The sequence below is a fragment of the Pseudorca crassidens genome, chromosome X, assembly GCF_039906515.1.
Source record: "Pseudorca crassidens isolate mPseCra1 chromosome X, mPseCra1.hap1, whole genome shotgun sequence".
NCBI classification, from domain to species: Eukaryota; Metazoa; Chordata; class Mammalia; order Artiodactyla; family Delphinidae; genus Pseudorca; species Pseudorca crassidens.
In genome coordinates, this window is record NC_090317.1 from 101,000,229 (window position 1) to 101,072,317 (window position 72,089).

Below are 72,089 nucleotides of genomic sequence, written 5' to 3' on the forward strand. Positions count from 1 at the left end.
TTATTCATATGCAAACAAAGGAATTGCCTCTCTATCTTGCTCAATATATAAACATAGATTCTATGTGGGTTAAAGACTGAATGTAAAAGGTAAAACTTTTAAACTTTTAGAAGAAAATATAGGAGGCTATCTTTATGAATGTGTAGTAGGAAAATAATTATGAAACGTGGTCCACAAAGCACATATCAAAGAAAAAAATTGATAAATTCAACTATATTAAAATTAATAATGGCTGTTTATCAAAAGATACCTCAAAGATAGTGAACAGATACGCTACAAATGAGAGAAGATATTTTCCACACATATCACCCAGAAAGGATTGTTTTACAGAATAAAGAATCTCAAAAAGCTGTATGATAAAAACATAAACAACCTGATAGAAAATGAGGCAGAAGAAAGGAACCGTAAGTATTTCTTAGGGAGATACTTTGAGACTTGAGTTCCTATAAGCTGGCTTCTCTGTCCTTTTGACATGGCTTTGAGTACTTATTAATGCTACAATTTGATGTTCCAAGCTCATTTGCACTTACCCTTTCTTAGCCCTAGAATCAGCCAAGGAACACTGATTCCTTTTAGGGGAGAATAGTATTTGGGAACCAAGATCTGCATTCTAGGTGTAATTATTACTATTGTGGTGTCATTGTTCCCATTCTCCCTCTGTGGACGGATGGGAATATTTGCACATACACATATGCACATGTACACATTTACATTTATGTTTATTTCCATGCATTTCTACAATACTGAAAACTGTTAAGTTCACACCAACATCTCCAATTATAATCCATCACCACGTAGTTCAATCTCATTTTCTCCTCTGATCTCATTATCCTTAAAACATTTACTTATTTGATCAAGTACCTTAGGTGCACCAATCTCCCTCTGCAGCCACCACCACCTCCCTTACAGCAGTGACTTCCTTACCCCACTTGGACCCCAGGGCTGCTGCAGGTGGACACCACCACTTGGACTCCCTCTTCATCCGACCCAGTCCCAACACCCTGAGCCAGGCCACCCGTCATGCCTGGGCTCCCTGTTTACCCTGCTCAGGCCCCAGCACCCACTCCAGGCCTTCCTCCTATGCAGATGCTCATGTTACCTCACTCTGGGCCACCGTGGCTTTCCCTATCCTGGTGCAAATGCCTGTCCTGCTTGTCTATACCTCACGGCTTTATGATTGAGTTATTCAGGAAAAGAAGGGAAGAGGAAGAGAAGAGCTACCTCTAGATCTTTATGGTTTCACTTTTTATAATTATCTCTTTAATTCATGGAAATATTTTATGATTTAAAGAGGGAAAAGAGGTTTGGGGGGCAGTGAAGGGGATTAGGAGGTACAAACCTCCAGCTATAAAATAAATAAGTCACAGGGATGTAATGTACACATAGGGAATATTATTGACACACAGTAACATTTCAGTAACTTCGTATGGTGAGTTATGGTAACTAGAATTACTGTGGTGATTATTTCATAATGTATAAAAATACCAAATTACTATGTTGTACACCTGAAACTTATATACTGTATGTCAAGAATAACTTAGTAAAAAAAGATAATTTTATTTATTTCAAACCATCATTTACTAAATAATTCTTTAAATTCTCATATAAATATCTTTTGATTAGTATAATATACAATGTTGAAATAAAGGACAACTTTTATTGTTGAAGAAAGTCATAGACAACCCTAGGAGCAAGAAAGCTAATTTGTTCACAATTTCACCTACAAGTGAAAGAAGAAAAATAAAGTTGAATTTTAACAAGGCTGAATTTCCCTTTTAGGAAGGCAGTATGTAAAGTCCAATTTGGAAAGTTTTTAAATTAAACAGAGAAAACTATTCACTAAAATGTGAAATTTCAGGATGAATAGATGTAATCATGTCTGGACTCTGTGACCGTAATACATTAGTTCCTCATGAGGGGTTGTTCTCTACTATATTTTGGGGTGGCAAAATTCTGTCCCCCTTCACCATTAAATAATCAGCCCTTTCCATGTAGTTGCATATTATTTTTGGGATATTTTTGTATTCAAGGTGTTAAAATCCATTATACTTTTTGATGCCTGAATTGCCCCAAGTTTGTCCACTTGGAGCCCCTTCAAGCTGGTTCTTGGGTTTTAAATTTTTTTATTAAATTTTGAAATAATTTCTAAATAAATTTTAGACTTGCAGAAAAGTTACAAAAGTTAGCAGAGTTTCTGTATATCCTTCACCAAACTTCTCCTAATGCTAACACCTTACATAACCATAATGCAAATTATCAAAACCAGAACATTAACAATGATACTATACATTTAACTAAACCACAGACCTTATTTGAATTTTGCTAATCTTCTCACTAATGTTATTTTTTTAGTCTACTAGCCAAAACAGGTTCCCACATTGCCTTCAGTTGTCATGTCTCCTTATTTTGTGACAGTTCCTCAGTCATTCCTTGTGCTTCATGACATAGACACTTTTAAAAATATATATTTATTTATTTGCCTGCGTTGGGTCCTATTTGCGGCATGCGGGATCTTCACTGCTGCACGCGGGATCTTCGTTGCCATCTGCGGGATCTTTAGTTGTGGCATGAGGGATTTTTCAGTTGCAGCATGTGAACTCTTAGTTGCGGCATGTGGGATCTAGTTCCCTAACCAGGGATCGAACCCAGGCTCCCTGCATTGGGAGCACAGAATCTTAGCCATTGGACCACCAGGGAAGTCCCTATAGACACTTTTAAAAAGTACTGGTCCGTTATCTTGTAGGATGTTCCTCAGTTTGAGTATGTCTGGTGTTTTCTTACAATTAGAGTGAGCTCATACATCTTTGGCAAGAATACCAAAGAAATAATTTGCCCTCAGTGCATCATATCACGGATTCATGCTGTTGAAGTGTCTTAGAGGTGTTGTTAAACTTGATCACTTGTTTAGGTGGTGAAAGGGTTCAGAACAGGCCTCCCTAAAATATGCCACTTTGGCATGTGAATTATTTTGAGCTGCAGGCAATCTAGACCCTGTGAGCTCAAGATAAACTTTTACCTTTCCCTTAAAAAATTTAAATTGAGGGTCTTGCCATAATAACAGTTATTACTGGAAATAACTTCTTATGACCTATTTGTATGGCAGGACAAACATCTAATTACTACAAATATACTCTTCTTATCGTCCTCTGACTTACTCTCCTCCCCTCTGAAACTCCATACCCTTAATCCCATTCCTTAACTCAGGATGGCACATATACCTCATTATACCTTTCTGCCTCTGAACCTCTCATGTATGTGGGGTATCTAGACGTACGAAATTAAATTAGGTTTTCTCCTGTTAATCTGTCTCATGTCAATTTAACTCTTAGACAAGCCAGAAGAATCTAGTGGGTAGGAGAAAGTTTTCTTCCTCCCTGACAGTGGTGTCTGCTTGGATTTCTCCACTATAAAGTTACTGGTTTTCCTTTTGTAATTAACAAATGTCTTGTGGGCACAGCTTTTGAGACTACACAAATATCTTGTTTCTTTCCATACTTTCATCCACTAGTTTTAGCATCAACCAACAGTTCTTGCACACACTAGTTTTTTCTGTGATGTCTGCCCAAAGGTGATTTTCCTATTTCCTTCATTCCTTCTTCACTTATTAACTGGAATTATTCTGTAAAGAACAGGTATACTTTCTCCCCAATTTATTTGTTAATTCAATTATTTAGTTAAATTATTTGACTACTATAATTATATTCATATGAACTCTTTTGATCTTGGAGCATCTTGTGAGTCTAGTTTTCTGGAACTCTCACTTTGTGAAGTAACAGTAAAAATATGTTGACATCCACCAGGAATGGGCTAGCAATGTAACTAGAGACTTAAATTCTAACTACTTTTAAGCCTTTACTAAACATCATTACTTTTTGACTCTCAATGTACATTGGCATAAATAAATAAATAATAGTCATTATTTTGCACCATCTGCATGGCATTGTAACATAAGTCACTAAAAATGCTGCTTAAAGGGAGTAATTAATTCCAGTTCTTCTGTTTGGTACCACATATGCTACAGACAACTACTTATAATTTTTTTAATAATTGGTATTTGATAGTATTCCTGATAAACAGAAAAATAGCATACTTTCTTAATATAATGCTTTTATGATGACAAAATGTTTTTTCCAGGTAACTTTTAGATGTTGATATTTATAAATTCACTTAAATTGGTGTTTGAAGTGAAGATTATGTAGTCCAACTCGCCATGCAGCCATTGTTTCAAGCCATCCCTACTGAATTCCGCTATTAGCAGTCAATAATGTCTTAAATGCAAAGGGTCTGGGACAATAAAATGGTTTGATCAACACATATCTCTATTTTTCTATCATCTATCTATCTTTGAGAGTTTCTCTAATAATTGTGATTTATAGGAAAGTTTAAGAATCTCTTTATTTAAGAAATACAATAATACGTGATTTTGTCTGATACTCCAGTACATGACTTTGCCTGCTTGTGTTCCAAATTTCTCATGTTCCCAAACTCTGTTACGTTTGCTTATTTATTGTATTTCTTCCATAAACCTAGGATGGTTTAAACTTTCCTTCTTTTCACGCTCCTTGGGTATAAGCCAGTGATGATGAAATTTAGACATATAGCTTAAGATTAGACACTATATAAATTAATTACAGCTTCTGACCTGAAAAAGCTTTAGGTATACCAGTTACCATTGTAATAGGGAGCCTGTGAAAAATATCATCAAAAGGGTACAGCTGAGGTATTATAGTTTAATGGAGAGAGAAGTGCTTTATGGAAACAGAGGCTTTGGACAGGATTAAAGAAGAGACAAGCTTTAGATACGTGGATATGGGGAGAAGCAGGGCATTCCAAGTAAGTGGATAATGTAAGCAATAGATTGGTGGGGTAGAAAGGAGGTAACAGACCAATGCTGAGGTGGAATCAAGATCATATTTATATAGACACTGAGTAACAGAGAGATCCACACTAATATCTGAAGCAAAGAGAAACTGGTGACTGGACAATCACTTTTGGGTAAGAGATAATGATAACTTGAACTAGAAGCAATGGAAACTGAAAGAAAAAATGACTGGGCCAGCCTTGGAACTCCTAGAAATCTCATATCCTAATCACTGCTTGCAGCTGAGGGATGAGGAAAAGGAAAAGGTACATGTAAAAGATGAATGATACTGGTGACCTGTGCAGCTGAGATAGGCATGGGAGACCACAGTATCATTCATAGGAAGAGGAAGTTAAGACAAAAAGCTCACAGAGGGGCACGTGCTGGTGTGAAATACACCCAATATTAGCTCCTGACAGAAGCCTAGGACTTCACAATGCAACAGACTACACCCAGATTTTAAGAAGATAAACTAAGTTGGAGGCTACAGAGAGGTTGAGAGCTGAGTAATGTGGGTAAACATTTAATTAATTTGATTATACATAAAAACATCACACTATTATCGCATTATTAATAAAGGAGATGTATCTTGTTGACTCATGCATAGAAATACATACATAAGTACATATTAGCTTTAACAATGCAAGTCTTTTAAATGTTCTTGTTTTATTTCTATTCACAGTCTTTATCATCTACAATCATGAAGAAAAAATGAAATAGAAACTGAATGTTTGTTAGAAAAATTTCCAGTGTAGGTCAAGAAACTGGTTAGCCCATGGATGGACCTAGAGAATATTATGTTCAGTGAAATAAATCAGAGAAAGACAAATACTGTATGATATCACTTATATGTGGAATCTAAAAAATAAAACAAATGAATGTATATAGCAAAACAGAAACAGACTCACTGATAGAGAAAACAAACTAGTGGTTACCAGTAGGGAGAGGGAAGGGGGAAGGGGCACGACCGGGGTAGGGGATTAAGAGAAACAAACTACTAAGTATAAAATAAATAACAAGGGTGTATTGTACAGCACAGGGAATTATGGCCATTATTTCATAATAAATTTTAATGTAGTATCAATATAATATACACAAATATTGAATCACTATGCTGTACATCTTAAACTAACACAATAAAAAAATAAACTGGCTATTCATGGAATAAATGTCTACTGAACATTAATTATATCTGACACCAAAACACTCATGGTGAAGACATAAGTAAATATAAGTTCATCTCTCTCTCTCTCTCTCTCTCTAGTGACTTATAATCTTGGTGAGCTCAAATAGTACTCTCATCTGAATCCTGATTAGAGTATTATATTTTCATTTGTTACATCACTATAGATTATGTCTCATACTGGACCATAGGCTCCGTGAACTAAAATGTCTTCTACTTCATTATAGCAGTAACAGACATTATTGACTATTTGTTCAAATTACTAATCACACACAGTGAGTCAACATATTCCCGTCCTGAAAATCACAGTCTTCAGATAGAATTTAAAAATAATAGGAGCTTGAAAGATATTATAGAGGCCCTTTATAAAAACAGGTAAAAATATTACCATGTAGGAACTAACATAAACAGTAAGTTAAACTTAGTTGTTAATAGTCTGTCTCTGCCCTTTTTGGAGGAACTTTGTCAGAAATGGATTGACTTTAGTTCAGTAGCTGATATCAACACAAATGGATTCTTTTGTTTCAGGACTTAACATATATTGACAGTTATTTTCTAGAATGAGGTAGAAAATAATACATAAACATCAGCCATTAATTATTAACTTCAGCACTTCAGCAATCCCATACAATGTGCTAAAATTCATTAATAGGGCTATGTTTAAGGAGGGGGAGGGATAGAGAAAACAACCCCAAAATCAAGTAGGCAGGTGGCATAGCTTTCTAACCAACCAAATTATCATGACTTTCTTGAGTGTCTACTATGTAAAATATACTATGTGACGTGCCAGATAACAAGAAACATAAGATGTAACGTACCCTGACCTCAAACAACTTCCAACCAAACTGGAAGTAAACCACTACCCCCTGCATATAAGAACACAACAAAACACACTCAGAGACTAAAAGAGAACCCTCTTGTAACAGTGTTTTAACAAGTTATATGAAGAGTAATGCAAAGTCCTTAAAGTGCAATTGCCTGAAATAAGAAATGAAAATAACTACAGTTTATGTCTATTAAAGGCTAACAACCTGAAAGGTAGGCAGATGAGAAAATTGAGGCACAGAAAGATGAAGTAACTCGCCCAAGGTCACACACCTGGAATCAATGGGACCCAAAACCAGGTCCAAGTCTTTCCATATGCCATGCTACTTTTCTTCTATGGACTGAATTGTGTCTGCACCAAATTTGTACGTTGAAGCATTAATCCCCAATATGACTATATTTGGAGATAGGGCTTTTAAGGAGATAAGTAAGGAAAAATAAGGTCACGAGGGTGGGGTCCTAATCCAATAGGACTGGATTACTTATGAGAAGAGGAAGAGACACCAGAGCTTGCTCTCTCTCTCTGCACACACACACAGGAAAAACCACGTGAAGACCCAGTGAGAAGGCAGATATCTATAAGCCAGGAAGAGAGGCCTCACCAGAAACAAACCCTGATGGCACCTTGATCTTGGACTTTCAGCCTCTAGAACTGTGAGAAAATAAATTTATGTCTAAGCCACGCAGTTTGTGGTATTTTACTACAGCAGTCCTAGCAGACTAACACACTCCCTGTAAAAGACAAGACATGAATCCTTCCTTGCATTAACAATGGGGAAACACTTAGTGTTTTTACATAGTTCAGAACTCTTTTCTCTACCTTATTTCCAAGTTCTCCACCTGCACGCATGTGCACACGCACACACACCTTTCAATCAGTAGTTGACATTTAGTTAACTATGCAAATGTATTCCAGTGGCTAATTGTGGATTATCTCACTAAACCCAGAGGAGCTTCATACTTACACAGTACAGGCTCATTTATTTTAGGAAGAAAAGAGAAGGACAAGAAGAGTCTGGGATGTACTGAAGATCTCCCATAAGCCATTTAAAAATACTTAACTAATGTTCATTTAGAAATCTCTTATTTTAAGTTTCACACACATCATCAGCTTTTCAGCTAACTGCCTATGGCAACATTAATGCTTTAATAAACTAGGAAATAACTGATTTAATGTGTAGGATCATGTAGGTTGGCAACATTAATGCTTTAATAAACTAGGTAATAACTGATTTAATGTATAGTATCATGTAGGTTATTGCCATTATAAACCATACTTAACAGTTTAGAAAATCAATAACATATTAAACTAAGGTTAGTGCTTCTGGGAGAGTTCCTTGGCAAACAGTTGTTTTCTGACAGATTGTGACTGAGTCTTCTGCTTCTTGGAAGGTAGCACATGTTCTGCTGCCTTAGTAACTGTTAAGGGTTGTGTCTATGGAAAAATCACATACACACACAAACCCAGACACCAGTGAACCATGGAAGCACATCTCAAGTTCCATCAGTGGAGCTGCTCTTTTCTAGATCTGAAGATGGGGGAGGAGACAGGGAAGGGGGGCAGCTAAAATCCAGACCTCATGCTTGTCTCCTTTGCTGTCTCCACACACAAACCCATTTACTGGTGTGGGGTAATTAAAGGGAAAGCAGGGAGTAGGGTGACACATTTGGCAGTGTTCTTTAAATGTGAGTTTGCTGTCCCCAGCTGTCAGGGGTCATGCTAATCTGGTGAAAGAACTCTCCATGCTGTGGCTATTTACTTAACGTCGCTGCTTCTAAACATTGTCTTGAAGCTGCCAGAGAGAGAGAGAAATGCAGATTCACGGGAGACTTAGTGGCAGTGGTTCCCAGGGCAAGATCGTCTGTGTTCTGTCAGAATATATTCCCCTACCTGAGTTTCTGGAGAGTCAACTTAGAGAATAACTGGGAAGTATCTGTGAGGACAATAAATAGATGGCATCATGCTGACTAATCGTTCTGGAAAGAATGAGTTCGTAGCCTATATATAAATGTGTGCTATTTTCATTGGAATCCCCATCGCCACACTCCAAGGCCCTTCATTAAGCATACCTCTATAGGTTTTATGCTTTATGCATAAAATCTCATTTTATGTTTACTTTTCCCTCTTCCCTACTACACGTTCTACAGCAAAAAGTTACTATTGGGTTGGCCAAAAAGTTCATTTGGGTTTTCCATAACCTCTTACAGAATACCCAGACGAACTTTGGCCAACCCAGTAACATGAATGCATATCTTATTGGTGCAGCACAGGGGCAAAGCTCCAGTACATTATTTGTAAAAGGGTAAAAGAGTTACAGTGTAACGTAGAATGAAAAGCATGCAACTGGGAGGCAGGAAACCTGTGTTCCTCTTCTGAGCTTGTGATTAAACTACTGGGTGACCACAAGGAAATGACAACATCCCAGGATGTCAGGTTTCTCATATACACCAGGGAACTGGCCGAGACCTCATCTAGGTCCCTTCTAGTGCAAGGTTATTCCAGTGATTACTGCACAGTTTCTATGTGCTAGTCACTACTCTGCACATTTTCCCATCCCTTTGATGTTCACAACACCCTTGCGACGTAGGTGTCATCATCCCATTTCATGACTGCAGATCCAGAGCCTGGAGAGAATAAGCAAAGTGCCAGAGACACAGCCTGCAAATGGCTTGGCCAGAACTCTGTGTTGTAATGACTACACTGCACTCTTCACATGGACCAAAATGCTATGGATGGACAAAGCTACTTTTTGTCATCAAAGCTCTTCCTCAAGGATCTTGGATTTAGGAGCTAATACCTGAGAGGTGGGCAAATTATATCAATATATTGAGGTGTTTGAGTACTAGCTGATTATCAGCCACTTCACTGAGCTCCCAGACGTCCTCTTTGTCATTGCCCTAGACATCCCCCCTCACTACCATATGATCCATTCAGCAACTAAGGTGGCACACCTGGAACTGCCTTCCAGGACCCTCTTCAGCATTAGGACCTGTCTCCATTCTGCTTGGACACTACACTGTAACACCGGTTGTGAAGAACTTTCAGAAGTATCCCTGAAATTACTATCATAGCCACCCTCCCTTCCTTTTACCTGCAGGCCGAGACAGAATGAAGTGACTTCTAGCCCAAGACATTTTTCAAATCTCCTAGTTGAGGGTGAACGTTGATTTAGAGTTAAGGTTAGCTTGGCTAAGTTGTTCCACATCTGCTTCTCAAGTTCTTTGGCTGAGTTCTGTCCCCTATTACTGAGATCCTGTTTGGGGATCTGGTTCCCGATTACCCCTACCTACCTCTGAGCTCCTATTAAGAGACTGTCTTCAGTTTGTCCTCTCTTATGTCTGGCCTTTTCTTCAGTACATGCCTGATATTTCCTCCTCTTCTGATTACCAGGTTTCTAGATCTATTTCTTGCTTTCATTTGCCTTATGACCTTACCTAACATATCCTCTGATCTTCAGTAGAATTCATTCCCTCTCTGGTGGATTTGGCTGGTTTGAGGTCCTCAACTTCTGTTCCACCTGTGGCTATAGGCTACTGGGGAGTCGTTACCTGTAGAAGAATTTGTCCATGTGAGAGATTTTCCTTCTGCATGCAGTGTTTTCCCAGTCTTACTAATGTTATATCTACCTCTCCACCTTAAAAGGAAAGAAAGTATTTCTTTCTTTGCTGCTCTTTAAAAAAAAAAAAAATCCAATCTCTATCACTCTCCAGCATACCCTATATTTTACTTATTTATCTTGTTTATTTTATTTACTTTATTTTATTTTTGGCCACAAGGCACGCAGGATCTCAGTTCCCCGACCAGGGATTGAATTCATGCCCCCTGCAGTGGAAGCACAGAGTCTTAACCACTGGACTGCCAGGAAGACCATATCTTGTTTATTTTCTACCTGCATAGAAGGTAAGCTCTATTATGGTAGGATTTTGTTTTTGGTTTTGTTCATTGATGTATCTCAAGCACTTGAAACAAGGTCTACCATAAGTAGGTCCTTGGAAAACATTTGTTAAATGAATGGGTGAATGAATGAATTCACCCTTGTCTTGCTGTCTTTAACAACTGAGTTACAAAAGTTATCTCCTCATAGTTTTAAAACGAACTAAGAAGAAATAAATCATTGTACCAAAGTAGACAATAATTTGGCAATAAAGTTATGCCCTAGAATAGACAGCACGGTGCTTGGTCAGAAGAGTGGAGAACTGGTCTGTTTGGGTAGATAAATTGTGTAAGCTGAGTCAGAGCAGGGGCTAAAGGCCAGAGTAGCAATTGTCCTAATTACTCAGCCAGCACAGCTCACAGAATTGGCCTGTAAATAACATACTCATCAGCTCCACAGACCTCTCTGCACAGATGGTTTCATTAGAGTTTGAGCTCTCATGCCCCTTTCTAGGAGGTTTATGTGGATGTTTTTTGGCATGCCTGCCTGCTACGTGAAGCCCCTTTACTTTCAGGAAGATGTTCACCACACAGGCAATGGCAGACACAGTTCACGTTAATTCTGCCCACTGCCATGTCAGACGCTGATTGCTATGAAGACAGTTTCATAGAAAAAATTTTACTTTGTATTTCTAGAATTGGCTTTGAATTATTATCATTGTATTGATGATCTTAAACTACAACAGAAATTCTCAAAGTAAATAGGCTTAAGTAAAACGCAGATGTATACTACCAGCCAAACTCATCAAAACCAATAACAAGCATTTACCATGATTCTTTTTTTTTTTTTTTTTTTTTTTTTTTTTGCGGTACGCGGGCCTCGCCTGTTGCGGAGCACAGGCTCCAGACATGCAGGCTCAGCAGACATGGCTCACGGGCCCAGCCGCTCCGCAGCACGTGGGATCCTCCCGGACCGGGGCACGAACCCGCATCCCCTGCGTCGGCAGGTAGACCCTCAACCACTGCGCCACCAGGGAAGCCCTACCATGATTATTTCTGATATAAAGAAACAATGGTACAATATTGTGAAAACCTGCATTTATAAATACTTTCTTTCCAGGATGCTGATCAATACCAATCAGCCCTGCCTCTCCTTCAGGAAACTGCTTCCCTCATAGCCTTTGCTTCTTTGATAGGCAGGTTTTATAACCTAAACTCATGTCCAGGCCATGGTGAGGCTGTCAGGAGAGGGCATCTGACTGGAGACTCATTAATCCATGGACAGCCCTGTAGCTGTGTGCTTTGATAGGACAGTTATGCCAACCTGATTTTCTTTCTCAAGAATTTGAACACAGAGAGTCAGAAAATAATTTATCAATCAGAACTGGAGGCAGAAACTGAAGGGATGAAGTGAGAATGTAAAAAGCTAACATATACCGAGTCCCTACTATGTGACTGAGACTATCTAGCACATTTCATGGGCTATCTTTTAAATCCCTGTAATAGCTCTATGACCCAGGCACTAGTCTTAATTTGCAGGCCCAGGGAAGGTAAATTACTTGATTGTGCAATAATTCGTGGGGTCATGACTGAAGCTGAGGTCCATGTGATTCCAGAGCCTCTTCCCTTTTTAATTTTTTTAAATTTATTTTATTTATTTATTTTTTGGCTGCATTGGGTCTTCGTTGCTGCGTGTGGGCTTTCTCTAGTTGCGGTGAGCGGGGGCTACTCTTTGTTGTGGTGCGCGGGCTTTTCATTGCTGTGGCTCTCTTGCTGTGGAGCACGGGCTCTAGGTGCGCAAGCTTCAGTAGTCATGGCTTGTGGGCTCTAGAGCACAGGCTCAGTAGTTGTGGCGCACGGGCTTAGTTGCTCTGTGGCATGTGGGATCTCCCCAGACCAGGGATCGAACCTGTGTCCCCTGCATTGGCAGGTGGATTCTTTTTTTTTTTTTTTTAACATCTTTATTGGAGTATAATTGCTTTACAATGGTGTGTTAGTTTCTGCTTTATAACAAAGTGAATCAGCTATACATACACATATATCCCCATATCTCTTCCCTCTTGCGTCTCCCTCCCACCCTCCCTATCCCACCCCTCTAGGTGGTCACAAAGCACCGAGCTGATCTCCCTGTGCTATGCGGCTGCTTCCCACTAGCTATCTATTCTACATTTGGTAGTATTTATAAGTCCATGCCACTCTCTCACTTCGTCCCAGCTTACCCTTCCCCCTCCCTGTGTCCTCAAGTCCATTCTCTACGTCTGGCAGGTGGATTCCTAACCACTGCACCACCAGGGAAGTCTCCCAGAGCCTCTTCTCTTAATCACTGCATGACACTGACCACAGAAGAGAGTGAATTTTGTAAAGGTCATGTTAAATTTAAGAGGGAAGAAAACCCATGAGCAAATAGAGAATACCAGTTGTTTCAGAAAAGAAAATAGAAATGGAATGGTCCGAAGAGAACCAAGAGTAGCTTGTGGAAAAACACATTTCCCAGGAGAAAAGAGAGAGAGAGGCTGGACTTAAAAATTACCTTGAGTTAGCACAGCATTCTGCTATATATTGCTTGAGAATTTCTCTGTCCTTTGCCAGAAAAAGAATGTCTTAAAAAGTTGTCTGTACTAATTAATACCATAAAAGTCTATTTTGGAGGGAGAACAAATATAATCATAACAAGTGTGCTGCAAGAGTCCAGTTCTTTCCTCCTGTGTCTATGCTCAGTTGCCAGCCTGTCTCTCTCAGGAAGACCGGCATGGAGGTGGACCCCAGGGAGCCAGGGCCAAGAGACCCGAAGCTCATTTCTTGTTGGGATGTCTCCTCGCTGGATGCGTTCTTGACAATGAGCAATACTGTAGCCCCAATAAAGCCAGTTTCTCTTTCCTTTTATGCCAGAGGACTTCCTTCAGTGCCTCATTCTGATGACCCAAGCACTTCCTAGAAAAACTAGTCTTTGAGATAATCCTGAGGCTACAGAAAAGCACAGGTCTGCACATAAGGAGGCCTGGACTCCCTGACCTAGCAAGGGAAGTGAACCACTTATGCACATATGCCGTGCACTCCCCAGTGCTCCTGGGGGTCACGGTACTGAGGATGTGTGCTTCCTCACAGTATAGTGCCCAGGCAGGTCTCCTTTGTAATGACCGCCGCTGGGCCCCAGGATCTGAGGAACCCAGGAACTTCTTAGCTGAACTCCTGGCACCCATGAACATGATGAGACCCTTCTGTACTCATGGAATAAGATTCTCATCTCCTACACTGGAGTTGGCCCTAGGAATTTGTTTTCTTCATCTTTGGATCCCTTCACTTTGTTCTTTGCCTTTACTTCGTTCTTTTGACAAGCCTTGGTGAAGTTTTAAACCAATCATCTGGAGCACCTTAGAATCCTGTTCCTTTGAAAATTGTAAATGAAGAAATGTTCTATAAAGGAAAGACCAGATTGACCTGGTCAGTCACTGAAAAGATCCTTTCCATTTTACAGGTCCCAGTGACCTCACATCAATTAAATGGCAATGCACTTAATTTTCAGGATGTGCTATGATAAATTAGGTATCTAAATGTCAGATGAAACCCGGGCTTTCTGGAATTTCCTAAGATGCAACCTGGGCGTGTGTGTATCTGGGGAAGATATGCATGTCGGCTTTTTATAGAAAAGGACAAAACTGCAAAGTTTTCCTCCATTATTTAGATTATAAATGGGTTGATCAACACAACTTCACTGTCCAATCCATCAGAAGGCATTATTTTTAAGGTAATGAATACTTATGAGACTACAGGACACAGTTCAATTTTAAAATGTATATTATGTAAGTAAAATTATGAAATGCAGAGTTATAGAATTCGTTGAGCTGGTATCGGTAATCTTTTTTTTTTTACGTCTTTATTGGAGTATAATTGCTTTACAATGGTGTGTTAGTTTCTGCTTTATAACAAAGTGAATCACTTTTACATATACATATGTTCCCATATCTCCTCCCTCCTGCATATCCCTCCTTCCCACCCTCCCTATCCCCACCCTCCAGGTGGTCACAAAGCACCAAGCTGATCTCCCGGTGCTATTTACAACTTTGATTTCTAAATGTTAACCTTCACCTGATTTTAAATGTAATTTCTTTTTCTGCTTATTTATATGTGTAATTCTTGAGGTAACTTACTGTAAATCAAAAGCTACAAATTTCTAATTTAGTGTCTGGATTTACAGATCCCTGACTCTTCATTAACTTCTTGATTTATAAACAACGGAAAGTCCCTGCAGTTAGATGCAAAAACTTGTGCAGGATTTATGCACTCTAAGAGCCCTGCTATAAATCAGTCACGTTTACAAATATTCCCATTAGTTAGTGCTTTGGCTGTCTGATTTGAAACACCTTCTCTTTTTACTATTTAATTCTGATTTATCTTTTTAATATACAGCTCATTCTGATAATTTGTTACTACCAAGTGCTGATTTATAAGGGCACTGTAATAAATTTTATAACATAAATTTTAAAGGCTTTGAATTAGATACACCAGACTTTTGAAAGCTTTATGGCTGAAAAACAATTCTCAGAAGCATAAAGTAAATTTTACGTCCTACAAAACAAAACACGGAGTACTGGCCATAGGAATGTTTGTCTTTTCTTTCCATACTGTCTCCCCACCCCCTGCATTAAGACCTTCCTTTTTAAACAAGTGCCTACAGTTGTTGGCTGGACCTTCTTCTTAGACTTCCAAGGGCAGGGAAGTATTAGTGTTTGACCTGAACAGATTGATGTGATTATCGTGTACTAAGCCTCTTGTTGAATTTGGGGGGCCCTTCATGGTTTTATCTTGGTTCTCTCTTTCATCTGTTCTTTTCATCTGCTGGGGACACACTGAAGCACAATGGGGCTTAAATCCCTGATTGGGGAGCTCAGGTTTCTTGCTGGGTTTCCCTGGCTAAGGGCCGAGAGACTCACGTTTATCAGTTTTATTCTCCTTGCCTACTGGTGACTGAACTACAGCCCACTGTCAAAGAGACTTGCTCCTATAGGGGATTAGGGCAAGACGTGAGGGCATTGCGTAAGAATGAGCATTTTATAATGATCATATTCTGGAAGGCGTTATTCACAGTAAAGGAAATGGGTAATTTTCCTCTTAATTCTCTCCAATCTATCAGATCTGTGTGGTTGACTTTGTTCATTAGGTTCATGTGCTTTTACCTTTGCACTTTTTTCCGTCAGGGTGGTATATTAAAGTCACATGGTGACTTTAACTACAAAGGTTTTATCTTACTGAACTGCCAAGAGCTGAAAGCTATTTAAAAGGACAATTAAAGGCACAGATGGGGCTTCCCTGGTGGCGCAGGGGTTAAGCGTCCGCCTGCCGATGCAGGGGACGTGGGTTTGTGCCCTGGTCCGGGAGGATCCCACATGCCTCGGAGCGGCTGGGCCCGTGAGCCATGGCCGCTGGGCCTGCGCGTCCGGAACCTGTGCTGTGCGACAGGAGAGGCCACAGCAGTGAGAGGCCCGCGTACCGGGGAAAAAAAAAAAAAAAAAAGGCACAGATGTTCTTTTGGATGAAGTGACAAATAGTAGACAGAAACTGTTACCCTGTACTCTCTACATAGCCCTGAGATTTGTAGGAACCTGAGAAATCATAGGTGACCAATTTGCTGTACAGCAGTTGGGACTGACCATAAAGCATTTTTTTCCCTGAAATACTTTTAACAACAAAATATTTAGAAAAAAAGTAGCCCATATACTTAAAGACCTCTTTTGGGAGTATTTTTGAGTACTGGGGTTGGAGTTGGGCACAGAAACTAACACAATATTCTGGCACTTCAATACATGGTCTGTGTCCTCAAGGGCAAGTCAAAGTAGCAAGGAAGGATTCAAATCCGAAGTAGTTAATAAACAACACGAGATTTTTATGGGAAACTCCGAGGTTTCAGCTAGGTTTCCCTGCTGAGTACTGTATGAGCCACTGTAAGTCAAATCAGTTTTTCAGGGTCTTCGTTCCTCTACCTTAAATATAAAAGACTTAATGAACAAGTATTCATTGAGCACTTATTATGTGGCAGCCATGTCAAAACTATTGGGGAACGGGTGATCATTGAAGCCACAGTACAATTTTACAGAATTAAAATACAGGAGAAGGCAACATCTTTATAACTAACAAGGGCAGATATAGGCTAGATAAGTTTGAACAAACACTGTATAAGAGGAAGAAAATTCCTCGTGGCCCCTTTCAGCTGTGCAGTACTCCTGAGGCAAGAGATAGATGGGCCCCACTGTTGAGCAGCTGGAATTTGTCCTCTGAGGACAGACACTTCAAGATAAAGATAATGGCAGAAGCAGAGAGGAGCTGAGCCCTGCCTGGGTAAAACGATAAGGAGTCTACATATTTCTCATTCTTGAGATCAAGGAGACCTCCCAAACTACAGGTATGGAAAGGTTCCTCAGGGGTCAGAAAAAGGAGAGGGTGCTAGTTCACAATATGTTCTGCCAATCTCCTAGAGACCCACACGCTGGAATCCATCTTGGCTAAAAGATGCTCATGCACATCCAGGAGGGCCCTGAGTCAGACCAAATATGGACACAGAGCCAGACAAAGCAAGATGATTGGCCAGAGGCAACCTGGAAGAACTACCCCCATATAAATGATTTAAACTACCCCAAAAGCGTGTGACTCCCTCTGAGCTCGCCCATGTATCTTTCCGCATGTACTTTGCTCCTAATAAACGTTCTCTCTTCTTTACAAATTTCCATCTCTTTGCTGAAATTCTTTCTCCAAAGAAGACAAGAGCCAGGGCCCTGCTTCTAGCCACTAGAACCTGGTGGTCTAGTGGTTAGGATTTGGCACTCTTACCACTACAGCCCGGGTTTGATTCCCAGTCAGGGAGTTGAGATCCCATTTCAAGCTGCCACAAACTGCAGCCACCCCAGATCACTAGTGGTTCTAGGTGTTGCTTGCAGATGCTGGAGGGGGCCACACAAACTTTATTCTCAAAGAATTCAAGTTTTGTCCTGAATGATGGCTCTCTGAAGGATCAGTTTAAGGGCTTGCTTTTGTTTTGCCCTCCATGGAATGTTCTCACAGCTAGACTGGCCTCCTAGTAGGCAATGATTAAAATCATTTAATATACAAATATACTAGCCCTGGCCACCTGAGGCAAGAGATATAACAGATTAGAAAATACTTTGATATTAAAAATGAAACCCACCATACCAAAACTTCGGGGCTACACTGAAAGTAAGGCTCAGAGTGAAATGTATAGCTATAGATGCCTACATTAAAAAAAGAATAAACATCTCAAAACAATAATGTAACTTGCCACCTTAAGAAACTAGAAAAAGAAGAAGGACCAAACTAAACCCAAAGGAAGCATAAGGAGGGGTGACAAAAATTATGGTGGAGATAAATGAAATAGGGAATAGAAAATAATAGAGAAAATCAACAAAGCCAAAAGTTTGTTCTTTTGAACATATCAAAAGAAAAAGGACAAACCTTAGGTAGACAAATTAAAAAAAGAGAGAAAACTTGTATTTCTAATATCAGGAATTAAAGCAGGATATTACTCCTGACCTTACAGGAATAAAAAGTATTATAAAAGAATATTATGAGCTATTATATGCCAACAAATTATATAACCTGAATGGAAAGGACAAATTCCTATAAATACAAACTACTAGCCTGACTTACGAAGAAATAGAAAATCTGAACAGACCCATAACAAGTGAAGAGATTTAACTTGAAGATTATAAGGTTTACAATGATAAGAAAAACCCAGTACCATACAGCTTTACTGGTGAATTCTACTAGATATTTAAGATTTAAAACCAACTGTTCTCAAACTCTTCCAAAAAACAGAAGAGAAGGGAACACTTCCTAACTTATTCTATAAGGCCAGTATTACTTGATACCAAACAGATAAAGATGTCACAAGAAAAGAAAACTACAGAAAAATATCGCTTATGTCCACAGATGTAAAAACACTCAACAAAATACTAGCAAACTGAATCCAGCAACATATTAAAAGAATTATACACCTTGTTCAAATGCGATTTATCCCAGAAGTGCAAGAGCAGTTCTATCTATGAAAATCAATCAATATTATACATTGTATTAATAGAAGGAAGGAAAAATCCCCACATGATTATCTCAATGAATGCAGAAAAGCATTTAAGAAAATCCACCACTGTTTAATGATAAAAACACTCCACAAACAAGGAATAGAAGGGAACTTCCTCAACCTGACAAACTGTATTTGAAAAATCCACAGCTCACATCACACTTATGAAAGTCCCCCTAAAATCAGGAACAAGAAAAAGATGTCTTCTGTTGCCACTTCAATTTAACACTGTACTAGAAGCTCTATTCAAGGTGATTAGGAAAGAATAAGAAATAAAATGCATCCAGATTTGAAAGGAAGAAGTAAAACTTTATGTATTCACAGATGACATAATCCACAAAAACTATTACAGCTAATAAATAAGTTCAGCATAGTTGTAGGATTCAAGATCAATATACAAATATCAGCTGTATTTCTATATACTTGCAATGAACAACCCAAAAATGAAATTAAGAATTCCATTTTTAAAGGAATCAAGTAAAATAAAATATGTGGTAATAAATTTAACCAAGGAATTGCAGGAATTGTACACTGAAATTTACAAAGCACTGATGCAAGAAATTAAAGAAGACCTAAATAAATGGAAAGGCATCCTGTGTTCATGTACTGGAAAATTTAATTTTCTTATGATGGCAGTACTCCCCAAATTGACCTACAGATTTAATACAATCACTATCATAATGCCAACTGTGTTTTTTGCAGAAATGGACAACCTGATCTGAAAATTCATATGGAAATGCTATGAGCATAGAATAGCCAAAACAATCGTGAAGAAGAAAAACAAAGCTGGAGGACTGGTACTTTCAGTTCCAAAGCTTACTACAAAATGACTGTAATCAAAACAGTGTGGTACTGGCATAAGGATAGACATATAGATTAATGGAACAGAAGTGGGAATCTAGAAAAAAAATCCTACATCTATGGTTAATTGGTTTTTGACAAAAGTGTCAAGACCATTCATTAAGGAAAGAATAGTCTTTTAAACAAATGGTTCTGGTACAACTGGATATCCACATGCAAAATAATAAATTTGGACTCCTATCTCACATGGCATACAAACATTATTGCAAAATGGGTCAAAGACCTAAATGTATACATTAGGTACATTTAGCTGCAAGTATAAAGCTCTTAGAAAGAAATATAGGTAGAAATCTTTGCAGTCTTAGATTAGACAACAGTTCCTTAAATATGATACCAAAAGCACAAATGAACAAAGAAAAAAACAGTCAAATTGAACTTAATCAAAATTAAATATTTTATTCATCAAAAGGCTAAAAAAAGTCAAAAGACAGCCCACAGAATGAGTGAAAATATTTGCAAGTTATATATCTGATAAGGGCCTAGAATCTAGGATACATAAAGATCTCCCAACACTCAGTGACAAAAAGATAAACAGTCCAATTGAAAAAATGGGCAAAAGGCATGAATAAATATTTGTTCAAAGAATATATACAAATGGCCAATAAACACAGGCAAAGTTGCTTGGCATCATTAATCATTAGGGAAATGTAAATCAAAACCGCAATGGTGTACTGCCTCACACCTATGACTACAATTTTAAAAAGACAGATAAGAAGCGTTGGTGAGGAGACTCCCGGGAGGGGAGGTGTGGATAGTGAGCTGTGCTCGCACACAGGCTTCTTGGTGGCGGCAGCAGCATTCTTAGCGCCTCATGCCCGTCTCTGCGATCCGCGCTGATAGCCACGGCTTGCACCCGTCTCTGGCGCTCTGAATCTCCTCTCCTCGCGCAGCCAGAAACAATGGTCTCTTGCCTCTTCGGCAGGTCCAGACGTTTTCCCGGACTCCCTCCCGGCTAGCTGTGGCGCACTAACCCCTTTAGGCTGTGTTCACGCTGCCAACCCCAGTCCTCCCTGCAATCCGACAGAAGCCCGAGCCTCAGCTCCCAGTCCCCGCGCGTCACTGCGGGTGAGCAGACAAGCCTCTCGGGCTGGTGAGTGCCGGTCGGCACCGATCCTCTGTGTGGGAATCTCCCCGCTTTGCCCTCCGCACCTCTGTGGCTGTGCTCTCCTCCGCGGCTCCGAAGCTTCCCCCCTCCGCCCCCCGCAGTCTCCGCCCGCGAAGGGGCTTCATATAGTATGTGGAAACCTTTCCTCCTTCACGGCTCCCTTCCATTGGTGCAGGTCCCGTCCCTGTTCTTTTGTCTCTGTTTATTCTTTTTTCTTTTGCCCTACCCAGGTACGTGGGGAGTTTCTTGCCTTTTGGGAGGTCTGAGGTCTTCTGCCAGCGTTCAGTAGGTGTTCTGTAGGAGTTGTTCCATGTGTAGATGTATTTCTGATGTATCTGTGGGGAGGAAGGTGATCTCCGCGTCTTACTCCTCCGCCATCTTGAAGATCCCCTCAAACTTATTTTAAAAATAAATTAGTCTTGGCTGTTCTCGGTGAAAATGGGGGTAATTTTAGAAAAAAATATATATTTCACTGAATATTAAATTCTAGTTTTCTTAATTAAGGTCTGTGTTTACTAAGACTCATAGTTCCTTGTTGTTACGTTATACTGTTACAAAATTTAATTACATTGTCAGATGGACACTCTAAGTTTGTTTCTGAAGCCTAACTTCATAATCAATCTTTGGATAAAGATCAGATGCTCCATGATCTACAACCAGGAGATTAACACCAGGCTATGGTCATTAAAATTTAAAGAAACAATCAGACTACACTAAGGATAACCAGCGCTAGGAAACTGGGCTGGGCTCCTTGTGGACAATTCCAATATATCATTTCCCTGAAAGATAAGGATTGGTGCAGAACAGACTAAGTCAGATGACCAGGGATATATTAGGCTGCACCTAATAGAAGTTCTTGACTTAAATTCTTACTTATGACCTTAGTAATACTGCTAGCTATATTATTTTCTACATTGCCTGTTTTACAAAATTGTTGTTTCTTACATTACCAAATGTGTGACTGAGCCTCTAATAAAATGATGATATATCGTTCCATATGAGATCAATGATTGTAATAGTGTAACTCTAGATATGAGAAGCAGCAGCAAGAGGGAATATTTTCCTGGACCATAAGAGACTAGTAAGGCAGGTGATCCAGACTTTTGGCTACTGTTAACAAGGCCTAGCTCAGTAACAGCACATTGAGTGGCCTGTCAACAAAATCTTCGCCAGAACTGGGAATGAGCATTCCTAGCACCATTGGACGAAATGGTCATGAAATGACCCCCCAAACCATGGTCAAACTTATGACCATGAAGGGGCCCTGCCGACTGGAGACTGACACTTGCCATCTACCTCTACAAGGTAAAGCTATCTCAGAGGCTGTCTTTCTGGGCTCTAGTCCTCAGTAATGCCCCAAATAAAACATAATTCTCCACTTTTAGGTTGTGCATTTATTTTCAGTTGACAGGATCTCTTTATTTCTGTACCTCTTATGTACCTTCCTTGGGAATATGGGCTAGGTGGGACTGAAGTAATTCTGGGTCCTTGGACCAGCACCAAAGTAACACCACTCCCTAACAGGACCTCAATCATTTGTTTCCCAAGACCGTTGACCAAAACCGCCCGCCTTGGCCAGGCACGATAATAACCATTTGCCTCAGTTGTCTCAAAACAGGAGGTCGCGATAAAGAACGCCGAAAACTAACCAGGAGAAGTTTGGAGGGGCCAGAAGGAGGGAGGAGACACCAGCCCGTAACTGACCCAGAAGAATTCAGGAGGGGCCAAAAGGAGGAGGGAGGAGACAGTATGTCCTGCCCTAACCTCCCAGAAACCCTCACACTGGCATCCATCTTGGCTGAGAGATGCGCAAGCCACCAGGAAGGACCCTGAGTCAGACCAGATATGGGTCAAGCAAGACCAGAGACCAGGTTGTCCAGAGACAACCCAGAAAGCTAACATCACCACCATAAAACCTGAGACTGTGAGCCATGTGGCAGAGCAGTTCTCCTGGGTTCCCTTACCTTGCTGTTCTCTGCCCAGGCGCCCCTTCTCAATAAAGTGTTTTGATTTGTCAGTACGTGTGTCTCCTTAGACAATTCATTTCCAAGTGTTAGACAAGAGCCCACTCTCGGGACCTGGAAGGGGTTCCCCTTCCTGCAATGGTACTGGCAACTAAAAACTGTCACTCACCATCTGGTTCTACAAGGATAAAGTCACTAGCCACTGTAGCTGCTGACCTTCAACACCCCCTGAAAGGAGTTCAGGGCAGAGATCAGGAATGAGGCACTCTGTGCTCTGAAAAAAACTGGCAGAACAGGCCTTCAGAAAGTTAGATATTTTCAGAAGATTTTATGAGCCCAATTTCTTGCATCATCTCATATCTAGAAAAGCACTAAAATCATCAACGGAGACATCTGCTCCTTGTGACTAGCTGCAACCTTCTCATGACCAGCATCAACCTTCTGCCAAAATGTGTGCTTGATTGCACATACTCCCCCTTCACTAAAACCTTATATATACTGACTTCCCGCCCTACCTCTTCAGAGCAGTTCCTCAGAGCTATATGAGAAGCTGTCTCCTGAGCGATAGTCCTCATTAGGCCCCAAATAAAACTTAACTCACAGCTCTCACATTGTGCATTTTTCTTCAGTCGATAGTACTGACAGGAATATTGATGAGGAATATCTTCTACTGGGCCAGAGAGGTTAGAGTAGAGGCCCTTATGAAGTTTCTATAAAGTATTCCATTTATATAAAAACTGTTTTTTGTATTATCTTCACAAATCACAGATATTAGTGATACTAAGGTAGTAAAACAGAGGGAAGAATAAAAATTTAAATGATTATCTGCAAAAGCAATGCATCTTAAAATGTATTTTATTATGTCTCAGTCTTTTACAAACCAAATTACAAATGAATTCTAGAAATCAGGGAAGTCTGAGAAGATAAATATCAGACAAATCTCAAGTGTGTTTCAAAATCATTTTGCTGTAAGCGTAACAGCCTGATGTCCAGAGCTGGAAACAATACATTAATTCATCTCCCTCCTGCAATTTTCCATTCTTCCCTTTTCACATGTCAAAGGCAGCCATAATGCCTGCATATTTCTCAAAGTAATTTTTTTTTTTTTTTTTTTGCATTTTCTAACCTTTACCATTGCATCTTTATCTTCCTTTTGGGCCTCTTTCCATTTCATAGAGACATCATGCTATCAAAATCTCCAGACAGGAAAGATGGGAGCTAGCCAGTTCTCCTCAAGCAATGCTAACAGAATATCCAACCCTTTTGTTAACCCTTTGGAAATGCCAAGCAGTGATTTACAACTCCTCGCCCCTGCAGGGCCTTTGTAAAGAAATCACCCAGATGGTGTGAGAGCAGTGCAGTGCAGGATGCAGGGCTCTGGGCAGCAAGAATGTCTTGCAGGCCTGGTGCCCTCAGGACAAGGCTTGAACCATCCATGAAGAAAAGGATAAAGGGAAAAATAATGGAGCTCAAACTTGAAGCCTGTATCCTAGATTCCTTGAGGGTGAAGCTGTGCAAAAGAATAGTATCCTGTATTTATGGGAAGTGATGTTTAATTGGAACTGAATAAATACTAAAACATATAGATGTATTTCAGAAACTAGAAATAGGTGTATAGATATACACATATGAATATATATATTGCACATACTAAATAGAATACATCCATGTGTTCTTTCTTTTTTGGGTTGTTTTTCAAAATCCAACATATTTTAGAGCAGGGGATCAGCAATAAAGAGCCACATAGTAAATATTTTAGGCTTTGTGTGCTACACATAGTTACAATTACTCAGCTCTTTTGTTGTGGCTTTAAAGCAACCACAGATAATGTGTAAACAAACAGGCATGGTTGTGTTCCCATGAAACTCTATTTATGGACACTGAAATTAGAATTTGATACAATTTTCACATGTCACAAAATATTATTCTTCCTTTTATTTTTTTTCAACTATGCAAACACGTAAAAACCACTGTTAACTCATATGCCGCTGTACAAAAATAGGTGGCAGGCTGAATTTGGCGCATAGGCCCTAGCTTACTGACCTTTGTTTTAGAAGATCAGGATCCATAGGATGAAATAAAATTTGATGCTATCTAAAAACTGGAAATATTTTACATTTGTGGAACATCTAAACGCAATTCACCACTCCTACTGGAGATGACTATTTTGAAGTGTTAAAATAATCACTAGGTGGCTCTGTACTCTGTTTCCTCTGTACTTGCGACAGCGTTTCACCCATCCTCTGCCAGGCGTTCAGCACTAGATGGTACCAACAGCTGACAATGTGGGTTTTTTTTTTAATCTTTCGAAGTTAATACTGCTAAACATAGAAATTATTTATTTTCCCTGTACAGCAAGAAATACACGATCAATCTCTGTTTCTATTCCCAGAATGCTACATATTTACTTTACTGTCAGCTTTCAAACTGGGACTTACCTATATATCCTACCAAAAGGAACATTTTTGAATAATGATAGATTAAAATAATGCATTTGGCCAATAGAAGCTATATGGTTAGGAGCTACAGAAAATTAACCTGACACATTAAAGTAGTTCCCAAGTATCTACTTCTAAATTCTATTTTGTAAAACATGTAGACATGAAATAATTTAGTAATGCAAAACTAAAGTTGACTTCGCTGCTTTTGTATTTTCGGTGAAATGAAGCTATCATTTCTGAAATCCAAAGAAATGATATATTAACGCACCCTCAGTGAAGTAGAATCAATCCTACAGGTCACTGCTTGACTTTGTGGGTTAAAATTGCTTTCAAAATATTATTATTAGCACTGTTGCACTGGAGGCTTCTAAACTGATTAAGGTAGAGGCAGGATTGCGTTTTTTTTTTTTTATAAGAGCTTGCTAGCTTTCAAAATGCAAAGTTAGAAGTACAGGCCACTTTGAGTAGACTTGATTTTCCTAAATTGAAAGAGATTAAGTTCATTGTCGGTTACTTGTCACAAAGGCAAATTTTCAAAATTTACAAGTTAAAAGTGCTGGCATAATATATAAATAAATAAATCACTGGCACATTTAAAATTCAAATGTTTTTGAAATAGCTGGCTTTATTTATGACTTGCTCATTTTACCTTCTTTACCACCTTCTTAATTTAGATCTGCCTCAAGCTGGAAAAGAATAAATGAGGGAATCCAGTTATGTCATTTTATTTTACTGCCAAATCCATACTGTAATTTCTTTTCCACATGCTGTTTTCTAAATGTCATGCGATTAGAAGGCTGTTCGTTTTTATTCAACTTTAAGTGGTTCTGTATATGTGAAATGAATTGCATTATGTGTGCGCATAACCGGTGCATCTCCAAGAGAAAGAATAGCTCATCATATCAACAGATTTAAAATCTAATAAAAATATTTTCAGTGAGATACAATTCATTGCAGCAGGGTTAAGCAAAGCATATGTAGTTATCTCTGCTTCTTCATTCCTTTTCATTTCCATATGAAAAATGAGTTTTGCTTTGATCTCTTTTTATTCATGTGTACATTAAATCAAGAAACTACATGATGGGGAGGGGGAAGGGTGAGCTGTGACAGGGCGAGAGAGAGTCATGGACATATACACACTAACAAACGTAGTAAGGTAGATAGCTGTGGGAAGCAGCCGCATGGCACAGGGATATTGGCTCGGTGCTTTGTGACAGCCTGGAGGGGTGGGATAGGGAGGGTGGGAGGGAGGGAGACGCAAGAGGGAAGACATATGGGAACATATGTATATGTATAACTGATTCACTTTGTTATAAGGCAGAAACTAACACACCAATGTAAAGCAATTATACTCCAATAAAGATGTTAAAAAAAAAAGAAACTACATGATACATTCTGGAACTGATAGAATGCTGTTACCAACTCAAAACAATGTCTACTTATTGTCATAACTATGTACCAACAGAGAAATAAAGGTTACCCATTATCAGGTACAAATTGGCACTTGCCATGGGCACTTGCCATCTACCTCTACAATGATTAAATCAGGTGCCACTGCAGCTGCTGACCCTCAACACCCCCTGAAAGGAATTCAGGGTGGAGATCAGGAATGAGGCACTCAGTGCTTTGAGCAAAACTGGCAGAACAGGTCTTCAGATAGTTAGATATTTTCAGGAGCTGATTTTATGAGCCCAATTCTTGCATCTCCTCATATCTAGAAAAGTACTAAATTCCTTCATGGTGACGTCTGCTTCTCATCACCATGTGCTTGATTGCATGTATTCCCCCTTCACCAAAATCATATTTATTGACCCCCCCCCCCCCCCGCCACTACCTCTTTGGAGCAGTTTTTCAGAGCTACGTGAAATGCTGTCTCCGGGCTGCAGTCCTCATTTTGCCCCGAATAAAACTTAACTCGCAACTCTCACATTGTGCATTTTTTTTCAGTCGACACCACAGTTCTTGAAGTAGCATCTCTAATGATGCTAGCTTTGTTTGTTTGTTTTTTGGCCATGCCACTCGGCTTGTGGGATCTTAGTTCCCCAACCAGGGATTGAACCTGTGCCCCCTGTGGTGGAAGCTCAGAGTCTTAACAACTGGACCACCCAGGGAAGTCCCAATGCTAGCTTTGTTTTGCATTGAACATAATTTCATTTCTCCTTATCGTTCTTTAACTAAACTATATTCATCTGAATAAAATATCTGAACACATTATTTTGATTAGTCAGAATATTTTGTTCCACTAAGGAAACTAACTTTGCTCTTTCTAAGAGATTTTCAACTGACTTTTTGGGAGGGGTATATTAAAAACAAATCAAGGAAGGATGTCTGTGCTTTAAATTTCACTTTCTTAGTGAAAATCACATGTAAACTACATCTACACAGCATAAAGTTGGAAATGTAGTTGACAGTTATATAGACAATTGAGGTTTAAATGTTAAGTCTAAAAATAAAATTCAGATCTCAATGATTATCTAAACTATTTTCAAACAAGTTCCCTTAATATCATTAAACTTCTGTTGTTTAACCACATGCAACTGACAAACCAATCCTATAAACCAATTCAACAGGCTTCTGTCTCCATCCTTACATGTGGTGTATTAAGCACAATGGTAGTAAAATAGCATAATCCTAAGGATAGCTGTCAGTATAAGTTTATGCTCCACTGTTGAATATTCCCTTTAGCTCTAATAGTTTTGTCAGTTATCCTGAATTGTTTCATAAATGATATTATCTGCAAATACAGATTCCCGACTTTTTGAAAGTTCGTTTTTATGCCACTTCACTTTTACGAAAGGCCTACGTTATTACCTGTTTTTGCTAACGAAAAGAAATCTGAAAAGGATTTCTGTTTTTACAAAAAAAGGTGAACAGTGAAAATGGTGTTCAGCATTTGTTTTACAGCCAGCTGTTAAAGAGGCAGCACGCACCCCAAGCAGAGAGTGGCCCCTCCAAGCTCCTTCCCTGGGAACTACACTCAGCTTCTCAGCATCAAGCCACCCTGGCTTTGAAATGTGTCTGTGAACATCTCTGATTTATCTCAATTTATTTTGTGCATCTGTCAGCAAGAAGCATCCTAAGGTAATTGCTTCTTCACGTTATGTCATTTTGGTTTACGAAGGGTTTCATAGGAACGCTCTACTTTCATGTAGTGGGGGGAAATCTGTAATATTTATTTCCTCTTCTTTAACTTTTACATCCACGCTCTATTTTTTCTCTTGTTTTATTGTAATGGGGAGGAATTTTAGCACAATTTTTTTTTATAAGAGATGATATTTTTACTCCTGCCTTTAAGGTAAAGTATTCGAGAACTTTGCATCTTAAATTGTATATATTTGTTATAGGTGTCTGGTAGATACACTTATGAAAGTTAACTTTGCCAAAAATATTTATCTTTAATTGTTACTACATTTTATTCAATGGTATGACAATGAGTGTTAATGAAATATTTCTCTCATTTGTTATTTTAGTGAATTACTTTAATAAATTATCTAACATGGTACTATTCTTGCAATTTTGAGATTAGCCCTTCGTTTTCATGTCATTTTTATAAAAAACCGTTGATTGTGTTTTGCTGATAATTTATTCAGCTCTTAGTTTTGTTGATCTTTTCTATTGTTTTGCTGGTCTCTATTTCATTTATTTCTGCTCTGATCTTTGTTATTTCCCTCCTTCTGCTGACTTTGGGCTTAGTTTTAAAGTTCTCTTTCTATTCTAGTTCCTTGAAGTATAAAGTTAGGTTGTTTGAGATTTTTCTTTGTTCTTCAAGTAGGCATTTATTGCTATCAAATTCCCCCTTAAAACTGCCTTTGCTACATCCTACACATTTTGGTAGTTGTGTTTTGATTTTCATTTGTTTCAGAATTTTAAAAAAAATTTTTCTTTTGAGTTATTTTTTGACTCATTCATTTCTCAGGACTGTGTTGTTAATTTCCACGTATCCGTGAAATTTCCAGCTTTCCTTCTACTTCCTGGAGCTGTTTACAGGTCTATAGCTAAGAACATGGTCAGCACGTCAGCTGCCTGGGTGTGGGCCTGTCTTCTCAAAATGGCTCTCCTCATTCTTGGACTGCACTGGGTTTTCACAGCCTCTTACCTGGATCCCAAATCTCCCACAAAGGCACTTTTGTTCATGGATGCATGGCAAATTATTGCTGTTGAGGGAGGGATATTTGACCATCTTGCTAAAGTCACTCCTTTTCATCCTAAATTCTAAGTCCTCACAGACTTTTCTTACTTTTCACACTTCCACTATCACCCTTCTTCCCAAACCAAGGAATTTTTTTTCTACTTATCATAATTTCTCATTAATAAATCTCTGAATACAAATTATACCTTATTCTTCTGATCTTAGATGTTTGAAATTGAAAAGCCAAAATTTGATTATTTGTATGTCCCCCTCTCTTCATTTCTGCTGAGTCATGGACAATGGCTATTTGACTGAATAAGTGGTAGTCAAAGGGCAGAAAGAGTGTAAATTTATTTAGTTCTTCCTAAATATCACCCTGTGATGATATTTCCTGGTGCTGACTGCACTTCCATTTCTTTTTCATGACCTGCTCTCCCCTTCACTCCTTCCTTCTGCCACAACCTGCAAAATCAGGCACTTTCGAGAATGAAAACACTTTTTGGTCTTTATTAAGATGAAGAACATGTACCACTTCATCACTGGGCATAAGAAACTGCAAAATGGAACTTTTAATATTATAAAGCTATTTAGAATACAGATGGCATAAATAATTTCATATGATTTTCTAAAGATCTATGGAAAAATAATGACCCTGGAGAATCTGAACTGACAACCATGGGACAAAGACATGCGGGAATAACTTGTAACTGTATACTTAATTGACCTTGAAGGAAAATGAGTCTCATATTTGGTACTGAATACAATTTAATAAAGATTCAAATATATTATTATCCAAACAAGTTACCTAGGCTATTTTAGGATATTATTAGAATCATATAATGTTTACGCTCTGAATTTTTTTGGCTGTCCTAACAATCACTATCCTGATTTAGAGCAAAAGTAATGGAAAGTAGTTAGATAAAATAAAGTGTACCATCCATCAGTATTTTTAGTAATTTATTTTCACACATCACTTTGAAATGTTATATCTGTAGTTAAGTGAGATAAAATGTATAATGTAAGTTGGCTTACTGAAATTATACAATTTCTTGTAGTTCTTATTGGAAAAGATTATACTTAACTCTCTATAAAAATATTAGTATTGTAGAAAGTGTTACATCTCTAAATATTTATTACCTTTCAAATAATGCCAAATTGAACAAATTCCAAAGTATACCATTGTTTGTGAAGACAACAAATTGTGAAACAATTATTTAGTTACACACACACACACACACACAAACACAGACAATGTCAATGTGTTATGATTATTTTGACAAAAACAAATTTTGAATTCTTATACATTAACAAAGTACTGAATTTTAGATTTTGAGAGTTTTTCCAGTCAAATATTTTAAAAACACTTTGAATTATTTATATATTATTTATATACTTATTATATTTATACAACATATAATTACATATATCCACATATATATATATCCTTAAATATATACATATATATCCTTAAATATATACATATATATATATATATATATCCTTAAATAACAATGTGGTGGTAGATTATGCAAAACTCCTTAAGTAACAATGTCTATAGATGGGGATGATAACATTGTAGCCCCATTTTACTAATGATAAAAAGGATGATTTTAGTTACAATTCAGTTTAAATGAAAAAGATGATATTTACATTTGTGTTTTATTCTGCTTGAAAATATAATTTTTTCATTTTTAACTGCTTACATTACATTATTAATCCTCATCATATACTGTAATTCTCATATATTCACATATGTGTATTTAGCTCACATTTCAGCTGTAATCAGAAAACTTGGCTGTCAAAACAAAACAGACTTTGATGGTTCCCACACTGTATTTAAAGGCATTAAGGTATTCAGACATTGGAACTCTTCCACAGCATGTTGGTAGCAGACAAGAATTAAAAACACGTCTTCTGAATCCTTTTCATATGCTTAATAATTTAGTAGTCCTAATGATCATATAAATATTATTTGCATCCCAGGCATAAAAAATAAAGACCAAACATGCTTCTGAGGCAAAAATACTATGAGCACATAAACAGCTGTTCTCTTTGACATTGCTCTTTGACGCTGGTATCAAAAATAGTATTTTCCAGGTCAACAAAGGGAGAAATAACTAAATGATGGAGTTACGTATCCTCTGGTGACAAATAAACACTCTAGAAATAAGCACTCTGCTCTGCCATCCCACTTCTCCCCTACTCCCATCATTTCCTCTAGTGAGTTTAGATGTAGACTCCCTGGCAACGATATTTCAAGGCCTGTGACACTGCTAGTTAACTACAGGTTGAATACATTTCCAGGAAAAAATGCCCCCTTCCCTAACTAAGTTTCCCGGTATCTACCTTTATGTTATTTACAACCTTGTGAAATCATTAAGTTTTCTACATATGTTGTCACGTTGGTCAGAGCTAAGAGAATTGTTGTTTTAAAGAATGATTAATTCTATTTTTTCCAAGGGCATATGTCCTAAGAGCCTGTTCAGAATCCTTTAGAGCACTAAAAAGATAACACATATAAAAAGAAACACATTAGCTCACCTAAAAATAGAATTCAACTGAGATCCTATGTATAAGGGGAAATGGAAAGAGAAAAGTTTTAGAGGTTATAAGGTAAGAAATGATCACTGTTTAATATGAGAGAAAGCAAAAGTATTTTCTCAGACACAAAACATAAACCAGGCAGTCACTTGCCATGATTGGCAAAGATTTGGGGTGAAAATAGAGAACTCTAAAGGCACATAGGAACTGTGAATTACTGGAACTGCATCTCAGCTATTTATAAATACATTTCCATTTAGAAATGTGTTCACTGCAGTGATGACTCTCAGAATATAAGCCACGAAACATCTGGCAATGTTTAACACCACATCCTATCTGCCTCCATCTTGGGCTGTATTAAAAGAAGCAGTGTCCGATTCACAGGAAGGAAGAATCCCACTGTAATGATCAGAAACCACATCTCTGAATTCATCCTAGGTGTACCCCAAGGTAAGTTATACAGAATAATGACATAAGGAATTCTTTGATTTGACAGTATTCTTTGATTTCATTTTTTTAGTCAGTGTAAAGAAGATTTCAGGAACAGCAGTTACATTCTTCTAAAGAATCTTAGAACTCTTATGGAAAAAATAATTTGATTTAAATGCTTTTGTTTTACCAGAAAGTAAAAAACATTTTAAAAACTCAATAACAAAAAACAAACAACCCAATCAAAAAATGAGCAGAAGACCTAAACAGACATTTCTGCAAAGAAGACATACAGATGGCCAATAGGCACATGAAAAGATGCTCAACATCACTAATTATTAGAGAAATGCAAATCAAAACTACAATGAGGTATCACCTCACACCGGTCAGAATGGCCATCATCAAAAAGACTACAAATAATAAATGCTGGAAGGATATGGAGAAAGGGGACCCTCCTATACTGTTGGTGGGAATATAAATTGGTGCAGCCACTATGGAAAACAGTATGGAGGTTCCTCAAAAAACTAAAAATAGAATTGCCATATGATCCTGCAATCCTACTCTTGGGCATATATCTGGACAAAACAATAATTCAAAACGATACATGCACCCCTATGTTCATTGCAGCACTATTTACAATAGCTAAGACATGGAAACAACCTAAATATCCATTGACAGATGAATGGATAAAGAAGATGTGGTACATATATACAGTGGAACACTACTCAGCCGTAAAAAAGAATGAAATAATGCCATTTGCAGCAACATGGATGGACCCAGAGATGATCGTACCAAGTGAAGTATGTCAGAAAGAGAAAGACAAATACCGTATGATATCACTTACATGTGGAATCTAAAATATGACACAAATGAACTTATCTACAAAACAGAAACAGACTCACAAACATAGAGAACAGGCTTGTAGTCGTCAAGGGGGAAGGGACATGGGGGAGGGATGCATTGGGAGTCTGGGATTAGTAGATGCAAGCTATTATATATAGAATAAACAACAAGGTCGTCCTGTATAGCACAGGGAACTATATTTAATACCCTGTGATAAAGCATAATGGAAAAATAATATGAAAAAGAAAGTGTATGTATGTATAACTGAATCACTTCTCTATACAGTCGAAATTAACACAACATTGTAAATCAACTGTACATCAATAAAATAAATTTTAAAATATTTTAGCTTACTAGAAGTACGGTCCAGTAACACAATATACTTCCTATCTACATTACTAACTCTGGGATAGTATGGTAGATCATCAAGGCCCAATTTGCCTAAGGATTCTTGAATAAAATTTATGGGCGATTTTTTTTTTAACATCTTTATTGGAGTATAATTGCTTTACAATGGTGTGTTAGTTTCTGTTTTATAACAAAGTGAATCAGTTATACATATACATATGTTCCCATATCTCTTTCCTCTTGTGTCTCCCTCCCTCCCACCCTCCCTATCCCACCCCTCTAGGTGGTCACAAAGCACTGAGCTTATCTCCCTGTGCTATGCGGCTGCTTCCCACTAGCTATCTACTTTACGTTTGGTAGTGTATATATGTCCATGCCTCTCTCTCGCTTTGTCACAGCTTACCCTTCCCCCTCCCCATATCCTCAAGTCCATTCTCTAGTAGGTCTGTGTCTTTATTCCCATCTTACCCCTAGGTTCTTCGTGACATTTTTTTTCTTAGATTCCATATATATGTGTTAGCATACGGTATTTGTCTTTCTCTTTCTTACTTCACTCTGTATGACAGACTCTAGGTCCATCCACCTCACTACAAATAACTCAATTTCGTTTCTTTTTATGGCTAAGTAATATTCCATTGGATATATGTGCCACATCTTCTTTATGGGCGATTTTTAAAGTCCTCAGATACTAGAAATACAATGTTCCATAAAAGAGGGAAATTGCATAATGCCTGTCTTCTATGTAATGGAAAGAAAAAGTGCTCCTACTGATTCAGGGAACAATAAAGACATAAGTCCCTCTTCCCAACACAGACTCAGAGCAGGAAGAGGAAAAGTAGGTGTGCAGGACATAGTACCACCATTCTGAGGAGCTTGCCAGCCAATCTCCTGAGAACTTCATTCATTCATTCTTTTAGCATCAACAAAGGGGAAGACACTGAAGATGAAACAGGAAGATAGTGGGCTAGAAACTCTGAGTACAAAGAATATGAAGTAGTTACTAGAGTTGAAATTTCTGGAATGATGGAGTAAAGAGCATGGCAACCCCCCTGCCTAGCAAAACTATTTATCCAGCAAAAATTACAAAACAAAAAAATCTTTTTATTAAAGAAGTCTCTAAATTTTCCTAAAATCATACAGCATAGGAGAAACATTTATTAAAGAAAATCTATGGAATCATGGTAAGAATGGTGAGAGTCTGTGGTGTCTAACCTGCAACCTGGTCCATTACCCACCCATTCCCAGTTCTGTGTTACAGACGTTCTACCAGGCATGTAAAACAAAGAACATAGCAGATCCCTCTCACCCCACCCCCCAGTCTGTGGCTATATTTTCATCCCAGGAGGGTCAGACTGCTGGTTTTCCTCACTCCTCTCACTCCCAAAGTGCAGAACCTCTATTCTGAGTGGGCAGAAGAGAGGAATGGTCTTCCTTCTCATATCCAGTCTCCACTCACAAGGTGAAAGCTCTATCTCAGGTGCTACGGGCCAGGAATCCTGGCCCCAGATCAGTGATAGAGTGGAGGTTTCATGCCTGGAGGGACAAACTGAGAAGACCAGGCCTAATGTTTCAGTCCCCCAGGGCCCGTTCTTAGAATGAGGCTGTTGCACTGGAAAAGCGGGTCCTCACCATCAGCTCCAGTGCAGTGGCAAAGGGGTTCATCCAGGAGTAAAGGAAAGATTGATGGGACAAAACCCCCTCGGCTCTTCCTGAGAGGATGGATGGACATTATTTGGATCAGTGAGTAGGGAACACATGCCAGAGAATGTTGCTGAGAACAATGGAGACCTTAGTGGACTAGAGATGTAGTTAAGATATAAACAAATTGGCAGAACGGCCAGAAGTTTATTAGCAAGGACCAGGGAATGACAGCACAATGAAAAGCCCTCCTAGGATCAAAGTCAGTCCTAGAGCTTGAGAAGGCTGTGCATATGCATTATGTTGCATCCACTCAGAAGCAATCAGAGCAGGACATGAGGCAGAGCCACACATAGACCCATTAATACAGGGCAGAAGTCTTACTGGCACAAGAGGCTTAAACAAAACCTCTGACAAAACACTGAATATCCAATGAGCTCCTTGAACCCAGGTGTGACTCCTAAGAAAGGCTTAAAAATATCACAATCATCGCTGGTAGTATGGCACACTGTGTACATGCCTAAGGCTGCACTCTATCTAGAGTTATCAGAGATGAAAACTTCAAGCCACTAGTGCCCAGCTGAATGTGGCACAAAAAAAATGTAAATTCCCCGAACTCACACAGCAGCCTCTGAACCATACAAATATCCCATGGTAAAGATTAAAAATCTAACTGGCTAAGGGTTCTTAAAACACAGCCTTTGACCAATAAGTGCTTTATGACAGCAAAAGGTAACTCTAGGTAGCCAGACTAAAACATAAAAACAAAGGGAAAAATAACTCAGAGCCTATACGCTGAGGGGGAAGTAGACTTTGCAGAAATAGCTGAGCCAAGTTACTAAACAAACAAACGAGAAAAAAAACAACCATGGTTACCTCTGGAGAGAGGTCAGTATCTAGAGTTGCTATAATAAATTACCTAAAATGTCCAGTTTTCAAAAGAAAATTATGACACATAAAAAGAAACAGGAAAGTGTGACTCACACATAGGGAAAAAAGCTGGCAATAGAAACTGTCTATAAAGGGTCCATGATGGTGGATTTATTAGATTAAAAACTTCAAAGCAGCTATATAAGTATGTTCAAAAACTAAAGGAACCCATACGTAAAGAATTAAAGGAAGGTATGATGATGGTGTTTCATTCAAAAAAGAATATAACTAAAGATACAGAAGTTATTAAAAAGAACAAATGGAAAATCTGAAGTTGAAACATATAATAATTGATATTAAAAATTCAGTAGAGGGTGTAACAGTAGTTCGAGCTGGCAGAAGAAAGAATCAATGAACTAAAAATATAGATTGATAGAGATTATGCAATCTAAAGAACAGAGAAAAAAAGAATGAAGAAAAATAAACACAGCCAGAGAAATAGGAGACCGTTAATCACACAAATATACATATAACGGGAGCCCTTGAAGGAAAGGAGATAAAATGACAGGAAAATATTTGAAACATAATAGCTGGGAATGAAACACTAATTTACAAATCCAAGAAGCTCAACGAACTCCAAGCGCTATAATGCAAAGAGATCCCCACCCAGACACATTATATTCAAAAACGTTGAAAGCCAAAGAGAGCATTTTGAATGTAGCAAGAGGAAAAAAGAAATCACTCATCACATTTAAGGGAACCCCATAAGATTAACAGATGACATCTTATCAGAAGTAATAGAGGTCAGTGATTTTAGCAAGATGGCAGAATAAGAGGACCCAATGCTCATCTCCCCGCACAAAAACAATAAAAACAATGGCTAAACAACTGATAAAACTAGCTCTGAGAGAGTTCCAGAGTGAAAGAAGAAGGCTGCAAAAACCCCATAGAACACAAAAAAACTCAGGATCACCACATAGAAAGGCATAGGAAAACATTTTTCCTGCATCATCTAATCCTCCATTCTGGCAGGACTCAAGCATCAAGAGGAATTCCCTTAGCTGCAACCATGCTTCACATGGGTAAAAGAGAGCAAGAGGACTCTAGCGACCCTTGTCACCACTGCAGACACTTGCAGTTTTTGCCACTGCAGACCCCTGCAGTCTTCACTGACGCTGATACAAGTTGATGGTACAGCCTGGAGTCCATACTACCTCCCCCATTAAACTGATACCCCACATTAAAATGAAAGAGAAAAAACATGCGATCCTTTCCCTAGACACAGAAAAAGCATTTGACAAAGTTCAACGTGCATTTATGATTAAAACACTTAACAAAATAGGTATAGAAGGAGCTTACCTGAACACAATGAAGTCCCTATATGAAAAGCACACAGCTAGTATCATAATCAATGAGGGAAAACTCAAAGCCTTCCCTCTAAGACCTAGTACAAGACAAAGATGTCCACTCTGACCACTTCTATTCAACATAGTGCTAGAACATGCTAGAAGTCCTAGCAAGAGTAATTAGGCAAGAAGGAATAAAAGGCATCCAAATTGGAAAGAAAGAAGTAAAATGATCTCTGTTTGCTGATGACATGATCATATATGAAGAAAACCCTAAAGAATCAATCAAGAATGTTTTAGAACTAATGAATTCAGTAAAGGTACAGGAAACAAAAATCAATCATGCTTCTGTAAAGTAACAATGAACTACCCAACAAGGAAATAGGAAAACAATCCCATTCACAAGAGCAACAAAAAGAATAAAAGACATAGGAATAAACTTAACCAAAAATGTAAAAGATTTGCATACTGAAAATTGTAAAACTTTGATGAAGGAAATTAAAGACACAGATAAATGGGACGACATCCTGTGTTCGTGGATTAGAACACTTAATATTGTTAAAATGTCCATACCACCCAAAGTGATCTACAGATTCAATGCTATCCCAATCAGAATCCTAATGGCATTTTTTTACAGAAACAGAAAAAACAATCCTAATATACATATGGAACCACAAAAGACCCCTGAAAGCTATTTTGAGCAAGAAAAACAAAGCTGGAGGCATCACACTTCCAGATTTCAAAATATTCAATATATTACAAAGCTACAGTATGATACTGGCATAAAGACACACATACAGACCACTGTAATAGAACAGAGAGCCTAAAAACAGATCCACGCATGTACTGTCAGCTGATCTTTGTCAAAAGAGCCAAGAACAAAGAATGAGAAAAGGATAGTTTCTTCAATAAATTATGTTGGGAAACTGTATGTTTCTATGTCATATGCATTAGAATGAATTTGAATGCTTATCTCATACCAAGTACAAAAATCAACTCAACATGAATTAAAGAATTAAAAGTAAGACCTGAAACTACAGTACACTATAAGAAAACAGACAGAAAAAACTTCTTGACATTTATCTGGGCAACGATTTTCTGGATATGACACCAAATGCACAAGCAAGAAAAACAAAAGTAAAATAAGTGGGACTACATCAAGCTAAAAAGATTCTGCACAGCAGGGAAACAATCAACAGAGTGAAAAGGCAACCTACAGAATGGGAGAAAATATTAGCAGACCATGTCAGATAAGGGGTTAATGTCTAAAATATATAAGGAACTCATACAATGCAAAAGCAAGAAAAATAAAATAACCTGAGTAAAAAAATGGGCAAATGATCTTAATAGACCTTTCTCAAAATAACACATAAAAAGGGCCAACAAGTACAGGCATATCTCAGAAATAATGTGGGTTCAGTTCCAGACTGAGGCAATAAAGCAATTTTTTTGGTTTTTCAGTGCATGTAAAAGTTATGTTTACCCTAAACTTTAGTTTATTGTGTGTGTAAAGCATTGTGTCTTAAAAACATACATATCTTAATTAAGAAATACTATTGCTAAAAAAAATGCTAACCATCATCTGAGCCTTCAGCAAGTCATCACTTTTTACAACAGTAACATCAAAGACCACTGATCACAGATCACCATAACAAATACAATAATGAAAAAGTTTAAAATATTGCAAAAAATTAACAAAATGGGACACAGAGACACAAAACGATCAAACACTGTTGGAAAAATGGCACTGATACACTTGGTCGATTCAGGGTTGCGATAAACCTTCAATTTGTAAAAAACACAGCATCTGTGAAGCACAATAAAGTGAAGTGCAATAAAACAAGGTATGCCTGGATATGAAAAACTGCTCAACATCACTAATCATTAGGGAAATGCAAATCAAAACCACAATGAGATATCACCTCACAAACCTCACATTAAAAAGACAAAAGATATCAATATTGGTGAGGATGTGGAGAAAAGGGAACCCTTGTGCATTGTTGATGGGAATGTAAATTGGTACAGCCATTATGGAAAAGAGTATGGACGTTCCTCAAAAAATTAAAAACAGAACTAACTGTGATCCAGAAATCCCACTTCTGGGTACCTATCCGAAAGGAAATGAAGTCAGTATCCTGAAGACATATAAGCATTCCTATGTACACTGCAGCATCATTCACAATAGCCAAGACAACAATCTAAGTGTACACTGACAGACTATGGATAAAGAAAATGTGATACATACCACAAAGAAGAAGGAAATCCACCATTTACAACAACGTAGATGAAACCAGAATATGTTATGCTAAGTGAAATAAGCCAGACATAGAAGACAAATACTCCATGATCTCACCTATATGTGGAATATAAAAAAGTCAAACTCATAAAAGCAGAGAGTGAAATGATGGTAGTCAGAGGATGATGGGGGTGGGGGAAATGGGGAGATTTCGGTCAAAGGGTACAAAGTTTCATTTATGCAGGATAAGTTCTGGATCTCTAATATACAGCATGGTAACTATAGTTAATAGTATGCTGTATACTTGAAATTTGTTGAGAGTATTCTCACCACAAAAAAACTATAACTATGTGAGGTTATGGATATGTTAATTAATGTCATTTTTGTAATCATTTCACAATATATACATATATCTAAACATCATATTATATACCTTACGTATATACAATTTTTATTTGTCAATTAAAACCTCGACAAAGCTAGAGAAAAAAGAAATAAGAGGTGAAAAAGCAGCAAGATGACATATTCGAAGTGTGGAAATTTTTTGAGCACGAGCCACCCATCCTCGTTGCTTGGACCTGCAATAAACCCTTCTCTGCTCCAAACTCTGATGTTTGTTTGGTCTCACTGTGTGTTGGGCACACGAACTTGTGCTTGGTAACAAAATGAGTCATCACATCTACCGTAAATGGCACTGAGCCTGGTCCTTAGCAATCCTTAGCAAATGATACTTTTCTAACTATTTAGAGAAGTTTGGAAATCACACTTCATAACCAAATAGTTTACAATCAAGAGTTTTATAACCAAGTAACTGATTTGGGACTATTTTGTTCCTCCTGGAAATCATGTGTAGAAAAAAGGAGAAATGAAAACCATAAAACTTTATATTTTCAGTGAATCTAGGAGATAGAGAAAACTCACAGACTCAGTTGCATATAGATTACATTGAAGGTGAAGACACACAGGAAGCAGGTGGCTGTGAGAGGACTGAGGGGGTGGACAGGGTGGGCAAAGAGCTTCAAAGAGCTCTGGGATCTCAGCCGTCTCCAACCAATAGTTGCTTCCCAAATGAGGGCATTGTATCTGAGTGGGAAATATAGGGAGTATAACTGAGACTGAGAACCTCAAGGGCCCTGGGGAAGGAAGAGAGAGACAAGGTCCAGAAAGAGTTCGGGAGCCCAGAGGTGGCAGACAGCAGGACATGCCAGCAAGAAACAGCATCTAAGGGTGTGTGATGGTGGAAGAAAGGGCCATGGAGGGAACTAGGAAATCTAGGGCTGGCAGAAGTTCGCTCTTATCAGCCTGGGCTCAGAGAGTCAGAGCAGGGCTGGCTACAAAGTTGACCATATTGTAAGGCACTCACTGTAGTGACAGAGGAGGGAGGTGTGAACTGTGAAGCTGGGAATGATATCATGGCACATCCCTGTATTCCTCACACCAGCTCCCTACTAGAAGTCCAGGAAAATCCATCTCATTTAAATGAAAACAATAGGAAAGGTGGAAGTTCTGCCCACACAGAAAGGTACTACAGAATAAAGCATGAATGAGAGGAACATTAATTCCTATAGATGATAGGAAAACTCACCTGAAAATGGTTTTGATGAAGCAGATAAAAATTATAATTTTACATTTCCACAAAAAAATTTTAAAAAGAAAAAAATAAAATAGAAAACAAAAACAAATGCTTGAAAAAGCAATTATAGTTATGTGGGAATATCATGGAATACGAAGGTAAGAACTCAAAGAAAAGCTGGCCAAAAAAACAGGAAGTGATGGCCTGAAAATAGGATATGAAATGTGAATCAACAGAATTCAGGAAACAAATTAAAAAAAATATTTTAAATGACGATGAAATTACAAGGAACACAAGAATAACCACTACAGAAAGCACAGTAAAGGATAGAGAAGAAATAAATGAAGAGCAAAGTTTATGGAAACGTAAGTAAAAAAAGAAATTTAAAAAATTAAAAGCAAGTCTCCCTGTAGAAACGGCTGATTATATACCTGAGGATGAAAATGTGGAATGTGAGCCTAGAACATCTGTTCATACTAGGAGATTATTAAATAATATTTGAATCATGTCACACCAACTAGAGAAGAATTATACCCTGCCCAAAAGGGGACATTTAGGGCATGTATAATAAGTGCAAAGAATGAAAAACAAATACGTTTTAAAATATCTTTAAAGCCATTTGTACCTCTCCCTCCCTCTCCCTCTCTTTCTCTCTCTCTCTCTCTCTCTCACACACACAGACACACACACACTCACACACCCCATCACACTCACTGGTCAACTTTGAGGGATGCAAAGGAATGAATTCATTACTTAGAAAATAAATAAAAGGAAAGAATTAAGTATTTATCTTGCCATTCTAGAATTAACTGTAACTTCAGGTACTTCTTTATAGAAACATCCTAGCCAATAAATAAATGAAAAAAGAAAAACAGAATTAGAATATCATCAATTTGCAACCATTATTTAAATAACGGAGCAAGACAATGCCTATCAATGGCTGTTACTCTAACAAAGATAGCAACAGATATTCTGTGCCTTCTAATGAAAGTACACTATACCACTTACGAGGCAGTTTTGTTAAAAATGCAAATCAGAATCTAATGAAAATTCTATATCTAATCAACAATTTATATAAAATACAAGAGACGGGGAGCATGTTAAACTAAACTGTAGGGATTCAATTAGTAAAATCCAGATTGTGTGAAACAGTATAGAAGAAACCATTCCGTTATTTTGTTGTTGTTTTTTGTGTTTTTTTTTTTTCAAAACATAAATGGCAAGAAAATAAAGGAAAGAGAGGCATTTTATCAATAAAAAGAGTCAAGGGACATAACCTATTGCAATGTAAAGGCTTTATATGGAACATAATTCAAACTAACTATAACAAAACATGTACAAACTGGGGAAATTAAAATACTAACTAGATATTGGATGATATTAAGCTATACTTACTGCATAGAGGTGATAGTAATATTCCTGTTTTTTTTTTAACATCTTTATTGGAGTATAATTGCTTTACAATGGTGTGTTAGTTTCTGCTTTATAACAAAGTGAATCAGTTATACATATACATATGTGCCCATATCTCTTCCCTCTTGTGTCTCCCTCCCTCCCACCCTCCCTATCCCACCCCTCTAGGTGGTCACAAAGCACCAAGCTGATCTCCCTGTGCTATGCGGCTGCTTCCCACTAGCTATCTATTTTACGTTTGGTAGTGTATATATGTCCATGCCACTCTCTTGCTTTGTTTTTAAAGAGTGTTTTTCATTTAGAGATACATTCAGAAATATCTACAGATGGAATAATATGATGACTGGGACCTGCTTCAAAATAATTCAAAGGGTATGCTAGAAGATGGCTTGGATGTTTGCTAAGAAAGTGGGTAGGTATATGGATGAAACAATATAGATGTCCATTATTTTTTGTCTACCTTATTTTTACTCTTTCTCATAATAAAACATGAAAATATTTCTAAACTTACTAACTAATAAAAGGAATGCTCCTGAATGACATTTCTTTTAGGAATTTTACAGAAATTTTCTTTAGGTTAAGGAAATTCCCTTATCTTCTTAGTTTACTGTTTTTATCACAAAATGTGGTGAGCTTAGTAAAAAATTTTCTGCTTCTGTAGCGATGTTACTATTTTCTTCTTTTAAGCCACTGATGTGGTTTTTGTGGATTTATGTCTTTTACATACTTTCCAAAGTTGAACTATTCTTGATTCCCAAGAGAAACTTTATTCGAATCCAATGCAAAAAAACCCTCACAAAACTACAGAAATTAGTCAGAAAAAAGTTTCAATATGCACATAATTTGACTCCTCAAAGAAGTTCAAAACAATTCAACAAAACAAATATTCAAAACTATTATTTAAGAAAATGCTCCTGAAATAAAGGAAGATTTGAATATACATTTGAATACCAACTTCATGTACCTGATGAAAATGATCCAGGATAATAAATCTCAAGACATATCCTGGTAAAATCATTGAACTTTTGAAGGTATTTTTTTAATATATATATTTTATTTATTTATTTTTATTTTATTTTGGCTGCACCAGGTCTTAGTTGTGCCATGCGGGATCTTCCTTGCGGCATGTGGGATCTTTAGTTGCAGCATGTGGACTTCTTAGTTGCGGCATGCGGGATCTTTTAGTTGTGGCATGTGGGCTTCTTAGTTGCGGCATGTGGACTCTTACTTGCAGCATGCATGTGGGATCTAGTTCCCCAACCAGGGATCGAACCCAGGCCCCTGCCTTGGGAGCATGGAGTCTTACCCAATGGACCACCAGGGAAGTCCCAAAATCACTGAACGTTTAAGATGAAGAAATAATTCTATGGCCATCCAGGTAAAATGCAAAGGTAAAGGAAACTGGGTTGGTATTAGATCTTTTTCAATAGCACCATTAAATAACAGAAGACACTGAAGTAAGACTACAAGATAGTTCTTAAAAAAAGTTTGAAACAATGATTTTGTATCCAAGCAAGCTGTCCTTTAAGAGTTTAAAACATTCAGTAATAGAGGGGTGGAATAGGGAGGGTGGGAGGGAGGGAGATGCAAGAGGGAAAAGATATGGGGACATATGTATATGTGTGACTGATTCACTTTGTTATAAAGCAGCCGCTGACACACCATTGTAAAGCAATTATACTCAAATAAAGATGTTAAAAAATAAATAAATAAAACATTCAGTAACCAGGGTGATATCATTTTCATGTGCCTTTCCTAGAGAATGAGCTTTAGTCAACTAGTGATGATTAGGAAAACTTTTGGCAAAAAGACTGCAGATAAACATTAAGTAACTATATATTTAAGATAAAATAATGGCTTGAAACAGCATGTCAGAGTATGATTTAAATATTATATGTTCTGAAATTATATATATTACAAATAACAAAAAAAGAGATAGAAAGGAGAAGAAACACAGGAAGTAGAATAAGCTTACAGATGACCTCATGTGTATGAGCTGTAAATCAGATACAACATTAGGCTGATAAATCAAATAAGGTACACATAGCCTCAGGAGAATCACAGGATTCTACAATAGAACATCTGTCGGTTACTAATATATTAAAGGAATTAATTGTAGGCATTCACCAATGTGGTTTCTGAAAAATACAAATTTGAAGCAGTGATTTTTTTTTTTTTTTTTGCAGTACGCGGGCCTCTCACTGTTGTGGCCTCTCCCGTTGCGGAGCACAGGCTCCGGGCGCGCAGGCGCAACGGCCATGGTTCACGGGCCCAGCTGCTCCGTGGCATGTGGGATCCTCCCAGACTGGGGCGCGAACCCGTGTCCCCTGCATCGGCAGGCGGACTCTCAACCACTGCGCCACCAGGGAAGCCCAGAAGCAGTGATTTTTAAGTAAAAAAAAAAAAAAAAAAAATCACAGGTAAAAATCTGGACGATCATTTGCTAATATGGCTTTTCCACTACTTAGGTGATTTTAGGTAAGGAACCTATTCTTCAGCTTTCAAGAAGTGATTCATTAGGCGAATGAAGGGGTGGATTTTTGCTCTCCTAGTCTGATTTGAAGGAAAAAGCAAATGTTTTCAACCAGTCAGCCCTGTGTTAAAATATTCTCTCTTCCACTTATTATCTATGACTTGGGAAAGTAGCTTAAAATGGCTGAGACTTATTCTTCACATGTACAATGGAAAGATGGGCATTATCTGCTAGCTGCCCACCTGGGATCTATTTTTCGCTCTTCTTTACTAACATCACAAGGATGTTGTCCAGGCAACGTGTTCAGCTAAAATACTTGTTTCTTCAGCCTCCCTTCCCATGAGAGATGCCCTTTCACACAGTTGTAGTCAATCACTATTATAAAATACTCTTCCCTTCATTACCTTATTTTCATACCAAAGAAAGATAATTTTTTTTTTTTTTTTTTTTTTTTTGCGGTACGTGGGCCTCTCACTGTTGTGGCCTCTCCCGTTGCGGAGCACAGGCTCCGGACGCGCAGGCTCAGCGGCCATGGCTCACGGGCCCAGCCGCTCCGCGGCATGTGGGATCTTCCCAGACCGGGGCCCGAACCCGTGTCCCCTGCATCGGCAGGCAGACTCTCAACCACTGCGCCACCAGGGAAGCCCAAAGATAAATTATTTTAAAGCAACATCTATTATCTTCTTTCTTGCTCTCTGGGCTTTGTCTGGAGCTTTATTGTTTGAGGACACGTTTACTAAGGTTTCCAAGTTGTTTTCCAAAATGCTGTAGCATCTGCAACAGAATGGGCTACACCTGAGTAATATTTATCTCAAGTTATTGCTGTTTAAATTGAAAGTGGCTTTTCACTCCCTCACGATTAGCCATATCCAAATAAATCTCAAAGAAAGGTCATCGAGCTTTCTAACCCAAAGAATCTTTTCACCTCCCCTGTTATTAGCATTAAACTTTCCTAAAAGGAAGGAGGATAGCAAGTTCCTTTAGAACACCTATTAATCACACCACCGTGTCTGTGCCCTGGGAGGATGACCTCAATGCATTATATCAATTGGGTCCCTTTGAGTTCTGGCTTCTGGTTGGGTTTAGGCAAAGTGAGACACCAACAGGAGATCAGGATACACATTCTTTCAGGCTCCTGTCTCTTGGGTCAGGATTTTGTACGGTCTGCTTTCTTTTCCCAAGGACTTGAGTTTCTAACGGCGTGGCTCTCACCTCCAACTATCAGTTCTCTTGGCGTTCCAGTGGCTGACTCCCCCTGCTTCTTCACACCTAGCTGCTACTTGTGATCCACTATTACAGCAATGGCACCTTCACCAAACCCTATCAGTTCCCCTTAACTCTGCCTTTCACTCAACCTCAATTACCACTTTCTGAATGTGGCATTTACTTCAGGCCACAAAACTGACCTACACCGCCCTACGTAACACAGTGCTTACCCATAATCAGTGCTTAACAGATGCTTCTTGCTATTATTATTTTTATATGGACAATGTGGTTAATACATCTAAATTCGATTTTGTCCAATTTCAAGCCAGGGTGTTTTTCATCTCAGGGTATTTCCGGCAATGGAGAATTTCTAGTCATTACCAGTCTTCACAAAACTTCAGCTTAAGGAGTACAATGTGATGATTAGAGGGGCCAACACATATGGATGTATTTCCAAAAGTTCAAAGCTTGGAACTGAAAAACAGTTTAAAAATCTCATCCATATGAACTCTAAGGGTCAATGTTTTTGTCATTTTTAAAGAATCTGTCAAAACTATTTTTGCTAAGAATATTTGTCTAGTTGGCTGAAGTCTGGAATTCTCTGCATTTTCATTTTATTAGTTTTAGGGACATATTTACTGTTATTTGGCTTTGAGTTTCTAAGACCTATGTCTATATGCTTCTCCTTGTAATTATCACAGCACCCTCTTCCTCTTGTTAGTTATTTTCCATGTGCCTAATATTTACTGATAAGTTTCTGATCTCTTTGAAAGTAGGGATCATAAATTTTACATTTTATTTCATCCACAGTTCTTAGTGCAGTATTTGACCCATGGCAGGAGAGTGATATTTATTGAAATAATAATTAAGTGTACAATATCACATTTATGGGATAAGACTGTATGTGTGCAGGTGCGTCTACGAAATGTTCAGGCGATAATAAAAGATTAGGTGATTCAATAATAAAGTACTACACAGTGTGGTACAGAGTTCACTGAGAGAATGTTTCATGGGAGTTAGAATAGCCAAAGAGTCATTAAACCATCTAAGGAAATAAAAGCTTAACCTTGAGCTGCACCTTGAAGTTTGTAGGAGATCTGGCTAAGAGAAGAGGCAGGGACTGACATATAACTGCCTGAAAATGGTGGTTCCAGGTGAGTCATACGTAATGAAAAAAGTGTGGAGACAAGTAGCAATGAATAGGGACTTCCCTGGTGGTCCAGTGGGTAAGACTCCGTGCTCCCAGTGCAGGGGGCCCGGGTCTGATCCCTGGTCAGGGAACTAGATCCCACATGCATGCTGCAACCAGAAGCCCACATGCCTCAACGAAGATCCCGCATGCCGCAACTAAGACCTGGCGCAGCCTAAATAAATATTTTTTTAAAAAAAATAGCAATGAATAAAAGATGTGGGACTGAAGAGGAGAGAGAGTCGAGTAAATGAACGTTGTTAGGGTTTGGAGAGTTCAAAGAGCCTGGGGAGTCTGGGCTTGGTCTCCTAAGGGACTGGAAACCACTGTAAGTGTGGGGGACAGGATGGCTTGCCCCTTGATGGGAGGGCTGTAGGGCTGGGAGGCCAGAGAGGACATAATAAACTTAAGATAATACAGGCTGCACGGTCTCTTTTTCCTTCGAGTCCAAATGAATCAGAAAGAAGTTCTTCATGTCTGCCTTCTCATTATGGGCACTGGGGCATAAACCAGGCTGTGGACCAGGTTTGGAGTCTAGAAACTCTGTGGGGAAGTGGAGACAGTTCGAACTAGCCTTCAGTCTCTACTACTTTGGAAACGGCTGTCTTCTAAATCCCCACAATCCACAACTCTCTGTGGACAGAGACTTCTACAGAGAATCATCTTTTAACAAAAGAAAACCGTTCAGGGACTTCCCTCGTGGTCCAGTGGGTAAGACTCTGTGCTCCCAATGCAGGGGGCCCGGGTTCGATCCCTAGTCAGAGAACTAGATTCCGCATGCACGCTGCAACTAAGAGTCCGCATGCCGCAACTAAAGATCCCACATGCCGCAACTAAGGATCCTGCATGCTGCAACTAAAACCCAGTGTAGCCTAAATAAATAAATGAATATCAGTTACAATTGATAAAAAGAGAAAACCCTTTATTATTTTGAGAGAGGCACAGGGAGATTGTCTTTTGCCCAAATACATATCTCTACTTTATTTTAATCAAATGCACGAAATGTGGTGAGACAGTTGCACAGAGGAAAGTGGCAGTGTTAAAATCATGATTTTTTCTTTCCCTCGATCAACCCCATCTTATGAGTAATGTGAGCCTGACTAAATGGCAAACACGTTCTCTTGCTCGAGAGGACCAAGAGCATCACACATCTTGAATAGGAGCACAAGTTGTAGAGCAAGATATGCCACGGTGAGGGTGGGTGACATTACGGAAATAGAAAGTAGCAGTTATCTGCGTGGGCTTGCCACCCTAGCAAGATGTGATTGCCCTTCTTTCTGTCCTGCCTACTCCCAGATTTTCACACAATTTCCACTGCACTCGCCAAGCTCAACTCCTAAGTCAGGCCCAAGATGTTCCATTACTTAACTGTTTTCCGAACAACAGCATAACCACCTGCGTGCTACAATGCTGCCCGTGCTGCTGTCTGGCTGATGGGAGCCAATAAACACCCCACGCACCTGTGTTTCCACAGTCATGAGGCAGGAGAACGACAGTATTTCCTAGGGGAAGAGAATAAAGGCAGACGTGTCACCAATCCAGCTGTGAGTGAGGTTAAGTCCAGGAAAGGAGCCTTCTAGGGCCGCGCGGAGACTCATCTCTAAGGATCTCTGAGATCAGGAAGTGCCCTCATTCCAATTCGCAGTGATATCTGGTGACAGAAGTTTCTCGCATTCAGGCAGTTGAGGGAACAGTCAGCCAGACGATATGGGAATGCTCGCAACGAGACACCGGCTGCCGAGATAACGCCCAGCCGTGACTTTTATTTCTCTCTGTTTGGATAACATGACTCATTCTTACTGCCTTCACTGAGAGAGACTGCCAAAGAAACGGCCAGTTTGGAAGAACACACACTGAAAAATCAACATCCCCGACTCATCTTGAGATCATGGCAGCCAACGGGAACGTATTTCCAAAGAGCCACAATAAAACAGCAGCAAGTCTAGGAGAGATGTGGTCTTGCCAGACTGTGGCATCATCTCACACAAACACACAGAACTGAGAGGATGAGGGCGGGCATGAGACTTTCACCAATATTATGGATTTCTTGGAAATATCAAATGTCAAGCACAACACGGTCCCCACTGCAGCCACCAATCTTTCAGTAACTTCCGTTTATTCCTATTTCCCTCCTCTGTTCATTTTCCACTTGCACAAAATAAAAAGATGCCAAATTGGTTTCATTTTTAAATCCTAATATTAGTCAATATATATGCCCCTCAGGAAATGTGTTTGGCTCATAAATGCAGAGCCTTGCTCATTTTTCCTCTTAATGTGGATGTGATTACTCAAAATGCAGTGTTCTTATTGTTATATTTCTGATAAAACTGTGATTATTACATAGTTGATTTTAGCAACAGAGTTTTCTACTTTTTTAATATTTCATTTCTGGGAAACCAAAGATTTTAGTAGACTGGATTCTGTGCAGAATTGAGGCAGAGATGGATGAAAAATTCAGGATTTGCAATGATAATTCACCTCATGAATTTCATCTACTTCTAAAGCATATCCAATAGCAATAATGTAGAGGATTTCTACACAAAAACCTGGCTACTTACATTTTATCTCTAATATGAGCAAAATGGTACAGGAGCCTTAGCTTAGCATACCTTTTCACCATTTCTTTCTTTCTTTTTTTTTTTTTTTTTTGCATGAACCTCTCCGACTCCAACCCCACCACTATTCATGTTTCAAACGTTATTTTCCTAGATTCGACATAACTTCTAATTGTTCAACATATGTCAACAATGTCATGCTTTCTACCATGGAAAGCCTTCCTCCCTGATTTTTCCTACAGGAAAAAAATGGAAAAGAAAAAATAAAATTGTCATATCAACGTCATGTGATATTTGTCTTTCTCTGTCCGACTTACTTCACTTAGTATGATAATCTCTAGGTCCATCTATGTTGTTGCAAAAGGCATTATTTCATTATTTTCTGCCTTTTTTAAACGAAGTACCAGAAAATTTTAAACTACATATGAGGTTCATATTATATTTCTATTGGACAGTGCTAGTACAGACTATTAACTACAGTTGTTCTTCTAGGTAACTGCTTTGCAATGAGAAAGCCAGTTCATGTGAGATCAGGTGATTTTAAGGAGTTACTAGTGGGTAAATCCAAAGCCTTCTGTCAGCCCTGGTACTAGTTCCTTTTCAGTCTCTTTGCAACAGTAGAGATGAAGGATTTATTCAAAAATAATGTGTGGAGCACCTGCTGTTTGCAAAGTGCTGCATCAGGTACTGTGAAAAGACACTGTTATTTCATAGCCCAGATGCTCATGGAAGTTAAAATCTAGCAGAGGTGGTAAATAATTGCAGCAATAATTATTCAATTACAGTTGTGACGAGCTACAAAGGAAATGCACAGGATTATTGCATTTAGGGGTAGAGGGGTGACTGGATAAAAGGGCCAAGTATAATTTTCCAGGTAACGTGGTATTTAAGCAGCACGGTGTAGTGTGTTATATGTGTGTATATGGTAGTTAATGTTAGAGATGTGTATCTTGGATTCCAACCCTGTTCCTGCTATTTTTAAGCAGCATGTTCTTAGGAAACTTACTTATAAACTTTCAGAGTTTTCACTTTTCTCATCAATAAAACAGGGATAATTATATCTACCTTATAGGCCTAATGTAAGGGAAAAACGAGATACGATATGATAAACAACTCGCATGGTGTTTCGTACATTAGGCACTCATCCAAGTTAATGCCCACCTTTCATCTTTGCTTTCCATGCTTCTGGCCCTGTGCCTCATTTCTTATTTTACAGTCTCCTTGCCAACTATGATATCAGTCATCTCTATGTTGATGAAACTTAAATCAACATCCTCAAGTTTGTTTCTAATTCAACCAACAAACCCAAAAGTCTGACAGACATAACCAGATAAAGGAACCATATTATACATGTATTTCGAAAAGTACAGGTTTGTTAGTGACCGATTATTTCAGCTTTTGTATATCTGAAAAAGTATTTTGTCTTTGTTTTTGAAAGATGTTTTTGCTGGCAACAGAATTTTAGGTTTACAGTCTTTCTTCCTCAGTGCTTTCTTCTCACTTTTATGTTCCCAACATGATATGTGTTGTCACACGTCTTTTTTCCGTGGCTGCTTATAAGTCTTTCTCTTTATCACTGGTGTTGAGCAATTTGATTATGATGTATATTGGTGTAGCATAAGGATACCCTGAAGATATTGTGGGTTTGGTTTCAGACCACTGCAATAAAGCAACTATAACAATAAAGCGAGTCACACAAATTTTTTGGTTTCCCAGGGCATATAAAAATTACATTTACATTATACTGCAGTGTATTAAGTATGAAATAGTATTATGTCTATTAAAATGTACATGCCTTATTGCTAAGAAATGCTAACCATCATCTGAGCCTTCAGCAAGTCATAATCTTTTTACAACAGTAACATCAAAGGTCAATGATCACAGATCACCATGACAAATATAATAATAATGAAAAAGTTTAAAAAATTCCAAGAAGCTAATAGCTTTTACTAAGTTTGAATACAAAGTTTATCATGACAACAAAATACTACTAAGATAACTACTACTGTTCCCAACCATGTCCCATACGACCCCCTCCCCCTGAAAAAAAAATTTTTTTTTTTTTCAGAGACAGGGGGATTGAATGAAAAAAAAAGTAATGTGTTCCATTTAAAATTTTGGTATATGGCATTTTCTAACTTAGGAAGCCGCAATGTTCTTGGCCATTGTGACATTGGCTAGCATTAACTGTAAGTTTCGTGCTTCCAAATCACTTTTGTTTTTAAGAATTTCTTGATACTCTTATAGCCTGCCTTCAATTTTGATCCTTTATTCTTTCTATTTGTCAGGTGCACAGGACTACCTTTTTTAAGCCTTGTGTCTTGTCACCAACCATTCCTACTTGGTGGCCATGTACTTGGGGAAAAGGCCGCATGATCTTTCTGGCTCCACTCAATGCCTAAGGATACCCTGCTTCCTTTGCTTGCATCCCACAAACTATTTCCCTCATCCTATACACTGCAGCAAATCTCTCCTTAGTTGATGAGATTATGTTTATCTCCCTGTAAACCCTACCTATACTGAATGGTCTGTCATTGTCTTTGCCTTTAAAATCCTTCCTCTTCCTCTCTTTGAACAATGATGGGGCTAAGTTATACCCAAAACTCACCCTACAAGCTATTTCCTCAGTACCTTGAAGAAAACACCAAACAAAAATACCATTTTAAAAGAGGTGTATTTTTTTTTCTTTTAGAATGTAAGCTCCTCGAGAGCAGGGACAAGGCTTTCTGTATGTTCTACTGTGCCTAGTACACTGTAAATGCTCAATAAATACTGATGATGGGGGGAAAAAAATTGCAAGAATTACCAAAATGTGACAGAGAGACATGAAGTGCGCAAATGCTGTTGGAAAAATGTTGCCAATAGACTTGCTTGACACAGCGTTACCACAAACCTTCAATTTGTAAAAACCATAATATCTACGAAGTGCAATAAAATGAGGTACACCTGTACTTTATGTTTCTTTTGCTTCAATTTTGTTGAGTTTCTTGGATCTATGAGTTTATCGTTTTCACCAAATTTGGAAAATTTTTGGTCATTTCAACAAAAGTAAGTAGCTTATGTAGAATTTCCTGTTTGATAAAAGGGATATTTCAAATCAAGTGGTGAAGCTGGTGGCAACACAAAGAGGTATTTTTTTTTACCTTTTAATTTATATGAGTTCCCCTTTTCTTCAATAAAATGGTATCACTTATGTAATTTAAATAAGAAAGAAAAACAAAAAAGACAGAAAACAAAAGAAAACAAATACTCTGGAATTTGTCAACATAATACAGGCACACCTTGGAGACACTGTGGGTTCAGTTCCAAACTACTGCAATAAAGCTAAAATTGCAATAAAGCTAGTCACAGAATTTGTTGGTTTCCCAGTGCATATAAGTTATGTTTACATTATACAGTACTCTATTAAGTTTGCAATAGCATTACATCTAAAAATACATACCTTAAAAAAAAATACATACCTTAATTGAAAAATACTTTATTGCTAAAAAATGGAACCATCATCTGATAACACAGGGTTGCCACAAATTTTCAATTTGTAAAAAACATAGTATCTGAAAGCACAATAAAGTGCAATAAGACGACGTATGCCTCTAAGTGAAAAGATGTTCATTATAGTGCATAATGTCTCATTTTTTGACACTCTCCTCAAGAAAAAAAAAAGTCGTATTTTCGTAGTTCAAGGAGTAAGTGCTCTTGGATAACTATGTTGTTTAATCTGGTATTTCGAATTATGCAATTGTCTAAATTTACTTCTATATTGAATGTTGGAAACTTGTGGCCCACAAAATGTAAGTCATAATTGAATGCATTTTAGCCTAATTTGTCAGTGTGCTTTGCCCTCACTCTGCATTTTGTTTTCTCATGGCACAACTTTAAAAAATTTATCATACAATTTCCAATCTTCGATATTCTTTTTAAGCTTCCTCAAATTCTTTTTGGAACAACATGTTGTATAAATATTCAAATTAATACACAAAACGTGATTAAGTGTTTAGTTCTGTTAAATAGTATTATACATGGATACACCCTATCTATACCTGTCAAAGGGCCTAGAATATTCATGGCAAATGGTCAAGTTACACTCTTGCAAAATAGAACAATTTTTACTTTTTAACTAATTTCTTAAATTTCAACAAATCACTTCCCTTCATATTACAGAAACAATACACAAAGCAGGTGGGCATTATTGTCAATTTCACATTCTTTTACATGAATTACATTTCAGTGTCTCTGTTAGAGACTTGAGATTTGTCCTAATCCATACATGATGATAGGGAAACATGCTAACTTCAGCAGGAATATTTTCACAAATCATCTCTAAGTGCTACTACCCCTATATATGTCCCAATGTTTCCACTATCTCTTCCTGATTAACAATCTGATCCATATTAAGTGGTGTAAAATAAGAACAATTTCTAATTAACATTTCTTTACAGTTCTAGGGGTTGACTAAGCTCAGCTTGGTGGATTTCACTTGGAGTCTCTCATCATGTTGCACTCGAACAATGCCTAGAGCTGGAACCACCTCTGAGCCTTCCTTACTCGCATGCCTGGTGATTGATGTTGGCTGTTGGTTGGGACCTCAGCAGGGGCTAACAACAGAAACACCTACACATGGCCTCTCTATGTGGACTGGGCTTCCATCCACCGTATCAGCTTTGTTCCAAAGGCAAGTGTCCTAACAGAGCCGGTCAGAAGCCCTGCTGCCTTTTCTGAACTAGCCTCAGAAGTTATACACCATCACTCTAGCTGTGTTCTCTTTAGTAGCCACTGTTAACTAAGGCCAGTCCATATTTAAAAGGAGGCGAGGTGGGAAATTAGACTTCACTTCTTGGTGGGAAGAGTGTCAAATAATTTTCAGGTATGCTTTAAAACCAGACACTCATCTTGCCTCTGTGATATTGAGACTTACTAGTATCAATTTGGGATGACTACCTTTCTCTTTCTAAGGGTTCCTCCATTCCTTACTAGGCTTCTTCAAAGTTTATGTCCTTCATAACTTCATCACTACACAGCATACAGCATAATTACCTACAACTCCCTATCTGTTGTCATTGTGCTTTGTCCTAAGACAACATTGCTGCATTCTGTCTTAACTTTCTTGAGCTTCAGGGGACAATGGGCTGTGCCCAGATTAGTAAGAGCTATCACTCTGTGTTGCTGATGGTAGGGCTTTGGTAGGGCTAAAAGACTCTCTGGATACATTAGTTTCTGGAATCAATTCAGATTTCTGGAAGTTTATCATTATTCTATTGCTTTTAGTCCATGAGGTGCTATTCTTGAATGATGCACAAAGGCAAGAAGACTCACTGAAGACCATGTACAGTTATGCTAAGTGAACTAAGTTGATTTCAAATTTGATTTAATTGTCAATCTGTCTGGTTGAAGAGGTTCTGATCAAAGATCAATTTATTCATAGTATGGTTCCAAGGATCAAAAGGTTTGAGGGTCACTGTAGTCATGTGAGATCACTGGAGAGTCAACAGATTGACCTTTCTAACTACTGTCCCTTTATGACCAGGCTTCCAAGAAATTACTGTTTGGGATAGTACTCTCTGCTCTTTGAAATTTGAAACCTTGAAAACTTTCAACAATACAAATTTGTCATTAATAAATGCAAGACCGTAAATATTTCTACAGTTAGAAAAGTAATGAGAAATACAATAAAGGTTATTATCCTCCTATTTGTTAACCTTATTTGCAACCAGTTTACTGGTTATTTTTTAACCAGTAAAGTACAAGTTTTAAATCAGGTTGACATCCTACCTGATTAAATTTGCTTTATGGGATTTAATTTGCTTTAATCAACATTAATAAAGAAAATTAAAAACACAAATAAGTGGAAAGATATCTCATGTTCAAAGACTGAAGAATTAATAATGTTTAAATGTCCATACTACCCAAAGTGATCTAAGATTCAACACAATCGCTATCAAAATCCCAATGGCATTCTTAACAGAAATAGAAAAGACAATCCTAAAATTCATATTGAATCACCAAAGATCACAAAGAGCTGAGACAGTCTTGAGCAAGAAGAACAAAGCTGGAGACATCACACGCCCTGATTTCAAAATATTTTACAAAGCTATATGGTACTGGCATAAAGACAGATACACAGACTAATAGACAATAAAGAGTCCAGAAATAAATCCATGCATCTATGGTCAACTGATCTTCAACAAGGGTACCATGAACACAAAATGGGGAAAAGATAGTGTCTTCAATAAATTGTGTTGAGAAAACAAGATATTCACATGCAGAAGAATGAAAGTAGACCCTTAATTCACACCATATACAAAAATCAATTTAAAATGGATTAAAGAGTTAAACATAAGACGTGAAACCGTAATACTACTAGAAGAAAACATAGAGGAAAAGCTTCTTGACATTGGTGGCCTGGGCAGTGATTTTTTTGGATAAAACACCAAAAGCACAGGCAATACACACAAAAAATAGACAGGTCAAATTGCATTGAACTAATTAAAAAGCTTCTGCACAGCCAAGGAAACAACTGAGTAAAAAGGTAACCTCCAGAATGGGAGAAAATATTAGCAGGTCATATATTGGATAAGGGGTTAAGAACCAAAATATAAAAGTAACTCAAACAACTCAATAACAATAAATAAATAAGTAAATAACTCTATTAAAAAATGGGTAAAGCACCTGAATAGATATTTCTCAAAAGAAGACATGCAAATGACCAACAGGTATATGAAAAGGTGCTCAATTTTACTAATCATCAGGGAAGGGCAAATCAAAACCACAATGAGATATCACCTAACACCTGGTAGAATGACTATTATCAAAAAGACAAAAGATAACAAATGTTGGCCAGGATGTGGAGAAAAGGGAATCCTTTTACACAGTTGGTGGGAATGTAAATTGGTACAACCATTACAGAATACAGTATGGAGGTTCCTCAAAAAATTAAAGATAAAACCACCTTCTCAACCAGCAATCCCACTTCTGGGTATACATTTAAAGGAAATGAAATCGGTATCTCAAAGAGATATCTGCACTCCAATTTTCATTGCAGCATTATTCACAAAACCAAGACATAGAAGAAACCTAAATGAAAAGGGGTGAATCTAGAGGACATTATGCTAAGTTAATAAACCAGACACAGAAAGACAAATACTGCATGATCTCATTTGTACGTAAAATATAAATAGTCAAACTCACAGAAACAGAATAAAATGGTGGTTGCCAGGGGCTGGAGGGAGAAATGGAGAGGTGATGGTCAAAGGGTACAAATTTTCAGTTATGCAAGATGACCAAGTTATGAAGATCTAATTTACAGCAATGTGACTAAAGTTAACAGTATGGTATTGTCTACTTGAAATTGTCTAAATGTTCTTATTACAAAACACAACACAAGAAAACAGTAACTATGTGAGGTAACAGATATGCTAATTAGCTTGATTGTGGTAGTTATTTCACTATATATGTACATCAAAACATCAAGTTGTGTACCTTAAATGTATACACTTTCGTCAATTAGATCTCAATAAAACTCGAAAAATTAACATGTTCAATTTGAAGCACAACTCAAATTCATCTGCCTAGCACAGCTATATGTAATTTCTAACAGAGGCGGAATCTCCCACTGTGTTAAACTCTGAAATATAGTTAAAGAGGATTAAAAAAATACTAGCACTTTATAGTCATTTGCAGGTGAAAATTGCCTTTGAAGTAATTTATGAAGTGGGAAAAATGAGATTTTAATAATATGGAATATAAACCAGTTTCTGGTAACATGTGTAAAACATTAAGGGAAATTTAGTGTGTAAATTTATGTTTAATAGTATACTTTTGTGTTACGTTAGCATTTTCATTAAAGACCCTAGAGCATTTTAAATAGGCTTATTAAAATTTCCAGTTCTCTGCTCTGATTAGGGAAATGCTCACATCTTATACCTGGTATTTCCCTCATAGTTCTAGAATAGTTACACAGAGAATTATAGAGCAAGTGAATCAGACCGCTGATTGTGAAAACAGAATTATTCATTAGGATGACCATAGGCGAGGAATTTTGAATAAACCCAAAAATATACATATGAAACGTATATTATCACCATCTGTTTTGTTCTTTGACCCTAAAAGATAACTCAAGTCTCCAGGAATGGAAAGCCTTTGTACAACGCTGTCTCTCTCAGAGTTAGCAGTCAAATGTTCTTCTAGCAATGAAAAAAAAATCAGAGGACCGCCACCTCCACCCCAAACACTCAGCTCCAATAGAACATGTTAACATACACAGTGTCAGAAACCCTAGTGCTCTTCCTGGTTGTGTTTTACTATCACAAATTGACACCACTATCACAATTTCTTTACCAATCACTTCTCCCTCAACTAACAAGTTAGTCTCTTGATGGCTTCCTCTGTAAACTATGATTAACTTAATTTTTCCTAGGCATCCATCTGTCTGAGGGGTGAGTGTTAACTGGTTACACAAGACTTAGGTAATATTCGTTCATTTTCTAAATTGGATTATGACACTAGGTGGCAGCCTTGCAAGACTCGTATTATCTTTAGAGACTATTTTCCAAATCTTAGGCTATGAAGCATCAGCCGTACAAAGCCAATTTACAGTTATTCCTTATCCCACTCATGAATGATTTTAGGCTCTTAAGTTGACTTCTCAATGGTACAAGGAAAATAGAGCATAGGGGGAGTTTAGAGAAATACTGCCCTCTTCTGGCTAAGAAATGATGTAAAGAGGAAGAAAAGGAGAGAGGAAAAGAAGGAAGCAGTCACCAATTACCCAGTTTATAGCTGCAGATTACAGGAAGGAGGTACTTTTTAAAAAATTTAACTATAGCTGATTTACAATATTGTGTTAGTTTCAGGTGTATAGCTTCAGATTCTTTTCCATTACAGGTTATTACAAGATACTGAATATAGTTCTCTGTGTTATAGAGTAGGTCCTTGTTGTTTATTCTAAATATAGTAGCATGTATCTGTTAATCCCTTTCTCCTAATTTATCCCTCCCCCTCCCCTTTTCCCTTTGCTAACCCTAAGTTTGTTTTCTGTCTGCGAGTCTGTTCCTGTTTTGTAAATAAGTTGATCTGTATTACTTTTTAAGATTCCACATACAAGTGATATCATATGATATTTGTCTTTCTCTTTCTGACTTCACTTAGTATGACAAGTGCATCCATGTTGCTGCAAATGGCAATATTTCATTCTTTTTTATGGCTGAGTAGTATTCCGTTGTGTATATATACCATGTCTTCTTTATCCACTCATCTGTTGATGGACACTTAGGCTGCTTCTATATCTTAGCTACTGTGAATAGTACTGCTATGAACATTGAGGTGCATGTATTTTTTCGAATTAGAGCTTTCGTCTTTTCCAGATATATGCCCAGGAGTGGGACTGCTGGATCATATGGTAACTCTATTTTTAGCTTTTTAAGGAACTTGTATACTGTTTTCCATAGTGGCTGTACCCATTTATATTCCCACTAACAGTGTAGGAGGGCTCCCTTTCCAGGAAGGCGGTACTTTTGATAAATAAGGATAACATTAATGACTGAGAAGGAGGATACTGCTTTTATTCTCCATTGAGGGATCTAGGAAGTCAGTTGTTGGGCTGTCCCTCTCCCAACAACCTTGAACAAGACCCTAAGAGTTTGGCCCGATAATGAGATCTGACAGAGGGAAGCCCTGAAGTTTGCTTTTAATGAGCCAACCCCAATTCCCATATGGCACAGACTGAAATCTGAGTGGCTTGATAAGGGTGGGGGGGCACTGTAGCTGTCAAGCCAGCAGGTGTGAAGGGGCATCAGTTGCAATCAGTAACCTGCCACTGATGGAGACCAAGCTGAGGTTCACTTATTCTGACCAAGTTAAAAGAGACCAGATCATTAATTGAACCAATAAGAAATTTCTCCCACACTGTTAGCAAGGTTAACCACGCTCATGTTTACAAGGAACCTTGTCCCAGAGACCAGAGAAATAGAGGGCATCATATCTGAGGCCTCTGGATCTTTCCCATGTCAGGGAGATCCTTAAAACCCTTCCGTCCATCTATCCTGGCACCACCTGAGAGAGGGGAGCAAGGGGAAGGGAAGGCTCTCTGAAATATGAAATATTTCAAAGTCTGATAATCTACACTTCTGAATGATGTTCCTCAATATTTTTGGATCACACTAATTTTATATCAGATTGAATACATAGCGATATTTTTTCTCCACTGACAAGCTGGTGGGGAAGGGGGCTCTTTGAATGATAAAATAAATTACGTTTTATTCTGAGCTACTTTACTCTGCCAGAAGAGTAGAGCAAGTGTTCCCCTAAGCTGCCCTTAGGGGAGTAGGGTTCCTCCTACTTTCTTCCCTATCAAGTCAGTGAGAAAGAGAGAGAACATTATAGGATCCCTGTGCTTCTGACATACTTTGTGAGTCTGAGTTGATGTGCAAATGTCTACTCACCTTGAGATACAGGAAAAGATAAGAGGCTCTAAGCTCCACCTTTAAAATAAAAAATTAGTTTTTAATCAGAGTACAGTCTACTGAGCGTGAGAAGCTGTGCTTGGGGCTGTAAATGCAAGTGTTCAGTACAGGATGTCATCCTCAGGGTGAAGACTGTCCCCTCCTTTTGTTCCCTGTCCAGTCTCTCACACACTAAACCAGTTCTCCCCCACTGCTGAGTGCTTCCTCTCTGGCCGACACGTCTATCAGTCCATCAGCTCCTTTCTAGTCTCATTGTGCCTTCCTAGCTTGGACCCCATGAGTAGCTGTGTTAAAGATGAAAGCCCAAATTTTATGCCCTAAGTTGATGCCCTCCAGAGAGAGACCACCAGGGACACTTACAGTCAACAAAGTTAAGTTTATTGTTGCAACCAGGGAGACTGAATCACGGGAACAGTGGGACACTCCAATAAGGAGCTGGGGGATTATGCTAGGATTTGGGTTTATGGTAATTGATTGTAGGGAGGCTCCAAGAAAGTGTCTGTCTGTTCTGGAGTGCATGTTGTCAGAAAGCAGGAATAACTTGAGGATTGGGTCACTGTAATTACTTTCTAGGTGGCAAGGAGGAAAAGGAGTGCGGCTAAGGTTGTTATTGGGGAAGAAGCGGCAATTACTTATATTAGCTGAAAGAGGGAGATGTTTGTTTATTTTTGTGCTTGCATGATTATGGAATAGGTTTGTTCTTGTCCTGTTCAATCACAGTCATGGAGAATCCTTATCTGATGATGATATCCTGTGATTTTATCTTCAGCAGAGGAACATCATGGCTTAGCTAGAAAGAACTAGACCAACTACGAGCTATCATCTCTCAGAGCTCTTATTTTCTTTCCAACAATGAAGCTTTTATGCTCTGAACCACCGGTTGGCCTTGCCACTTACCAACCTTTTGCTGTCAAGTTGATGTGAAGAAAATTATGATCATTTGCTTTGAAAATCCACTACAAATTAATGTTTCCTAACTCCAAGTGCCCCTTCACTGCTCCTTGACAATTAAAAAATACACTTCTTGTTGAATTTCTATTACAGTGACCATAGAAGCCATTTCAAACTCTTCATGCACTCCTCAGGGTATAATTTAATCACAGTATCTCTTACTCTTGATAAATGAATACATTTACAAACTACTGAAAGAATAAGACCATGTAATAAGAAAATCCTCTTTGTAATTACCTCCCTTCCTCATTGCCTGTAAATGCCTCTTTGTATTCTAGTTCTTCTTCTTCCTCTCTATAAAGAAGAATTCCCACAATCCTGTCAGATCTACTGGAGCTTCTAATTCTATGTCATCTAATTGCTCATGTGACGCTGTCTAATCAGTCGTTTCCTCTCTGTCCACCATCTTCTTTTTCTTCTTTTATTTTCATATACTTATTATGGGCTGAATATTTTTGTCCTGCCAAAATTCTTATGTTGAAGCCTAACCTCCAATGTTACTATCTGGAGATAGGGCCTTTTGCGGAAGTAATTAAAGTTAAAATGAAGTCATAAAGGTATGGCCCTAATCTAATGGGATTTGTGTCCTTATAAGAGGGGGAGGAGAAACCCGAGAGCCCTCTCTCCACCATCTAAGATACAGCGACAAGGCAGGCTTCTGAAAATTGGGAAGAAAGATCTCAGCAGAACCCAACCATGATGGTATACTGATCTTGAACTTCCAGCCTCTAAAACTTGAGAAAATAAATTTCTGCTGTTAAAGCCACCTAGTTTGTGTTATTTTGTTATGGCAGCCAGAATTAATACATACTATATACCAATTTCCCCTGATACACATATATTCTCATCTTTCCCCCCAACTAGAAATTAGCTAACCTATTCTTCCTTGTGCTCTCGTTTCTTAACAGACTCATTTACTCTCCTTGCCTTTATTTATTTTCTTTTGAAAAATGAAAAAGAAATCAGAAAATTACAGAGAAACATAGAAAACCTGTGTTTTTACTGTCAGGAATTAATAAGTATTCATGTTATGTTAAAGATTTTTTTAATCAAAAAATTTACAAAAAAATTATCAAAGTGTAACTGACACTTTGTTGTCTCATGGACACTGCAAGAATTACCCAGGCTGAAGGCCAATATAATGTTATAAATACCAAAATAATAATATAAAAGCAACTAAGTTCTTCCCTGGAATTTCATTTTTTTTCTGTTATAATTACTTTGATCTTTAAGTCACTATAGTCTGAAATTCTGTTGCCTCCCGACGAGTTCTTTAAATCCTAATGCTTTTTCCTTCTCATAATCTCTCACAGTGGTACTGTCTTTCTATGGAAAAGATCAATATCCAAACCCAAGCCTTATTTCATGCAGAAGCTAGTCCAATATTTTTCTTATTAGCCTCCAAGGTCTAATTCCAAATAATTTTAATGTGACGTTCACATAACAAAATTAGCCATTTTAAATTGAACAACTCAATGTCATTTAGTGCGTTCACAATGCTGTGCATCCACCACCTCTGTTTAGTTCCAAAACATTTTCATCACCCTAAAAGAAAACGAGGAACCACTAAACAGTTCTTTCCATTCCCCCTTCCTCCTAGACCCTGGAAACCACCAGTTTGCTTTCTGTTTCAACGGATTTACCTATTCTGAATATTTCATATATATGGAACCATATAATATGTGATCTTTTCTTTCTGGCTTCTTTCTCTTAGCATAATATTTTGGAGATTCACACATGTATCCATGTATCAGTGCTTCATTCCTTGGTATGGCTTAAAAAAATATATATACATATATATCTCAGGGCTTCCCTAGTGGTCCAGTGGTTAAGACTCTGTGCTTCCACTGCAGGGGGCACGGGTTCAATCCCTGTCTGGGAACTAAGATCCTGTAAGCCGCGCGGTGCGATGTGTGTGTGTGTGTGTGTGTGTGTGTGTGTGTGTGTGTGTGTGTGTGTGTGTACCATAATTTATTTGCTCACCTATTAATGGATGGTTTCATTACAATGTGTGTATATCTTTCAATTTATCATATTTGGAGTTTGTTGAGCTTCTTGGATGGGTAGAGTCATAGCTTTCATCAAATTTGGAAAGTTATCGGCTATGATTTCTTCAAGTACTCTTTCTGCCATTTTCCTTCTCTCTTCTCCTTCTTGTACTCCCATAATATGTATTCTGGTATACCTGTTGATACTCCACAGGTCCCTTAGGCTCTGATCATTTTTCTTAATTCTTTTTCTTTCTGTTCCTCAGACTGGATAATTTCAATTGTCCTATCAATTGCCAATTTTTTCTTCTGCTTTCTTGGATCTGCTGTTGAAACCCTCCAGTGAATTTTTCATTTTGGGTATTGTATTTTCAGCTTCAGAGTTTCTGTTTGTTTCCTTTTTATAATTTCTACCTCTTATTGATATTCTCTGTTCATACACTGGTTTCCTGATTTCATTTAACTCTTGTCCATGGTTTCCTTTAGCTCCTTGAGTATATTTAAGACAGCTGATTTAAAGTCTTTGTCTAGATTGGGAGTTTGGGATTGACATCTACACACTGCTATTTTTAAAACAGATAACCAACAAGGACTTACTGTATAACACAGGGAACTCTGTTCAATACTCTGTAACAACCTAAATGGGAAAATAATTTGAAAAAGAATAGATATATGTATAACTGAATCACTTTGCTGTACACGTGAAACTAATACAACATTGTTAATCAACTCTACTCCATATAAAATAAAAATAAAATAAAGTCTTTGTCTAGTTTGTCCCATATCTGGGCTTCATCAGGGACAGTTTTTGGCAATTTCCTTTCTCCTGTGCATATGCCATATTTTCCCTTTGTACACTGTGTAATTTTTTTCATTGAAAACTGGGTATTTCAAATATTTTATACAGTAGCTCTGGAATGCAGATCCTCACTCTTCTCCAGCGTCTGCTGCTATTGATTGTTGTGGGTTGGAGCTGTCCATTTGTTTAGTGACTGCTCCAAACCATTTTTTCAAAGACTGAATTTTTTGTTATGTGTGGTAACTGAAGTCTCTGTCCTGTTATGAGTGGTCAGCCAGTGACCTAACAGAGATATCCTTAAGTTCCAGGAGCAAAAAAACAAAAACGTCTCCTGGTCTTTGCATATTGGCTCTGAGTTGGGGTACTCCTTCAACTTTAAGCCAGGATGCCTACAACTCAGGTTTCAGGTTTCAGCCTGAACCTCCTGCCTGTGCCATCCACAAATCAGCCCAAGGTACAAAATCTGCGTTCCTCTTACATTTTCACTGAGCATGTGTCTTGCCCTGGGCATGAGCTTAACACTACAGCTTCTTCAGTATATACAGTAGTCCAACCAAGGCCTTATTCCCCCAAGTATCTTCCTCCTGACTCCTCCTTCCCAGACTTTTGGGTCTATCTGCTATGTGCCCTTTTATCCTGCGCTCTAGGTTACTATGAATAGTGTATATCTTTAAATGATTTCAGTAGATGCTGCCACACAGAAAGCCCCTGGAGCTGAAGTTTAGCAAAACAAAGGTCTGCTTCTGTTCTGGTCCCTCAGTGAACCACCAGACAGGAAAAACATACAACTACAGTTTTTTGAGAATAAGGTCTGCATTGACACCAGAAAGCCACACCAGGATCATGGGCTGCCATCCCTATGGACTGCTGATGCCCAGGGGAATGGGAGATGATTGGCTAGTAAGTAAAATCACCATGACACTTTTTTTTGGTTAATATTTAGCAGCCTGTTTCTTCATTAAGCACTTACCTGGTAGCTGTATCTTTTTATATTACATTCAAGAGCTCCAACAAATTTGATACTCTCAATTTTTTGGACCTTAATGATTGCTTCAGTGGAAGGACTGATTCTGTGAGCCCCTACTTTGCCAATTTTTCTTCAACTCATTTTTTATATACCTAGATTGACCTTCCTGAAATACCTCAATGAGAGTACCTCTTGTTTGTTAAAACAACAATCAGTTACTCTCAAAATGCACCCATATTCTTTTAGGTGCCCATATTCATCAAATTTTATGAATTGCAAAAGAGAATTTCAAGCTGCTACTCTGGTGAAAGAACGCTAAAATCCAGCCAGACTCAAATACTCACCATTCTTCAATGATGCACTGTTTTTACTGTGTTAACTTCTGTTCCCATGTTTTTTATTTACCTTGTGTAGAATCCAATCTTAATTATTTCGTTATTAATATCTACCCATTCTTAAGGCTAGTTGGCTTCCTCCACCTTGGTGATTTACCTGCTTAGCCCAGGTCTTCTTAATTACAACTTGGTATATGCCAGTTTGTGAGTCTGGTCACATACCATCATTCAGCAAAAGCAACACTAAGAGGAAATTTTATACCAATAAACATGTACGTTTAAAAAGAAGAACTATCTCAAGTAAACAATTTAACTTTACACCTCAAGAAGCTACAAAGAGAAGAACAAACTAAACTCAAAGTTAGCAGAAAGAAGAAAATAATAAAAATTAGATAGAGGGCTTCCCTGGTGGCGCAGTGGTTGAGAGTCCGCCTGCCGATGCAGGGGACACGGGTTCGTGCCCCGGTCCGGGAAGATCCCACATGCAGCGGAGCGGCTGGGCCCGTGAGCCATGGCCGCTGAGACTGCGCGTCCGGAGCCTGTGCTCCGCAACGGGAGAGGCCACAACAGTGAGAGGCCCGCGTACCGCAAAAAAAAAAAAAAAAAAAAAAATTAGATAGAAATAAATGAATAGAGATAAGAAAAACAATACAAAAACTCAACAAAAACCAAGAGGTGGTTATTAGAAAAGATAAACAAAACTGATACAACTTCAGCTCAACTAACCAGCAAAAAAGAAGAGACTCAAATAAATAAGAAATAAAAGAGGAGACATTATAACCATTGCCACAGACATACAAAAGATCATAAGAGACTACTACAAACAGCTATATACTTACAAATTGGATACATTAGGAAAAATGGGTAAGTCCCTAGAAAAATACAACCCTCTAAGACTGAGTCATGAATAAACAGAAAATCTGAACAGATCTATAATGAATAAGGAGGTTGAATTAGTAATCAAAAAACCGTCCAAGAAAGAAAATCCCCAAATCAGATGGCTTCATTAGTAAATTCGGCCAAATATTTAAAAAGAACACCGATACTAATCAAACAATTATAAAAAATCAAATAGGGAAAACATCTCCAAACTCATTTTATGAGGCCAGCATTATTCTGATACCAAAGACAGAAAAACACACTACAGGAAAAGAAAATTACAGGCCAATATCCCTAATGAACACTGATGAAAAATACCTCAACAAAATACTAGTAAACTGGATTTAACAGCACATCAAAAGGATCATACTCCATGATCAAGTGAGATTTATCCCTGGGATGCAAGGATGTTTCAATATATGCCAATCAATAAATGTGATGTGTACATCACATTAACAAAATATAGGATAAAAATCACAAAATCATATCAATACATGCAGAAAAATAATTTGACAAAATTCAACACCCTTTCATGATAAAAATTCTCAGCAAACTAGGTATAGATGGAATGTACCTCAACATAATAAAGGCCATATATGATAAGCCCACAGCTAACATCATGCTAAACAGTGAGAAGCTGAAAGCTTTCCCTCTAAGATCAGGAACAAGACAAAAATGTCCACTCTTGCTACTTCTATTCAACAAAGTACTGGACATCTCAGCAAAAGCAGTTAGACAAATAAAAGAAATAGCAGGCATTCAAATCAGAAAGAAAGAAGTAAAATTCTCTCTTTTTTCAGACAACATGATCCTATATGCACAATACCCTAAATACACACACACACACACACACACACAACTGCTGGAACTAATAAACAGGTTCAGTAAAGTTGCAGCATACAAAATCAACATACAAAAATCATTGTGTTTTAGACACTAACAATCTAAGAAGGAAATTAAGAAAACAATCCCATTTACAATAGCATCAAAAAGAAAAATACTTAGGAATAAACTGACCAAAGAGGTGAAAGACTTATAAACTGAAAACTAAAAAACATTAACAAAGAAAATTAAACGAGACACACAAAAGTGGAAAGACATCTTGTTTCATGGATGGGAAGGCTTAATATTGTTAAAATGTCCATACTAGTCAAAGTGACCTATAGAATCAACACTACTCCCAACAAAATCCCACTGGCATTTTTTACAGAAATAGAAAAAATACTCCTAAAATTCACATGGAACTACAAAGACCCAGAATAGCCAAAGTGATCTGAAGAACGAACAAAGGTGGAAGTATCACACTCCCTAATTTAAAATATATTACAAACATAGTATTTAAAACAGCATGGTCCTGGCATAAAGACAGATATAGAGACCACTGAAACACAAAAGACAGACCAGAAATAAATCCATGCATATATGGTCAACTCATCTTTGACAAGTGTGTCAAAGAACACACAATGAGGAAAAAATAGTCTCTTCAACAAATGTTGCTAGGAAAACTGGATATCCACATACAGAAGAATGAAATTTGACTCTTACTTTACATCATAAACAAAAGTCAACTCAAAATGGATTACAGACTTATATGTAAAACATGATACTCCTAGAAGAAAATTTAGGGGAAAGCCTCTTGACATTAACCTAGGCAAAGATTTCTTGGATATGATACCAAAAACACAGGAAACAAAGCAAAAGTAGACAAGTGGGACAAAATCAAACTAAAAATCTCATGCACAGCAAAGTAAACAATCAATGGAGTAAAAAGGCAAGCTACAGAAAACATCTGCAAACCATGTATCTGATAAGGAGTTAATTTCCAAAATTTATAAGGAATTCTTACAACGCAATAGCAAAAAAACTCAAATAATCTGATTAAAAACGGGCAAAGGACTTGAAAAGACATTTCTCCAAAGAAGTCGTATAAATGGCTAACATGTTCATGAATAGATGGTCAATATCATGAATTATCAGGAAAATGCAAATCAAAATTACAATGAGATATCACTTCACACCTTTTAGGATGACTATTATTTAAAAAAAGATAGCAAGGTTGTGGACCCCAAATGTGACCTTCTTTTTATCAGGTTCTGAGGAAATACCCCAGAATGAAACAAAACGGTGGTACTAAACTTGGAAAGCCTAACTACAGCCTTGATCATGTGTGGACCACCAATAATCCCTGGGAGTACCACTGTGTGGGCCACTTAGGAAGTTCACTGAAATTCCCACATTTTCCATGCTTTACTCTAGGAAGTAACCACAACTCTGGACATCTCACCAAAACCACCAGCATCATCACCAGAGGACTGCAAGAGCCCCAACGTGCAGTCCTTCACAATCATCTGGCATTGGAAATGATCTGGCTTCCCCAGAGGGTACTTACACAGTGGTTGCAAGTAACTGTTCCCCAGAATCTCTGACATCTGTACCATCGCTTAGCATATTCAGATCACAAACTGGGAAATCACTGCACCACCACAGCTGCCCTCATACCACTGACCTGAGATACTTTTGAATCCATGGCCTGGAATCCATTGAAAGATTGCCTCCTAATGTAAAGTCTTGGTTTTAACCTCTTATCCATCTACTAATCTTTCTCCTTCTCTTTATTTTTAAATGCATTCACTTGATAAAATGCCTCATCAAAGAACCATCCAACAACTATCAGTCAGGCAACACACCCAACAAAGGGTATGAATGGTCCTCCAGGAAGAAAAACACCATGTGCACTCTGGACCTGAGGACTGTTTCACTCAGCCATCCGCTACTTATCTTTGAGTTGTCCAAGAACAATCTCTTTGATCAAATGTACCCCACATAACCTTAGGCTGGCTTGAATAAGACAGCTTGACCCTAAACTCTTTACATGAACTTCCTACACTATAACCTTTTTTCTCCATATTGGGTCCAGACCCCAGCCTCACGTGCCTAAGAAAGACAACATTCTCTGCCTCGACTGTCCTGTTAATGCAACGCTTGATGCAGTTCACTGGCTTTCTAGAACTCTCCTAGCAGTATTTAGCACCCTGCTTCCTCGTTCCATACCTACTGTCTCTGAATATAAAAGTTTTGCTTCTCTACTCCTTCCATGAGATGTTTCTGACTCATGCACCACCAACTGAATCCTCACATAGGCTGGATGCTCTGACCACCCATCCACTTCCTACCTGATCCTTCCCCAGGATGACTGCTTCCTCCATTTATGCATGTCCTCCAAGTCTTCCCCTAGGTTGGAAGGCCCTCATGCTGAGTCTTCCCCTAAGAGGAAGACTGCACCCACAGACATCAACTATGTCCTCCTCCAAGATCACTGCACACTCCATCCATCCACCACCCACCAAGTCCTGCCCTAGTCAAGATTCACGCTCTACACATGTACTTCCCATCAGGTCTTCCTCTAATCTGTCTGTATCCTCCACCTGTGCACTTTCTGCCAGGCTGTCTGCTAGGCTGGCTGGACCATCCACCCATTTACCTCTTGCCAAGACCATGTGTAGGCCGGATGCTTCCCACACACATGCACAGCCTGCTGCATCCTCCTTTGAAGGAATGTTCCTTCCACAGATGTACCTCCTACTGGATCCTCCCCTAGGCAGGATGCACCATCCCCTAATGAACATGCAGCAGGATCCTCCTCTAGGCTGGCTACATTCTGCATTTATGCACTCCCTGCCATTTCCACATGTGAGCTGGATACAACATGCACCCATACATCTTTAGCCATGTCCTTCTAGAGTGGATGTTCCTTAGCACTAATGGACATCATGCCATGATTTCCCATGGGATAAATATTTCTTCCTCTGGAGTCCTAACTTAGGATGACTTCACCCTACATTCATGAACCAAATGATTAGCCCTGACCCCTAGGTTGGCTGCATCTTCCACCCATGCACTTCCTGCAAGCTTCTCACCTAGGCTGAATACTCCATCTACCTACACACCTTCTGTCATGTTCTTTCCTGGGCTGGCTACACTCTCCACCCATATTCTTCCTGCCATGTATCCCAAAGTGGGCTGCAACATCCACCCCTGCAGTTTCTGACAGGTCCTCCCAAAGGCTGACTACATTCTGTACCCATGCAACTCATGCTGGGTCTTCCCCAGCCATGTCCTTCCCAAGACTGGATGCTCACTCCACTCATGCCATCTCCTGGCTAGTCCTCCACTAGGCAGGCTGCTTTCTCCAGCCATGTACCTTCTGCCATGTCCTCCCCTGGGCTGGATGTTCCCTCCATCCATTCACTTCCTACAGGATCCTCCTATGGGCTTTCTGCACAATTCCCCCATCCAAGGTCTGCCGAGTCCTTCGCAAGACTGGATGCTCCTTCGACCAATCCACTTGCTGCCATTAACGCAACTAGACTAGCTGTAGCCTCCACCCATGCATTTCCTGCAGGACCTCCTCTGGGCTGGCTGCATTCAACACATATACACTTCCTGTCATATCCTCCCCTAGGCTGTATACCCTCTATCTCTGCATTTCAGCCAGGTCCTAGGATGACTGTACCATGCAGCTATACACCACCTTCCATATCCCCACCCACCAGGCTGGCTTCTCTCTCCACACAAACATCTTCTGCCAAGACCACCCTTAAGCTGGATGCTCCCTCTACACTTCCTGTTGGATCTTCCCCAAGGCAGGCCACAACCCACAAACACACACCTCCCTCCATTGACTCGACTAGGCTGGAAGCTAGCTTCACCCATGCACCCACTTAAGCTGGTTTCACTGTGCATTGAAGCATACCCTGACAAGTTCCCTCCAAGTCTTCTCGCACTTTCAACCTATTCATTTCAAAGTCCTTAGTCATTAGGGAAATGCAAATCAAAACCCAGTAAGACACCATTTCACACCCACTGGGATGGCTATAAGATAAAGAAAAGAAAAATAATAAAGTTTAAAATGGATATAGAGAATATAGAAATCTAATAACATTTCTTGGGATAATGTAAAATGGTGCAGCTGTTCTGGAAACAGTTTGGTGGTTCCTGAAGCAGTTAAAGATAGAATTACCGTATGACCTAGCATTTTTACTCCTGGATATATACCCAAAAGAACTGAAAACAGGTGTTCAAATAAAAACTCGTACATGTCTGTTCATAGCAGCACTATTCACAATAGCCAAAAGGTCCAAATGTCCAAACAACCCAAACACCTGTCCACTGATGAATGGATAAACAAAATGTGGTACAGATACTCAGTGGAATGTTATTCAGCCATTAAAAAGGAATGGAGTACCGATTCATGCAACAACTTGGATGAACCTGAAAACGTGCTAAGTGAAAGGAGCTAGACACAAAAGGTATGATTCCATTTACATGAAATATCCAGAATAAGCAAATCCATAGAGACAGAAATCAGATTAGTGGTTGCCAGGGCCTGAAGGAGGAAGGAATGAGGATTAACTTCTTAATTGGTATGGGTTTCATTTTGCAGTGATGAATATGCTCTGTTATTAAACAGAGCTGATGATTTCACAGCATTGGGAATGCAAAAACATTCCCCCCAAATCCTAAAATTCAAGTGGATGAGGACAAACCATCAAGAGACACATTACCTATATGGTATCAGTGTATGTGAGTTAAAAAAAAAAAAAAAGAAGCAATGGCACAGCATCTGACTAAGTTTATAATAGAGAATAGCAAACTAGTCACTAGGTACTCACTGGAAAGAACAGCTGCAGTTGGGAGGGTTTTGGCTTTTCCATAGCAGGCAAG